This window comes from Rana temporaria, chromosome 8 (assembly GCF_905171775.1).
Source record: "Rana temporaria chromosome 8, aRanTem1.1, whole genome shotgun sequence".
NCBI classification, from domain to species: Eukaryota; Metazoa; Chordata; class Amphibia; order Anura; family Ranidae; genus Rana; species Rana temporaria.
Window position 1 is genome coordinate 171,876,533 of NC_053496.1, and position 72,089 is coordinate 171,948,621.

General features: G+C 44.9%; 3 protein-coding genes across 3 annotated transcripts; all 3 read right to left on the minus strand.

Annotated features, from left to right (window-relative positions):
• Positions 1 to 228: 228 nt before the first annotated feature.
• On the minus strand, positions 229 to 9,877 carry LOC120909416 (oocyte zinc finger protein XlCOF6-like). Its single transcript, XM_040321180.1, has 8 exons — positions 9,840 to 9,877; positions 5,716 to 5,835; positions 5,303 to 5,494; positions 5,093 to 5,216; positions 4,726 to 4,958; positions 3,741 to 3,911; positions 3,529 to 3,652; positions 229 to 2,585 (listed from the first exon to the last, which is right to left on the minus strand). The coding sequence occupies exons 2-8, from the start codon at positions 5,791 to 5,793 to the stop codon at positions 991 to 993; spliced, it is 2,517 nt and encodes an 838-aa protein (XP_040177114.1). The 5' UTR covers positions 5,794 to 5,835; positions 9,840 to 9,877; the 3' UTR covers positions 229 to 990.
• Positions 9,878 to 17,080: 7,203 nt separating this feature from the next.
• Positions 17,081 to 44,807, minus strand: LOC120910501 (gastrula zinc finger protein XlCGF26.1-like). The gene is made up of 9 exons (XM_040322259.1): positions 44,773 to 44,807; positions 44,526 to 44,664; positions 43,212 to 43,903; positions 26,359 to 26,502; positions 26,146 to 26,229; positions 25,776 to 25,811; positions 25,532 to 25,670; positions 24,122 to 24,261; positions 17,081 to 18,246 (listed from the first exon to the last, which is right to left on the minus strand). The coding sequence occupies exons 2-9, from the start codon at positions 44,569 to 44,571 to the stop codon at positions 17,845 to 17,847; spliced, it is 1,683 nt and encodes a 560-aa protein (XP_040178193.1). The 5' UTR covers positions 44,572 to 44,664; positions 44,773 to 44,807; the 3' UTR covers positions 17,081 to 17,844.
• A 9,755-nt stretch (positions 44,808 to 54,562) lies between these two features.
• On the minus strand, positions 54,563 to 65,336 carry LOC120909417 (oocyte zinc finger protein XlCOF7.1-like). The gene is made up of 7 exons (XM_040321181.1): positions 65,196 to 65,336; positions 58,955 to 59,098; positions 58,619 to 58,775; positions 58,401 to 58,498; positions 58,155 to 58,293; positions 57,215 to 57,354; positions 54,563 to 55,330 (listed from the first exon to the last, which is right to left on the minus strand). Exons 1-7 carry the CDS (start codon positions 65,271 to 65,273, stop codon positions 54,941 to 54,943), a joined length of 1,146 nt encoding a protein of 381 aa, XP_040177115.1. The 5' UTR covers positions 65,274 to 65,336; the 3' UTR covers positions 54,563 to 54,940.
• Between the last annotated feature and the right edge of the window lie 6,753 nt (positions 65,337 to 72,089).

Genomic DNA, 72,089 nt, shown 5'->3' on the forward strand with positions numbered 1-72,089 from the left:
TTCGAAGACTCCAACTTTTAGCTTCTGTACATTGTGCTGCATGAGTGAAATGTCCGTTTTGGACCTCTTCAATTATGGAGGTTAATATGGATCAGCTATAGTTTCTAAAACCTTTGTGGTGTCCAAGCCATGTGAGTGAGTAACTTGTATAGCGTTACAAATGCGAACTAAATCGCCTCAAGGCGCTTTTTGCAGCAAGTGTCCACCTGTGTCTTCAGAAGAGGTGGGTCTTAAGCTTATTCCTGAAGGCCAGATGGTTTTCTTCCATGCAGATGTCCGTGGGTAGAGCGTTCTATAGCCGGGGTCCTTGAACTTCAAATTTTCGTTCTTTAGATTTGTAGCGGGTCTTGGGGATGTGGAGGAGGTTTTGGTTAGTTGACCGGAGGGGGCGACTAGGGATGTAGTGCTTTATTTTCTCGCATAGGTATTGCGGAGCATTTCCTTGGATGCATTTTACCAGGGCTCAAGGCCTTGACAAGGGGTGAACAGGAGGGGAAGCTGCCCTGGGCGCTGATGAGCAAGGGGGCAAAGAAGTGCTACGCCCATTCTATGGTATGTATTAACAGTGAGGGAGGGGGGTGCAATTCTGGATCCTTGCCCCAGGCGCCGGATGAACCTGTCCTGGTACTGCCTGGGCTGGCATCCTTGGTGGTGGGAATGGTGCCATTTTTGTCAACCTGCTCGAAATTTCCAGCTTCTTTCTGGCCCATTTAAGAGCCGACACATGACTTAATACTTTTCAAGTTCAATTTCAGAAGGACTAAGATGAGTCTATATGCACAAGCAAGCTATGCCCCCCTCTTGTTGGTTTTGTAAATTTATTTTACATTATGGAGAATGCAACAGAGACAAATGTGAGCAAAGCAATATAGATGGGAACACAGCCAGTTGACTTTGACTCACCAGACTGTAACAGGACTATCAGTTTTGGATGAACGAATCCTTTAAGCTTCTCGTCTTTTCCATAACTGGGCACAAAATTGTATCATATCAAATGCCTTCATCTTTCACTGCCACCGCCATAGAAAGTTTCTGGTGATGCGTTTTCTGGTGCCCAATTAGATGTTTGTTCTGCCTAAAAGTTTTCCCGCACTCCGAACAGGAAAATGGCCGCTCGCCAGTGTGTATGGACTGGTGCTTATTGAGTTCTCCTTTCCCTGTGAAACCTTTCCCGCACTCTTGACATACGAATGGCATTTCCCCGGTGTGGGTACGCTGATGTATGATGAGATTATGTTTCCGCGTAATACACTTCCCGCAGTCTGGGCAGGAATAGGGCCGTGCCCCGGTGTGGGTGGACTGGTGTTGGTGGAGCGTTCCTTTCCGTGCAAACCCTCTCCCGCAGTCCGAACATATAAAGGGCATTTCACCCGTGTGGATTCGCTGGTGTACGATGAGATTCTGCTTCTTTGTAAAACATTTTCCGCACTCTGAACACGGGAAGGGACGCTCCCCCTTGTGATTTTTCAGGTGTCGGGTGAGATACCATTTCTGAGTGAACTGCTTGCCGCACTCGGGGCAGGTATACGGCTGCTCTCCAGTGTGGCTTTGCTGGTGTTTGATGAACGCACCCTTTTCCACAAAGCCTTTGCCACATTCCAGGCAATCAAACGGCATGACCCCTGTGTGGGTCCTCTCATGTATCATAAGACTGTGCTTCCACGCAAAAACTTTCCCACATTCCGAGCACGGAAAAGATCCCTCGCCCATGTGGCGTTTCATATGCCGGGCGAGATACAATTTTTCTCTGAAGCTTTTGCCGCACTCCGGACAGGGAAACGGACGCTCGTTTGAGTGGGTTCGCTTGTGTGCGACGAGTGAACTTTTCTCTTTAAAACCCTTCCCGCACTCTGGACAGACAAATGGCACTTCGCCCGTGTGGCTTCTCTGGTGGACGATGAGGGTGTCCTTCCGTGTGAAACTTTTCCCGCACTCCATACACGCAAAAGGAATTTCGCCCGTGTGATCCCTATGATGTACATTTAGAAGCGCTTTCGTCATAAAACACTCGCCACACTCCGTGCACAAAAATGGCTTCTCGCCCGTGTGCACTCTGAGATGTCTCGTCAGCAGGGCTCTCTCTTTAAAACTGTGGCCGCACTCGGAGCACACAAAAGGCCTCTCACCCGTGTGAACTCTGTGATGTCTCTTCAGAAGATCGCTGCGTTGAAAACACTTGCCGCACTCCGAGCATGCATAAGGCCTCTCGCCAGTGTGGATTCTCAGATGTTGGATAAGGTCCGTTTTGTCTCTGCAAGGTTTCCCGCACTCTGAACAGTTGAGGGTATACAGTTTGGTGTGAGTTCTTTTATGTCTAGTAAGATCCGATTTCCATGAAAAGGATTTCCCACACTGCAGACACTGATATGCTCGTTCAGTGGATGTCTCTCTCTCTGAATTATTGAAAGAACGTCTCGCTCTACTGGGGTGCCTTCTCGATCTCTCCTCATGGTAAAGGCCACCATACATCATTTGCGCAATGAGATTTTCACCTGGATAAAACTGTGCGAAACCACTGTCTTCTGTGTAATCATCTGGAGATAACATACGATGTTCTTCCAAAGAGGTCCACATACTGTGCCCATCTGTTAGAAAGATTTTTTTTATTATTATTAAAAACACGTTCTTTATTAACACTTTACAATTAGAAGTCTAGAAGTCAATGGCTTCAGATTCCTGCCAAGACATTGAGTACAAACATAACAGTAATATACAGTATTAGTAGAAATGTAAGTGTACAACCAAACCAACCAAGAAACACTAGCTAAGGCTATACATACAATTCTTACTTTGTCAATGATAATGAGGAAGAGAGGAGGGGAACATGACGTTATATTGAGGAATGGGGATGGACCTTTCATATGGTGTACAGTATCTGCTCCTCATTTGTTGGGAACATGACATTATATTGAGGAATGGAGATGGGCCTTTCATATGGTGTACAGTATCTCCTCCTCATTTGTTGGGAACATGACATTATATTGAGGAATGGAGATAGACCTTTCATATGGTGTACAGTATCTCCTCCTCATTTGTTGGGAACATGATGTTCTATTGAGGAATGAAGCTTTCAGTACAATATCTCAATCTAATTTCTTGGGAATATTGGGTCATGTGGGAAACAGAAAGTTTACATTCTTCTGGTGAAGACTGGAGACTGAACACCATATGATATAAAACAATCCCACCTCATATGTTTGGCACATTTAATGATGGATAGATGCATCAATCATGAAGAGCAATGGGAAATTCCCAATTTTCTAATTATGAAAGTTGTTCTCTGTATTAATAAATTGGTCTTTTTTTGGCACAAAAACTGTAAATGTGAAAGACCTAAAATTCTCTCTCTAAAAAAAAAAAGTTTTTTTAACCAAAGTTAATTTATTTTAAACAAACTTCTGGAAAATAATAATATGTTATCAGCAGAAGCCAAGCTTCCCATTAATAGGAAGAGCCTCTTCAGCTTGCAATGAATAGGATACAATTTTTTCAAGATTTGGCAATTGTATAATTTCAGTCTGCTCTTACCTGCTGATGTGAAGGTCTGAAAATTTTCCATCATGACATCCATGTAGAGATCCTTGTGTCCTTCTACATACTCCCACTCCTCCATGGAGAAATAGACAGTGACATCCTGACACCTTATAGGAACCTGACACACACAATGATACAGTCACCATCCAGACACATCCCTTGTCTGTTACTAAATCCAATGTCTCAGAATTCCCGGAACGACTTACCTCTTCTGTCAGTAGTTCAGTGATTTTGTAGGTGAATTCTAGAATCTTTAGCTCATTGTTTCTTTCAGGTATCAAGGAGGAAAAATTAGGATCCGTCATAAGAAATTGATCCCGGGGTCGGTTGCTGGGCATCAATGGATCACCAGATGAATTTTTCACTACTTCATATTCCTGTGTAAAAATAGACATAAATATTATTATGTATGTTCCCAGGATCCTCATTGATCCTCACTAGGTCTGTGCTTTTTTCACTGAGAAGGGTAATGTCATGTGACCCTCCCAAAACACTACTCACCTCTCTGGTTAGGTCTGTGTTCTATTAAAGCCCCACTCCGAACTAAAGCCGTTCTTTGCCCACCCCTCTCTAACCCACTAGAAGTATTGATTGTTTACAGGGTGAATACAACATGAATACCCTTACACGTTTCGGCCGTGAGGCCTTGGTCAAGGCCGAAACACGTATTTATTTATACTTCTGCAATTGGATGATACCGAGTGGCCGGCTGTTTATCTCTTCATATATTTATATTGAGTCCTAGTGGAGACTACATAAGCCTGAGCGCCAGCTTCTCATCCTGAGGGTTTACAACTACTTTAAGTGACTAGTTAGAGGTAGGTAAAGAGGAAATTGTCCTGGAGTGGGGCTTCTTTAGAGATAAGAGTGAAGTCATGTGACCTCCCAGAATCCTCCTCACCTCTCCGGTCAGCTCTGTGTTTTATTAATAGAGATAAGAGTGATGTCATGTGACCTCCCAGAATCCTCCTCACCTCCGGTCAGGTCTGTGTTTAATTAATAGAGATAAGAGTGATGTCATGTGACCTCCCAGAATCCTCCTCACCTCTCCGGTCAGGTCTGTGTTTTATTAATAGAGATAAGAGTGATGTCATGTGACCTCCCAGAATCCTCCTCACCTCTCCGGTCAGGTCTGTGTTTTATTATTAGAGATAAGAGTGATGTCATGTGACCTCCCAGAATCCTCCTCACCTCTCCGGTCAGCAGGTAGATGATCTCCTGAGTAATGTTCATTATTCTGTCATTCAGGTGAACCGTATCCCCTCTCATCCTCACGTAGCGTAAGTTTTGCCATTTTCCAGCCACAATGCTCTTGTACATATCCACGTATCCTTCTTCAAGCTCCTCTGTCACAACTACCTCCTCAATCTCCTCTTTTATAGGAGTGGAACATCTCTCCGGTGAATTCCCATTACTGGATCCATCTGTAGGAAACACACACACTGACTGAATACATTGTTTCTATGTGTTTATCAGATGATGGGGGGGATTTGGTGGATCTACCCATATAACTAAAATATCTCCATTTGACTAGGATTACTATTTGCCGTCTACTTACCAAATGATTCAAAAAGATGCTGATATTCATTCACAAAGTCCTTGTAGAGATCCTTGTTTTCCTCTAAATACTCCCACTCCTCCATGGAGAAATAGACAGTGACATCCTGACACCTTATAGGAACCTGACACAAACAATGATACCGTCACCATCCAGACACATCCCTTGTCTGTTACTGGATAATGTCCCAGAATTCCCGGCACCGCTCACCTCTCCTGTCAGAAGCTCAGTGATCTTCCTGATGACTTCCAGAATTTTCAGATTATTAGTTCTCTCATATTTCCAGGAGTCTGATGTGGACATAGCGATCAAGCTCTGGGCCCTTCTCCATTCTCCTCTCAGATGGAAATGGGTCTTGGATGTCACATACTCACCAGAAGGCTTCTTCACTGCTGTGCAATCCTATTGAAAGTATGCATGACAGATATGAATACTTACTTCCTACAGCCATTCTCATTATGACTAACACACCTGGTCGTGTTTTTATTATTTTTTGGTGGTGGCATACTCAGTATACTACACATCTAAATAATTCATTTAAAAACATGCTACTAATACAAAATAGAAAACCAAAAATATATCCAGCAGCTGGAATAAAACTGTCCTCCCAGAATCCTCCTCACCTCTCCGGTCAGCAGGTAGATGATCTCCAGGGTGAGGTCTATTAAAGTCTCAGTCATGTCATTTCGGTCTTCATCCATCCTGATTCCGGTGGTCGGTCGTGTGATCTATGTACGACTCTCCTGTGTTTAGTTGCATAAAACACTAAATTACATGGACTGTACGGGATAAATAATTACTACACAGCGTTCTTCTATAATCCTACACTTGAGTCAGCTTCCTATACTCTCCCTCCCACTTCCCCCTCCCCTCTTTCAGTGATCCGCTGCATGACGGAGCAATCGTGGGTGTCAAAGGAGAAAAGCATTGTCGCATCTATCTTGGCATCCAAACACCTATATGGTGGGAGTTACAGTATGTATGTGCCTGCTTTTTATATCTGTAAGGTGAGAGTTCTGAGAGACTGGTGAAGGAGAGACACCATGGTTCAATATTACAATTAAAGAAATATTCTCAACAAGAACTTGGAGATAATTGGAGGACCTACCCTTTCATCAATTATATGGGACATTAACTCACATTGCATCATTGCATTATTGAACCATCTATACACTGGGGTAGATTCAGGTACCTTTTGCGGAGGCGTATCTCCAGATTTGAATTCCGCGCCCGCTTAGCGTTACGCCGATTCACAAAGGCAGTTACGCTGAAAAAATAGGCTTCCTCCACCGACGTAACTTGATTGCGGCGGCGTAGAATTGTGTGCAATATAACTTTGGCCGCTAGGGGCGCTTCCGTTGTTGTCGGCGTAGAATATGCAAATTTCCTAGATACGCCGATTCACAAACGTACGTGCGCCCGGCGTTCGTTTTTTACGCCGTTTGCGTTAAGGCTTTTTCGGCGTAAGGCTGCTCCTGCTATTAGGAGGCGCAGCCAATGTTAAGTATGGACGTCGTTCCCGCTTCGAAATTTTAATTATTTACGTCGTTTGCGTAAGTCGTTCGCGAATAGGGCTGGACGTAATTTACGTTCACGTCGAAACCAATACGTCGTTATGCCGTACTTGGAAGCAATGCACACTGGGATATGTACGTAAATCACGTCAATCATGTCAGGTCATCACATATTACCATAAAACACGCCCCCCTTCCCCATTTGAATTACGCGCGCTTACGCCGGCCCCATTTAAGCTACGCCGCCGCGACTTACGGAGCAAGTGTTTTGTGAATACTGCACTTGCTCCTGTAAGTTGCGGAGGCGTAGCGTAAATACACTACGTTGCGCCGCCGGAAATTATAGCATAGCTACCTGAATCTAGCCCACTGTGTACATCGGTGCAATTTTTTGGCACGGCCAGCACTTTTTTGCAGTTTTTTGCACTGTTTGTAGTTTATTTGCACTATTTGCAGTTATTGCATTCTATTTTGCACTTTATATTTATATTGGATCACTTTTGTATATTTGATCGTCTCACGGGTCTATTTAATATATAAGCTGTTTTGTCATTGCTCAGGTAGCACTTTATCACCACATTGCACAGTGAGAAGTTTGTTGGTATTTATTCAACTTTAGCGCAAAATCATTCTTTTATTCATTTTTTTTTTTATGTGTATGGTGAACACTATTAGATTTAGCAGCTTTTGTGTTTTCGTTCCTTCACATTTTTCATCTACTCACTAGTAGCGCAAGAGATTTTTTACATTGGCTTCCTATACTACATTAAGTGGTTGCACACCCTGTACAAGCACTTTTACCTACAGGTAAGCCTAGATTAAGGCTTACCTGTAGGTGCTCGAAATATCTCTTAAACCTCCACGGTTTAGGAGATATTTACAATGACAGGCACCGATGTCTACAGCGCAGGCGCACTTTAGAAACGGCGATCGTGCCATTTCTAAAGGAGGTTCGTGCAGTGACTGGCGGCTCCCGCGCACATGCGCAAGAGTGACGTCATCGCGGCTCCAGCCAATCACAGCGCCGGAGCCAAGATACCCGGAAGAATCCCCCAGGAGAGATGTCGTTCGACGGAGCAGTCTACGAGGACAGCTGCGGGGGTTTTCGATCTGAGGTGAGTGTTACATAATGAGCTAGTATGCTATGCATACTAGCTCATTATGCCTTTGTCTTGCAGGTATTATTATTATTTTTTTTAAAGTTAGTTTACAATCACTTTAATGAGACCTTAATCACTTTACCTAGTCCAGTGATGGCGAACCTTGGCACCCCAGATGTTTTGAGGGCATGAGCACGATGGAAAATGTTGTTCCAAAACATCTAGGGTTCCAAGGTTCGCCATCACCGATCTAGTCTATAAACCAGAGGCTCTGGATGGACAGTTGGATAAATGGTTCTATATTTTGGATGGACAGACCAATGAGTGTACACTATATAGCAAGGGCATTGAATTAAAATTCAGAGGTCCAATCAGTAAAATTTTCTTCCAGCAGAGGTCCGATTCACATGTTTTCCCAATGACTCAGGTCCTGTTCTTACATCAGTGTCCTCTGTAGTGTTCTGTGCCCCCTTCACATCACCCCCCTCACAGCAGTGTCATCTGCCCCTCTCACATCCCCCCCCCCCCCCCCCCCACAGTAGTGTCCTCTGTCCTCCCTAGTAGTGTTGTCTGCCCCTTCACATCACTCCCCCCTTTGCATTACCCCTTCAAGAGCACTGCCCCCTACATTTCCCCTTCAGTAGTGCTCTCTGCCCCTTTACATCACCCCCCCCCCCCCCACAGTGGGGCTTTCTACCCCTTTATGTCACCCCCCCCCCCCACAGTTGAGATCTCTGCCCCTTTACTTCACCCCCCAGTAGTCCTTTATGCCCAGTGGGTCTGGATGGTACAGTGACTCAGTCCGCCATTTAGTGATGCCTGGTATATAGGATGTTTTCTCTAAGGGCTTGTTCACGCCATAAAGGTACATCCGAGAGTTCACGTTTTTAACTCCAATGGGCTCCCCAAAGCATTGCAACATGCAAAATGTATGGCATTAAGCATTTTCAAAATTGCACTGCACCAAACCGCACAGTACTGCGGTACTCTGCAATTTGGTGGACGCATGAATTAATGGGACCTGTGCATGTCTGCAGAAGTGCGGTGTGGGAAAGCACACACACATATTCCCGCACCACAAGTGTTGTGAACCAGCCCTCCAAGTAAACGTATCCTTTAACCACAGCAAACCATTAGTAAAAGTGACGTTACAAGCCGCCCATAAACTGTGAAGTCACACTAATTTGGGCCACACCCCCTCTGGTCTCTTGGCAGGTGGCGCAATTTTCACGCCATGTTTTTCTTTTGGGTCCTCGTTTGGGTTTAGGCTGCATTCACACCTGAGCGTTTTGTCGCCTGAAGCATGAAGCTCCAAAACGCGCAAATTGGGCGGATATGGGCGTTTTAGAACGTTTGTATTCCCATAGAAAGTAATGGAAACGCTCGATTCAAGCGTCTAGCACAACAACAAGCGTTTCTACGGGTGTTTTGTAGCTTTAATGTGATGAAAGAGATGATCATTTCTTCTATTGGCTAAAATAAAAAACGTTGAAGTTCAAAAACGTCGGACAACGCTGTATGCAAACGCGCGAATACGTGTTAATACGCGCGACAATACGTCGGAAAAAACTACCAAAAACGCTACGCTCTGGTGTGAATGCAGCCTTAAAGGGATGAGTTGGCAACCCTAACACATATGAATTGCACAGGTACTGAAGCAAATTTAATGCAGATAAGGCACCAAGTGGGTTTAATTACCACCTTAATCAGCCACAGAACCCGTGTAAATCATATGTGTTCGGTTTTAAAGGGATGAGGTGGCAACTCTAGTCCTCCTCGAAGAGTCCCTGGTCATCATTCTGAAACATCGGCAAGTAAACATGCTCTGGCTGGGCAATTCGCTTCTAAAGCATTCATTTACTGCGATATAAAAAGAGAAGAAATCTTGTGGACAATTTTAGAGATCGTCCTTCCACCCCCCGAGGAAGCCAAATACGGGATTTAGAGAAGCGTATTGTCCTGATCATCTATTGATGGCCACTGCAAAAGGAGGTAACCCAAAATACGGACAACAGTGGACAAAATCTACTGTCGTACTTTTATTCTCTTTCTATGTGTGTAGCAGAGTCTGCCGGTGATAAGACAACACAGTGGGGGGTTACGGGGTGTAAATATAAAATAATATCTTATTACCTCCTCTGCTGCCAGTTCCAGCAATGTCTCCTCTCTACTTCCTCCCAACTCACCTCTCACCCGGAACTTCCTGTCTATACCTGACATCACTTCCTGTTGGTTCTAACATCACTTCCTGTTTGTTTGTCACTTATCCCTCGTTCTTCGTTCTTCTACTGCAGCCTTTCTCAACCGGGGTTCTTCAAGAGGTCGTCGGGGGTTCCTTGAGCTGTGACTGAATGACCTCCCATACGATGATGTCGGCAAAGTTCAATACCACTTGGCAGAGCACCAATTTAGGGTTGCCACCTCATCCCTTTAAACCTGAACACATATGAATTACACAGGTTCTTGAGGCTAATTTAATGCTGATAAGGCACCAATTGAGTTTAATTATCACCATAGCTCCCAACTGTCCCTGATTTTGAGGGACTGTCCCTGATTTGGAGCAATATCCCTCTGTCCCCCATTCCTTCTCAGTTGCCCCTCATTTTGGTCTGATCCATAGAATTGTATATAAAATGCAATTTTTATCCATCAAAAGGTGTTTTTCAGCCTTAAACCTTTCATCCGATTTCTAAATTGTTGCATTTGTAAACTCCAAAAGCCAGTATAAAGAAACGGTAGTGGTAAAAAAAGCACTTGTGGGTTTAACCAATCTTGTTTTTTTTTTTTGTACAATTCTCCTTTAAGGGGGCGTGGCAAGGGGTTGTGTCCTATGCCTGCATACTTTTGCTGACAGGTGTCCCTCATTCCCATCTCAAAAAGTTGGGAGGTGTATTATCACCTTAATCAGCCACGTAAGTATGTGTTCGGGTTTAAAGGGATGAAGTGGCAACCCTAGCATCAATCATCATTTTAGCTGTTAAGAGTGGCATGTTGACCACCAATGTAAGGGGCATTCTTCCCACTGATTCCCAAAGTAAGGGGCATTCTTCCCACTGATCCCCAAAGTAAGGGACATTCTTTCCACTGACCACCAATGTAAGGGGCATTCTTCCCACTGATCACCAATGTAAGGAACATTCTTCTCACTGATCACCAATGTAAGGAACATTCTTCCCACTGATCATCAATGTAAGGGGCATTCTTCCCACTGATCACCAATGTAAGGAACATTCTTCTCACTGACCTCCAATGTAAGGAACATTCTTCCCACTGATCACCAATGTAAGGAACATTCTTCCCACTGATCCCCAATGTAAGGAACATTCTTCCCACTGATCACCAATGTAAGGAACATTCTTCCCACTGATCCCCAAAGTAAGGGACATTCTTTCCACTGACCACCAATGTAAGGGGCATTCTTCCCACTGATCACCAATGTAAGGAACATTCTTCTCACTGATCACCAATGTAAGGAACATTCTTCCCACTGATCATCAATGTAAGGGGCATTCTTCCCACTGATCACCAATGTAAGGAACATTCTTCTCACTGACCTCCAATGTAAGGAACATTCTTCCCACTGATCACCAATGTAAGGAACATTCTTCCCACTGATCCCCAATGTAAGGAACATTCTTCCCACTGATCACCAATGTAAGGAACATTCTTCCCACTGATCACCAATGTAAGGAACATTCTTCCCACTGATCACCAATGTAAGGAACATTCTTCTCACTGATCACCAATGTAAGGAACATTCTTCCCACTGATCATCAATGTAAGGGGCATTCTTCCCACTGATCACCAATGTAAGGAACATTCTTCTCACTGATCACCAATGTAAGGAACATTCTTCCCACTGATCACCAATGTAAGGAACATTCTTCCCACTGATCCCCAATGTAAGGAACATTCTTCCCACTGATCCCCAATGTAAGGAACATTCTTCCCACTGATAACCAATGTAAGGAACATTCTTCCCACTGATCACCAATGTAAGGAACATTCTTCCCACTGATCCCCAATGTAAGGAACATTCTTCCCACTGATCACCAATGTAAGGAACATTCTTCTCACTGATCACCAATGTAAGGAACATTCTTCCCACTGATCACCAATGTAAGGGACATTCTTCCCACTGATCACCAATGTAAGGGACATTCTTCCCACTGATCACCAATGTAAGGAACATTCTTCCCACTGATCACCAATGTAAGGGACATTCTTCTCACTGATCACCAATGTAAGGGACATTCTTCCCACTGATCACCAATGTAAGGGACATTCTTCCCACTGATCACCAATGTAAGGGACATTCTTCCCACTGATCACCAATGTAAGGAACATTCTTCCCACTGATCACCAATGTAAGGAACATTCTTCTCACTGATCACCAATGTAAGGAACATTCTTCTCACTGATCACCAATGTAAGGAACATTCTTCTCACTGATCACCAATGTAAGGGACATTCTTCTCACTAATCACCAATGTAAGGAACATTCTTCTCACTGATCACCAATGTAAGGGACATTCTTCCCACTGATGATCACCAATGTAAGGAACATTCTTCCCACTGATCACCAATGTAAGGGACATTCTTCCCACTGATCACCAATGTAAGGAACATTCTTCTCACTGATCACCAATGTAAGGAACATTTTTCCCACTGATCACCAATGTAAGGAACATTCTTCCCACTAATCCCCAAAGTAAGGGACATTCTTTCCACTGATCACCAATGTAAGGGGCATTCTTCCCACTGATCACCAATGTAAGGGATATTCTTCCCACTGATCACCAATGTAAGGGATATTCTTCCCACTGATCCCCAAAGTAAGGGGCATTCTTCCCACTGATCCCCAAAGTAAGGGGCATTCTTCCCACTGACCTCCAATGTATGGAACATTCTTCTCACTGATCACCAATGTAAGGAACATTCTTCCCACTGATCACCAATGTAAGGGACATTCTTCCCACTGATCACCAATGTAAGGGACATTCTTCCCACTGATCACCAATGTAAGGGACATTCTTCCCACTGATCACCAATGTAAGGAGCATTCTTCTCACTGATCACCAATGTAAGGGACATTCTTCTCACTGATCACCAATGTAAGGAACATTCTTCCCACTGATCACCAATGTAAGGGACATTCTTCCCACTGATCACCAATGTAAGGAACATTCTTCCCACTGATCACCAATGTAAGGGACATTCTTCTCACTGATCACCAATGTAAGGGACATTCTTCCCACTGATCACCAATGTAAGGAACATTCTTTCCACTGATCACCAATGTAAGGGACATTCTTCTCACTGATCACCAATGTAAGGAACATTCTTCTCACTGATCACCAATGTAAGGAACATTCTTCTCACTGATCACCAATGTAAGGAACATTCTTCTCACTGATCACCAATGTAAGGGACATTCTTCCCACTGATCCCCAAAGTAAGGGACATTCTTTCCACTGATCACCAATGTAAGGGGCATTCTTCCCACTGATCACCAATGTAAGGGATATTCTTCCCACTGATCACCAATGTAAGGAACATTCTTCTCACTGATCACCAATGTAAGGAACATTCTTCCCACTGATCACCAATGTAAGGGACATTCTTCCCACTGATCACCAATGTAAGGGACATTCTTCCCACTGATCACCAATGTAAGGGACATTCTTCCCACTGATCACCAATGTAAGGAACATTCTTCCCACTGATCACCAATGTAAGGAGCATTCTTCTCACTGATCACCAATGTAAGGGACATTCTTCTCACTGATCACCAATGTAAGGAACATTCTTCTCACTGATCACCAATGTAAGGAACATTCTTCTCTGATCACCAATGTAAGGGGCATTCTTCTCACTGATCACCAATGTAAGGAACATTCTTCCCACTGATCCCCAAAGTAAGGGGCATTCTTCCCACTGATCCCCAAAGTAAGGGGCATTCTTCCCACTGACCTCCAATGTAAGGAACATTCTTCTCACTGATCACCAATGTAAGGAACATTCTTCCCACTGATCACCAATGTAAGGGACATTCTTCCCACTGATCACCAATGTAAGGGACATTCTTCCCACTGATCACCAATGTAAGGGACATTCTTCCCACTGATCACCAATGTAAGGAACATTCTTTCCACTGATCACCAATGTAAGGGACATTCTTCTCACTGATCACCAATGTAAGGGACATTCTTCTCACTGATCACCAATGTAAGGGACATTCTTCCCACTGATCACCAATGTAAGGAACATTCTTCTCACTGATCACCAATGTAAGGAACATTCTTCTCACTGATCACCAATGTAAGGAACATTCTTCTCACTGATCACCAATGTAAGGGACATTCTTCCCACTGATCACCAATGTAAGGAACATTTTTCCCACTGACAAACCAATGTATAGTATGCAATTTACAGTACTGGGTGGATTATGCATTATACAGGAGAATGTGCAGTATATTTATTTTTTACAGGTACTTAGATAGCGCTGTCATACAGTATATTGTACATTCACATCAGGCCTTGCCCTCAAGGAGCTTACAGTCTAAGGTCCCTAACTCACATTCATGCATAGACATACTAGGACTAATTTCAACAGGAACCAATTAATCTACCAAGATGTCTTTGAGTATGGGAGGAAACCCGCTCAGGCACAGCTAACTCCAGGCAGGTAGTGCTGTGGTTGGGATTTGTCATTTTTCAGAACCCAAAAAATGATGTGAGCCCCACACACGATCATTTTAAATTACATTTTTTTTAAAACAAAGTTTTTTTCATGCCGAAAAATGATCGTGTGTACGCGGCATGAGAGTTCCAGCAAATCAAAATTTCCAGGATCCCAAGAGGCAAGTTGAATTACCTGTTAGATAGCAAAGTCTGGAAGAACATTCCTGGATCTCAACTGGCATTTGATGTTTTTGCTTCTCAATTACCTCTTCCCTCTGAAATTAGGCCCTCAACGGGTGGGGAGTCCCTATAAGAGGGGGTAATGTCACCGCTACTTACCTCCCATGACTCATTGCTGGCTCTTCCTCTCTTCCCCATGGCCATAAACACTTGAGAGATCACAGTCACATCATGTGACATGTCATAACCCATCATGTGGTGTTTAGGGTGACCACATTTCCAAACTGCCAAGTGGAGTGTATGACAGGGGGGTAATATGTACAGGAGAGGAGTGCGGAGTGTATGGAGGCGAGTAATATGTTACAGGCGAGGAGTGCGGAGTGTATGGCCGGAGGTAGTTAGTGGAGAGAGGAGGAAGAGGATGGACAGGGGGGCCGTGGGATGGATAGAGGGACAGGGGGACAGTGGGATGGATAGAGGGACAGGAGGACTGAACACTTACACATAAGAACTTGTCTCCCTGACCTCTCGGTTCTCACTTCTTCCTAGTAGGCTGTTCCCTGAAGCCTGCGCTCTCCCTGCCGGACTCTTCTTCCTCCTCCTCGCTGTCCTGGGTCCCGCCTCATGTCTGCCATATCAGTGAGAAGAGAATCCACGGGGCTGCGCTGGAAACTACATTTCCCAGCATGCAGTGCGGCACACAAAGCCCTCCATAGAAATGAATGGGGTTGGCAGCTTGTGTAGCTTGTTTAAGCGGAGGGGACATGCTCCCCGCTGGAGCAGAGTGGACCTGCCAAAGCTGAGCCGACCTGGCCCCGGCCCGAGCCAAGCAGATCCGCCCCCCCGTCCGAGCCGTTTATTAGTGTAGCTGTGGGTCCTTATTTCATTCCCGGACACTGTATTGTCCCGGAATGAAGGGGCCCGGGATACAGGACACAAATATGAATTAAGGGACAATCCGGGACACGTGGTCACCCTAGTGGTGTTGCAGCATGCTGAATCTGTAATTTAATTGAGCTGCCAAAAGCTACATTTGTGTCAATTACTCCCTTAAGCTTCCAAAGCTATTCTCTATATACAGTAAAGTGAAGCACTGTGGAAACTTTCTGGAAGCACTGTAGTCCTAGTATCGCCGCTGCCCACTACAACATCCACCAGTCTCTGCTGCAGCCACCTTTTGCACCTCCGCAAGACTCATTATATCCACTGCAGCCATCTTTGCCCCTCCACGGCCCTCTTTTACACACACACACAGTCTCCGTTGCTCTCACAGCCTACACAGTCTCAGCTTCCACTGCACCTCAGCTACATCCACACAATCTCTGATGCATCTCTGCTGCATGCTAGCTGCAACCACAGTCTACGCAACACCTCTGCACTTGCAATCTTATCTCCCAGCACCAAAAGCCTTATTCTCTGCTTTACACAGAGCCTCAACTTCATCCAAATCTGAGAAGTCTAAACGCTCCACTGCACTACCCCTACATCCACAGCCTCAAGCCGCACTCCAGCGTCTAGTGGTTAATTAATGGATTGTGAATTCACCGATTACTCCTTTTATGTAAACACTTCCTCTACCAATTTGCACCCCTGAAGAAGGAGACATTTGTACTTCGAAACGCGTCAGATACAAGAGGACTGCAATTATGTAAAATTACATATGGTGTAATGTTGTAAACATATTACACATGCCATGTTTTATACCCCGATTTTTATGTAATATTTCGAATAAAAACACTTTTTTTTTTTGTACTTCAAATACTTCTATAACACTTATTTAAATACTTTCATACATATTGTGCCTTAAAAGTCCACTTTAGGGGATCTTGTTTCTTCGACTTTAATACTGGATGTGGCACTCCAAATGCATTTAATTACCGTTCTCCATTTTTGTCTCCAAAAACTAATGTTTCAATAAATTACCATCATAGTGTTGCTGATGAGTAGTTTTAATCAGAGATGGACTGGCCATTGGGACTACAGGGAGTTTCCCGGTGGGCCGATGGCTCAGTGGGCCGGCTTCAGTGACAGCGGACCGCCGCCCCCCTCCACTCCTCTGTCTCTCCCTTCCCGCAGCACTCACCTGGGGGGAACAGAGAAGCAGGGGGAGAACCAGAGGAGCAGGGGGGACGACAGAGGAGCATGGGGGAGGGGACAGACAGCTGACTCAACAGCTATGGCCTGGGAGTTTCTCACTTCTGCCTAATCTTGTCCCATAAGGGGGGGGAACCGAACTGATTCTTTGCCCCGGGTGAAATAATGCCTAGCTTCCCCACTGGTACTGCCTATAAAAGTACCAGTACCAGCCGTTCTACTCTAATAAAGTAGAACGGCTAGTGAAAAGGGAGAGGGGGCTTGGGTGGCCGGGGGGGGGGGTGCGGGAGTTGTCCCGCCGCCATGGGAGAGACCTGTCAAAGTGGGCCAGTCTGGATGAAGTCCAGGGCCAAATTTTTGTCCCAGTCCAGCCCTGGTTTTAATCAGTGCATATGAAACAAGACAAGAGACCACACTATGGTTTACCAATGAGAACTTTATCTTATTGCTGTTACACAATACATATATCTTTATATAAAGAAAAGAAAAAAAAGGACAGCCCAAAACCCCACCATTGTCCCCAGAGAACTTCAATAATTAGTGGAAATCCAAAACAGTTTTTGGTTATTTTTTAGGCAGAATGGAGAAGGCGTGAGCTTTTGTTGAGTAATAATAAATTACCCAATTAAAAAACAAAAAAAAAAAACAACAAAAAAATAAAAAACACAGACTTGGACTACCAACTCCTTGACCAAGATAAATCCATTTGAAGCATATGACACATCCGTGTATCCATGTTGAGGAAATTTCCCAGTGACAGCCAACATCGGGACAGAAAGTCTCTCCAGGGGGGACTTGTACATCCAAAAAATGCAGATAAAACTATTCCCTGCTCTACCAAATGGCTTTATTGATGCCCGTGTCTTTTCTTTGTGGTTTAGATGTTTCCTTAAATTTTTGACACAACAGGAAGAAGGGGAAATCTCCGGAATGAAAAAAAGGCAAAATGTTTGAGTTTTAGGAAAAACTACAACATGATGATACACAATAAATGATATACATATTAAAAAATAAAATAAAAAAAAAAAAGAAAGAAAAAACAAAGATCACACAACAATAAAACTAAAATATTCCATACGAGTTGGCTGATCCTTTCAAAAAGCCTCATTTTTTTCGTATGGTTTTTCCAAGGACATAACGATTCAACCAGTGAAACGCCACCATAAGTTTTTCACCAGCCTCAGGTGATGTGCATTCTCTGGTGGATGATTAGTGTCGATTTCTGTGCAAAACTTTTCCCACATTCTGAACAGGAAAACGGCTTCTCGCCGGTGTGAATCCTCATGTGTTTATCACGGTTCCCCCTATGGGGGAAGCACCTTCCACACTCAGGACAGGAAAAGGGCTTCTCCCCGGTGTGGACTTTGTGGTGTCTATTGAGTTGCGATTTCTCGGTGAAAGTCTTTCCACAAATAGAACACGAAAACAGCTTTTCCCCGGTGTGGAGTCTCAGGTGTTGAACAAGTCCTGCTTTCCTCATGAAGGATTTCTCACACTCCGAACACTTAAAGGGTTTTTCACTGGTGGGCATTCCCTGGTGTACAACCTGGTCGTGGTTTTTACTGAATGAGGTTTCAAAATTCTGAAAAGGAAACAGATAATTGTGAGAATATTCCTCAAGATTAGAAGGATCCAGTGATTTATCTGCACTGTGATAGTGTGAATGAACATACGTATGGGATATTGGTGCAGGATTTAAGGGGTTGTAAAGGTTTGTTTTTTATTTTCTTAATAGGTTCCTTTAAGCTAGTGCATTGTTGGTTCACTTCCCTCATCTAGCAAGACGGAAGCATCCCTCCCTGATCAAAGTGGTCTGTTACCGTAGCCGGCAGGCTGATGCACATGCTCTATAGATCTCCTTAACACGAGATCCTTCCAGTCTGGTAAGCGCCAGTAATATCACACTCTTTTGGCTGAAAATAAGATCCAGGCTTCTTTTAGATATTCCATTGAATATTACAGCGATTATTTGATTAATCCCTAGAAGTGTCCTATTGCTAACAATTTCCTCACTTCATGTTTGGGACTTTGTTTTTCTTTATTTTTTCTTACACAGTGGTTATTTAACACTTAGTTACTTTGGTAACATTTTGTTCACTGTTATATTTTTTTTGCATTGTATATGCACATACATATTGAGTTAGTCAATCTCACTTAATCATTTGTTTTGGTTCCTTTAAGCTAGTGCATTGTTGGTTCACTTACCTTTTCCTTCGATTTCCCTTCTAAATGTTTTTTTCCTTTGTTTGAATTTCTCACTTCCTGTTCCTCCTCAATAAGCTTGCCCCCATCATCCGAGCCGTTCTGTCTGGGGGTTAGTCAGTGTGCTTGCCCCCTCCCTTGGGACTCCATCCCGCGGGGAGAGACTGTGAACATTTACAGCGTCTCTTCGCAGGGATGTAGTCCCAAGGAAGGGGGCCAGCACGCTGACTAACCCCCAGCCAGAATGGCTCGGATGACGGGGGCAAGCTTACTGAGGATGAACAGGAAGTGAGAACTTCAGACAAAGAAAAAAAACATTTAGAAGGGAAATCGAAGGAAAGGGTAAGTGAACCAACAATGCACTAGCTTAAAGGAACCAAAAAAAAATGATTAAGTGAGATTGACTAACTCAATATGTATGTGCATATACAATGCAAAAAAATAAAACAGTGAACAAAATGTTACCAAAGTAACTAAGTGTTAAATAACCACTGTGTAAGAAAAAATAAATAAAAACAAAGTCCCAAACATGAAGTGAGGAAATTGTTAGCAATAGGACACTTCTAGGGATTAATCCAATAATCGCTGTAATATTCAATGGAATATCTAAAAGAGGCCTGGATCTTATTTTCAGCCAAAAGAGTGTGATATTACTGCCGCTTACCAGACTTGAAGGATCTCGTGTTAAGGAGATCTATAGAGCGCGTGCATCAGCCTGCCGGCTACGGTAACAGACCACTTTGATCAGGGAGGGATGCTTCAGTCTTGCTAGATGAGGGAAAACACCTTCAGCTGTTCTTCAGACCAGATCACACAGGAGAAACAGGCAGAATCAGGCAGAAGCCGGCAGGCTGATGCACACGCTCTATAGATCTCCTTAACCTGAGATCCTTCCAGTCTGGTAATATCACACTCTTCTGGCTGAAAATAAGATCCAGGCTTCTTTTAGATATTCCATTGAGTATTACAGAGATTATTGAATTAATCCCTAGAAGTGTCCTATTGCTAACAATTTCCTCACTTCATGTTTGGGACTTTGTTTTTATTTATTTTTTCTTACACAGTGGTTATTTAACACTTAGTTACTTTGGTAACATTTTGTTCACTGTTTTATTTAAGCGCAGAGTTATTTTCTCTTTTTTTACTAGCAGGAAACACTCAGCACTCTGACTCTGACTCCTCCCTAGGGCTAGAACTGGGCCAGCAGTAATCGGCGCACGGCCCTAGCAGTAGGACGTGTGGCTCCTGGTCCCAGACAGGCAGGGGTTCCTCTCCGTCGCCTCCGCTCGCTTCTAGCACCTTGCTGCCTTGCTGCCGTTTTCCACCTGCAGCTTTTTGGACTGACCAGCTCTCTTACTGGTAAGACTTTATCCCTGCTTCTCAGGTCCATCCCCCCGGAATCGCTGAGAACCGTCCTTGTAAGGACAGCCACCCCAGCGATCCAACTGTGGACACTGCTTACTGCAAACCCACATCGGTCCCCATACCACCACCCACGATCGCCCACGACCGCCCCGCACCTCGCACGTCTCTTGCACTGTGCGGGCGGCCGTTTTTTCTCCGCATCCGCGCCAGGCCTGACTCTTTCGCGGCCGCCGAAATCAGAAAACACCGCGGCTTCAGCCGCGGCCTAGCGGCGCACCGCAGCCAGGCACAAATCCAGCCGGAATTGCGCTAGTCCTGGGAAAGAAACTCCCCCCCATATCCCTGGAGGACCCCGTCCTCCCGGGATTAGCAATCAGCAGTGTTTTTTTGCTTTTTAATAAAAGAAAAAAGGGAACACTGCCTAGACAAATCTGAGGCTTGAGCCTTGGCACCCCCTCAGAACAGGGACACCTGTCACCCCTCCTCTCCTCCCTCTACCCTACGATACTTGGTCCAGGGCTTTGCAGCCGATCGCCCCTCAGGGTTTAGGAAGGAATTTTTCCCCGTGACAGCACATTGGCTCAGCTCTGCCAGGGGTTTTTTCGCCTTCCTCCGGACCAAGATCAAGAGGAAGGACTCTGTGAATCCTCCCTCCAATGGTAAATTAAATCATCAACCCCCCCCCCCCCCCCACAGTGACAGGCAATAATGGGTAATCTGCGTTACTCTGCGGACTCCATTCGGGATCTGAGACAATTCGCAACTACATTACCAGCCGTCACCAAAAAGGCCTTAAAAATAGACCAACTCTGGAGAGTCGATCGGCGATCGATCATCAAAAATTTTAACCACTTGACACAGTTAAAACACATATCATGTGTTTTGATTAATACAAGATCGGCAGTAAAACACCTATTAGAAATCCACGATTTCTTACTACAAAACGATCTAGACTGCCTCTTTATTACAGAAAGCTGGCTCTCAGACGACTGCAACACCATTCTCGATGAACTGGTGCCAGAAAACTATCACCTAATAACAGAAAACAGAATAGGGCAAAGAGGAGGAGGCCTTGCGGTGATCCATAAGAATCACATCGCAATCACTAAACCAGCCCTGCAAAATCCTCTTCCATTCATGGAAACCCTTACTCTTCAGCTCCAAACTTCCCCCCAGGAGACTGTTCACATTCTCCTCTGCTATAGGCCACCTGGGCCTAAATCGCAGTTTTTGCCATCATTAACGGAGTTTATATCCACTTATACCCTCAACAGCAAACATCTTTTGCTACTCGGGGATTTCAACCTGTGGGCTAACTCCGCACAGGATTCCATTGCGGACGCCTGCATTGATCACCTAGATAGATTAGGACTACAGCAACTTATATGCGGGCCCACTCATGCTTCAGGTCACACACTTGACCTAATTTTCAGACAAAATCTGGAAATAAGCATTTTAGAAAATGAACCATTGCATTGGACAGACCACCATGCAATCAAGTTCACAATCTCCAAAATCCCCCCAGTGTCAAAAGCACCCAAACCGGTGACAATACACTGGGCTAGGTCTCAGAAGAAGCTCCGCTCGGAACTCTTCAAATCTACCTTGAGAAACAAAATCAAAACAATCCAGCCTCAGCAAACAGCCGCTGATACACTGGACGCCATAAACGCAGCCTTGCTACACTCAGCCGACTTAGTAGCACCGAAACGCAAATTCGGCAGCCGCAGGAAAAAGTCTGGCTGGTTTAACAACCAGCTATCGCTTCTAAAGCAAGAGCGCAGGAGGGCGGAAGCCGCCTGGAAAAGAAACCCTGCAGAGGATAATCTTATCTTCTACAGAGCAATAACAACACGATATCACAAAGAAATTTTCAAAGCCAAGAAACATCATTTTTCTATGGCGATTAACAGTTCCCTAAATCGCCCCCGCGAACTATTCAAAATGGTCACCCAGACCATGAATCCGGGATGTCTTGAAGTCCCCAACTCAGACACCCAAGAGTTCTGTAATGAACTATCGGATTTTTTCATTAGCAAAATTGAAAGAATCCGGGAAAGTATTCTGCAAAACGATACCCACCTCAATCCGGCTGTCAATCAGCCACAAAATTCCCGCAGAAACTTTCTGCATTCTACAAAATTCACTCTGGAGCCTATTTCCAGCGATACCACAAAAAATATCATCGGTGCCTTGCGGAACAGCACATCGCCCAATGATATCATCCCTACTAAACTGTTGAAGGATTGTGCCGACATTCTGGCACCACCCATCACACAGCTTATAAATCAGTCTTTTAAGGAAGGCACAGTGCCATCCATGCTGAAAGAGGGCATAATCCAGCCCATCCTGAAAAAAACGAATCTGGATCCCAAGGACCCAATTCACCGCCGCCCCATAACAGGCCTAAACGTTCTCTCTAAGATAATGGAGAAAATAGTGGTACAACAGCTGCAACAGCATCTAGATACCCATAACCTACTGGATCCATTACAATCAGGCTTCCGTCCTGGACACGGGACAGAAACGGCCTTACTTAAAATATGGGACGACGCCCTCGAGGCCGCAGACGAAGGAGAATCTTGTCTCCTAATTCTGCTGGACCTAAGCGCAGCCTTTGACACGGTAGATCACAAACTGTTACTGATGCGACTAGCTTCGGTAGCAGGAGTTGCAGAAGGTGATTTACCATGGTTTTCTTCCTTTCTTGAAAACCGTTCACAAACAGTTAAATTGGGTTCTTTCACGTCTGAAAGGCGCACGGTGTCATGTGGAGTCCCCCAAGGATCCCCCCTGTCACCGGTGCTTTTCAACATCTATCTTCGCCCTCTCTTTGACATTATCAGTAGCCAAGAACTACTCTATCACTCTTATGCAGACGATACGCAACTGTACTTGCGCATCGGCAACAAAAAGAATCATCATCCAAGTTTAGAGAACTGTCTCGCTTTGATTGACAACTGGATGACCAACAGCTATCTTAAACTCAACAGTTCTAAAACAGAACTCCTTGTGTTTCAGGCCAGCCGAAAGAGTCAAGTGGTAACAACTTGGACTCCACCGCCCATTCTGGGGCAAATCATCAACCCTAGCTCCAAAGTCAAAAGTCTCGGGGTCATCTTTGACACCTTCATGACAATGGACGCACAAATAGGGTCAGTAGTCAGCGGAGCGCACTATCTGTTGCGCCTACTACGCAGACTTATTCCATTTATCCCTAAAGAAGACGTAGCAGTCGTGGTGGGAACAATCGTGAATTCCAGACTGGACTATGCTAACGCCCTGTACCTCGGACTCCCAAAGTACCAAATCTCCCGTCTGCAAGTCGTTCAGAATACGGCTGCCAGACTGGTGACTGGGAAAAAAAAATGGGAATCAATCTCACCTTCGCTGAGAACCCTTCACTGGCTGCCAGTAAAAGACAGAATTGCATTTAAAGCACTCTGCCTTACACATAAGTGCATCCATGGGAAGGCTCCGCAATATCTTTGCGACAAGATAGAACCTCACAATTCGAATCGCAGTTCTGCGATCCACCGACCAAAATCTGGTCAGGGTACCAAAAACTAAATACAAATCCAAAGGAGAAAGAAGGTTTGCTTTCCAGGGTCCTAGACTATGGAACGCTTTACCAACCAGCATTCGGTTGGAGGAAAACCACCTGATTTTCAGAAGACGGATCAAAACTCTGCTCTTTTGAGGTCATGAGTCACAAACAACTAGCGCCCAGAAGCGATTCAGTTCGCATGTGTTGCGCTCTATAAATTTTTCATTCATTTATTCATTCATTCATTCATTCATTAAAGGAACCTATTTAAAAAAAAAACAAAAAAACCTTTACAACCACTTTATCTTTGGAATTCTCAATTAAGCGGATTTGTCGATCTTACCATAGGATTAGGTTTGTGATGTAAATTTTTAGTAACAATTCTCTTTCTTGGAGAATATTGTACCAGGTCATTATCTTCTTTATCATAATCTGCAGATAAAATAAGATGTCTCTCTGGGATATTCCAGCTTCTGTGGCCTCCTGTTGGAAATATTGTTGAATCAATAATAATACTAAAATTTATAAAACATGTTTATTTGTTCATGTTTTGCAGTTCGTAATAATGAATGTTGGTCTGGAAGTCAACCGTTACCCGGATTTTTGGTCCGCAGTTGGGTGCAGAGATAACAATGCAAGGATAGAGTTAGATAAGGTGTACGATACAATCAAAGTAGCTATAGGACACTGGGAGAAGACGTATGTACGCTAATGACATTTATTATGATGAGGAACTGAAATGGACCTTTCTCCGTCAAATTTGTGGGAACAGGGCATTACATTGAGGAATGGAGAAGGCCCTCCCATATGGAGTACAGTTTCTGCACCTCACATTATATTGAGGAATGGAGATGGACCTTTCATATGGTGTACAGTATCTCCTCCTCATTTGTTGGGAACATGACGTCAGGGCCAGTGCTACCACTAGTCAAACTTTTGCAGCCGCCTAGGGTGCCCTGCCGCCTAGGGGAGCTATCCGCTGGTGTTCCTACTCTCTTCTCTCTGCAGCAAGCAACTAAGTCCTAGCATCAGCAGGCAGCCACCACTCCGTTCGCAGATAGTGTCAGAGATGCAGCGCCTGGCAGAGGACTGTGTCTGTGTTCGGACTCCCGAATGAATGGAAGCAAGGAAACATTCATGGGTGGGCACTGGTAGGCTGCATTTGATGAGCGCTGGTGAGGCTGCATTTGATGGGCGCTGGTGAGGCTGCATTTGATGGGCGCTTCGTTAGAAAGGTGGGGTATACATGAGCAGGGCAAAGAGAGTGGGGTCAGGGGTAGAGCCAAGGAGGGGCGGCAAAATGAGAATTTGCCTAGGGTGTCAAAAATCCTTGCACCAGGCCTGCGTGATGTTATATTGAGGAATGGAGATGGACCTTTCATATGGTGTACAGTATCTCCTCCTCATTTGTTGGGAACATGACGTTATATTGAGGAATGGAGATGGACCTTTCATATGGTGTACAGTATCTCCTCCTCATTTGTTGGGAACATGACGTTATATTGAGGAATGGAGATGGACCTTTCATATGGTGTACAGTATCTCCTCCTCATTTGTTGGGAACATGACGTTATACTGAGGAATGGAGATGCAATTTTCATATGAAGTACAGTATCTCCACGGTAAAGGTTCACTGGATGCTTTTCCATCATATAATAACAAACCAAATTTGATGAAAACAAAATGAAATATGAAAGAATGACCATAAAATAAAAATGGGAAGTGCTGTATTTTATATTATATAATTTTTTACCTGTGCCAACATCTAGAGAAGATTCCTCCTTGGTCATTGTCCCCATCAATTCACCTTCAATTATAGACAGCTGATTATCTATTACATACATGTCTTCTTCCTCTTTAACGTCAAATTTTATACCCTTCACTTCTGTCCCCTAAAATCACAAAATGATTGTGAACACTACTATCCTGAGACTACATAGAAGAATATCATCTAATATAGTTTAGAGCCAAGTTTGAATTTGACATTCTTAGTCTACCTGATGATGGTGAGGGATGGTTTGACCTTCCTGTGTGGAATCCCGGGAATACAGAGGACGGGGACATTTCTCTGGTGGGTTCCCATTACTGGATCCATCTGTAGGAAACACACACACTGACTGAATACAAAGCACTGCTTATAGACCTCGTAATAAACAAGGTTCAATAAATGCTTGATTGGACGTAACGCGTAAGGGCGGTCAGATCATGGAGTCAGATGATGGAGGATCTAGGTGGACCCTCCCTACTGCTCTCTCCTTTACAATAAAGTCTCCTCTTACCCGGTGATGTGAGGGGCGGCTGATTCTCCATCATGACGTCCTTGTAGAGATCCTTGTGTCCTTCTATATACTCCCACTCCTTCCTCACACCATTTTCTTTCTGGACTTCTTTAATCCCTTCTTCTTTTATCTCTTCTTTGATACGAACATTAAACTTGCTCCAGTTTCCACTCTGTATACAATTATAAAATAATAGTAGTATAAATGCCTCGGCTCCTCCATGGAGACATTCTGATACCTTATAGGAACACATCCCTTGTCTGTTACTGGATAATGTCCCAGAATTTACGGCACCGCTCACCTCTCTCATCAGGAGGTCAATGATCTTCTGGGAGACTTGTAAAATCTTCTGCTCATTGTTTCTTTCTGGAACCAGTAAGGAAAGTAGAGGAACCATAACGGAGTTCTGTCCATCTCCCGATGTCTTCTTCACAACTATGTTATCCTGTGGAGAGAGATCAGCAAACACTATAAACATTCCCCAACAAAAAAGTTCAAACTTGCTGACATCAATGAAACCTCTGTGCTAGAATCTGATCAACGGCATCTTTCTGTAAGTAGGGCCTAGGCCCACGGTACCCAACAGTGAGAGCCCCCCTCTCACACACACACACACACACACAAAACTCTTGATGTTCTCGTTTATCCTATATATTGTTTATGCTGCAGGTTAGTGGGAATATTTAACCCCTCCGCGCCGAGTGTATGCAAATATGCGGCCCCACTGGACTGGGCTTTTTTCTGTGGGGCCGCATATTTGCTTATCTCCCTTTGTGCTAGGAGCGAGCCAGCACACAGACCAGGGTTTCATGGAGAGAGTTGGGCCCCGTACTAAAGATTGGGACCTGGAACTCCTGATCCTGGGTCACCTGATTGCAGTGGCGGTGCGTCCATAGAGGGCGCAGGAGCGCCGCCCCCTCTCTCCTGCATCGCCACTGAAATACAATACATAGATTTTAAAGGGGGGGGGGAATATGGCGGCATTTTGGGGGGAAAACAGGCGGCATTTTAAGGGGCAAACTGGTGGCATTTTAAGGGGCACAGTGGCGGCATTTTAAGGGGCACAGTGGCGGCATTGGATGTTTTTTTATTTTTGTTTGTTTTGAGCACCAGCCGCCACTGCCCGATTGCTGTCATAGCCTCGGATTGGCAGCTACAGTGATCAGTCAAAGCCCCCGTGTTTTCTCTCTCTGTAAACAGAGGAGAGAGATACATCGCATCTCTCTTTCCTTGCAGATTGAAAAAAAGTGTATGTGTATAATAATAAAAATACCTAGAATAAGGTTTGACCTAGGTCAGTGCCAGGGTTAGCGTTTGGGTCAAGGTCAGGGTCAGTGTTGGCTTCTCTTCGGGCCTCCAGGACGCTGATAGGATTGCTATTGTTTTATGCAAGGAAAAATTATTCGTCTCCAATGAAAATCCCCATCAGCTCCAACCCTAAACTTTGTGGAAAAAAAATTATATCAACTTACCACTATTCAAAGCCACCTATCTAGCGAGATGTTCCTCCAAAAAAATTCCACAATGTCTGGGACATTTGGGTAGAGGACCTATCTATCAATACTGACCCCGATTAGTAGATTACCTTACAACAGACCGGGTGAACACATATATTGTATGTAATTGAACCCATGTCCAATCCACATATCTAATAAATGTGACTTCCTTCTAGGGTTGTCCCGATACCACTTTTTTTAAGACCGAGTACAAGTACCAATACTTTTTTTCAAGTACTCGCCGATTACGTTACTTTTTGTTATGTCATGTGACAGTGGCACATGTGTCAGTATTTTTTATTTTATTTTTACTATTTTTTGTTATGTTTTTTTACAATGCTTTTTATTTGGGGGGGGGGGGTGAATGGTGGGGGCTTTGGTGAGATATCGGGGGTCTTAACAGACCTCTGACATCTCCCCTTTGAGACAGAGAAAGGGACTAAGGACACAGATTCCCCCCACCCTTTCTCAGCTGCACTGAAAATGAATGGACAAGAGACAGAGGCTCCTCTCCATTCATAAACTGAAGCATCGTAAACACAGGTTACGATGCTCAGTTATATGAATGGACAGAGTCAGTGTTCATTCGGAAAAGGTAGGTTCAGCAGCTCCTACCTCCGCTCTCCATCCTGACAGAGGGGGCAGAGGAGGATATGGAGGGTGACACAGAGCTCAAAGGGGGACATGGAGTAGGGTGACCATGTGTCCCGGATTGCCCGGGACAGTCCCGCATTTTGCAGTTCTGTCCCGGACACCTTAATTCCAGGACAATAAAGTGTCCCGGAATCAAACTGACACAGCCACCCCCCCCCCCCCCCGGGCCAATCTGATGCCCCCGGTGTCCCTGAATTGTAGTTTGGAAATGTGGTCACACTAACATTGAGGGTGACACAGAGCAAGGAGGGGGAGAGCAGCAGCACAGAGAGGGGGGACACGGAGGGGGAGTGCAGAAGAACGGAGGAGGACAGCAGCAGCACGGAGGGGGAGAACAGAATAATGGAGGAGGACAGCAGCAGCACGGAGGGGGAGAACAGAATAATGGAGGAAGACCGCAGCAGCACGGAGGGGGAGAACAGAATAATGGAGGAAGACCGCAGCAGCACGGAGGGGGAGAACAGAATAATGGAGGAAGACAGCAGCAGCACGGAGGGGTGACACAGAGCGCGGAGCGGGAGTGCAGAAGAACGGAGGAGGACAGCAGCAGCGCGGAGGGGGAGAACAGAATAATGGAGAAGGACATCAGCAGCACGGAGGGAGGACACAGTGCAGCGGAGGGGGAAAACAGAATAATGGAGAACAGCAGCAGCACGGAGGGGGGACACAGTGCAGCGGAGGGGGAAAACAGAATAATGGAGAACAGCAGCAGCACGGAGGGGGGACACAGTGCAGCGGAGGGGGAAAACAGAATAATGGAGGACAGCAGCAGCACGGAGGGGGGACACAGTGCAGCGGAGGGGGAAAACAGAATAATGGAGAACAGCAGCAGCACGGAGGGAGGACACAGTGCAGCGGAGGGGGAAAACAGAATAATGGAGAACAGCAGCAGCACGGAGGGGGGACACAGTGCAGCGGAGGGGGAAAACAGAATAATGGAGAACAGCAGCAGCACGGAGGGGGGACACAGTGCAGCGGAGGGGGAAAACAGAATAATGGAGAACAGCAGCAGCACGGAGGGGGGACACAGTGCAGCGGAGGGGGAGAACAGAATAATGGAGGACAGCAGCAGCACGGAGGGGGGACACAGAGCGCGGAGGGGGAGAACAGAATAATGGAGGAGGACATCAGCAGCACGGAGGGGGGACACAAAGCGCGGAGGGGGAGAACAGAATAATGGAGAAGGACAGCAGCAGCACGGAGGGGGGACACAGTGCAGCGGAGGGGGAGAACAGAATAATGGAGAAGGACAGCAGCAGCACGGAGGGGGGACACAGAGCGCGGAGGGGGAGAACAGAATAATGGAGAAAGACAGCCGCATGGAGGGGGGACATGGTGGGGAAGAGCAGCACGGAGGGGGGAACTGGAGGAGGATACAGGAACAGTTAGGTATCGGGTGAAGAATCAGAGCATTTTCCCCTAGTACAAGTACTCGGGAAAATGCTTGGTATCGGTATCGGGACAATCCTACTTCCTTCTTATATTATATGACTTACTACTACCCCTGAGCAACTGATACCTACAATACTCTAACAATCTCGGTAGCTACTGGAGCATAGAGCTTTGTTCTAGTGCCAATAATGGCACTACTGTTAAGAGTTTGTTATTAGATTTATTTTTCTTTTTTTCTTTTATAACATTGTTTTATTGTGATGTATGTGGACCGAGCCTGATGCCCCGTACACACGATCCGAAAATCGTACGGAAAATGCCGCTTTCGAAACGATCGTACGATAATCGGATCATTAGTACAGAGCTTCCGAGAGCCGATCAGAACAGTATATCCGATTTTATTTATTGGACATGCACAAAAAAAATTTCGTACGATGCCAGATCGTCCGATTTTCGTATAATCAGTACAGCTCTCGTTCGAAAATGCAATACAAATGCATTACAACACATGACATCACTTCCGATTTTTTATTCTGCCGTACGAGAATTTTTGTGACTTTAGTAAACTCATCAGATTCGACGCGAGATTAGCATACAAAAAAAAACGGACGATCATTCGTCCGATAATCGGATCGTGTGTACCGGGCATGAGTATGCCCAATAGGATTTGTTTTGTATCTAAACTTGAAACTCAATAAAAATAATATATATATTTTTTTTTAAAAGCTGTTTGATCCTATCTACTCTGATCCTTCCCTGCTTTTACTGTCCCCAATCCATCTGCTAATAGAACAGAGCCCAAGGAGGCACTCTGCACATGCTCAGTTTGGTGTGTATTGCTAGAGAGTTTTTTTGTTCTTTTTTTTTGGGGGAGAGTGCATGTGGATAGCACATGGCCAATCAGCACTGTCCAGGCAGAGGGTCAGGGGTCCCGCAGTCTCATAGAACAGTCAGAGGGGACTGAAAACTCCTCTTACAAGCTGTAACCAGTGCTTGGCCAGACACTGATAGATGTCACAAGACTGCTACCTATCAGTACTACCTATCAGTGCCCAATCATCAGTGTCACCTATCAGAGCTACCTCATCAGTGCCCCCATCAGTGCCCAATCATCAGTGTCACCTATCAGAGCTACCTCATCAGTGCCCCCATCAGTGCCCAATCATCAGTGTCACCTATCAGTCCAGCCTCATCAGTGCCTCCTATTAGTGTCACCTATCAGTGCAGCCTCATCAGTGCCTCATCATCAGTGTCACCTATCAGTGCCTCGTCATTAGTGCTACCTATCAGTGCCCAATCATCAGTGTCACCTATCTGTGCCGCCTCATCAGTGCCTCATCATCAGTGTCACCTATCAGTGTCACTTATCAGTCATACCTATCAGTCATACCTATCAGTCATACCTATCAGTGCCCAATCATCAGTGTCACCCATCAGTACTACCTATCAGTGCCCAATCATCAGTGCTACCTATCAGTGCCCACCACTTATGCCTCATCAGAGCACATCAGCGAAGAAGAAAAATTACTTTATTATTTGCAAAATTTTATAACAATCTATAAGTAAATTATTATTATTATTTTTATTTTTTTTGTTCTTTTTTTATTTTTTGTTTCTTAAGCAATTCCCCCAGCAGGGATTAAATACCACCAAAAGAAAGCTCTACCTGTGTAAAACAAATGATACAAATGTCATTCAGGTACAGCGTAGCACAAAGTGCGACAGCGCGGAAAGCTGAAAACTGGCCTGGGCAGGAAGGGGGTGAAAGCGCGCCGGTAGCCAAGTGGTTAAATGCAGTCGCAAGCCGCAATGCAAATTGTCGATCCAAATCGCACTGATCCGCGGCTTTGAAATCGCGCTGAAGTAGCGCAATTCGGAAGCCGCACTGGTGTGAACCGGGGGTAACGGACATCGTTTGAGTTTACCGTTTCTCTTTGCAACTGACAAAGAACGAAAGACTTTTCTATAAGTAACTTTTTTTGTACTCGCAACTGGATCATTTATTTTTTTTTTTATTTTTTTTATTTTTTTTTAATACTGATTTAGTAAGCGACAGGACAGGAGAATGTTACTAAACGATTCATGACAAACGTCTTTATATATATATATATATATATATATATATATATATATATATATATATATATATATATATATATATATATATTATTCTTTTTTATCCATTTGCGAGTACAAAAAAAAGTTGCTTAAAAAAGTGCATTTTACTTAAATGTTGCAAAACCTTCACAGACGAAAAGTATGTCCTTTAGACACTTCCCGGTGATTGGTTGCTGGAATAAAACTGTTGGAAAGTTATTTTATCAATCAATAGAATGAAGCGAACGTGTCGGCAGCGCTCCCAGAATCCTCCTCACCTCCCCGGTCAGCAGGTAGATGATCTCCAGGGTGAACCGTAATATCCTCTCCGTCAGGTCGCTGCAGTTTGCCTCCATTGCTCCCAACTCTGTGCCATTCACTTCCTGCAACAATAGCGCCCATCCCCCCACCATCAATGCTCAGCAGCATGGGTTAAAGGCAGGCTCTTCTGTGATTGGATCTTGACGGCCATTTTGTTGTAGCCCAGCAGAGCAGGAGGAATTTCTAGGACATGTGACATGTTCATTTAGTTGTACGCCAACATGTGTTCATATAAGGGCTAAAATATTACGTTGCCACCAGGAGCTCATCTACAGGAATGAGGAGAAGAGGGTACCTTATAAGGTTGCCACCTCATCCCTTTAAACCCAAACACGTAGTATTTACACAGGTTCTGTGTAGTGGCGGCTGGTGCTCAAACGCAGCCACTGTGCCCATCAAGCGCAGCCACTGTGCCATAAAATGCAGCTACTGTGCCCATCAATTGCTGCCATGTGTTCATCACAATTGCCGCTACTGTGCTCATCAATTGCTGACACTGTGCCCATCAATTGCTGCCAGTGTGCCAGTCAATTGCCGCTACTGTGCCCATCAACTTTCACTACTGTGCCCATCAACTGCTGCGAGTGTGCTAATGAATTGCTGACACTGTGCCCATCAATTGCTGCTAGGGTGACCACATTTCCAAACTGCCATTCAGGGACACCCCCCCTCACCTTCCCCAAAAAAAGAAGAGGGGGGGCAGGGGGAAATGTAGTCTCGGGGTTGAGCAGGTTATTTGTCAGCTGAATGTGCCACTTGCCATCAGATGCAGTGCCACTTGCCAACCATAGCCTGCCACCAGATGCAGTGCTGCTGCCACTCCCTCTGCATGAGCCACGTGCGTAGAAGTAAAGGAGTGGCGTCACAATCTGGAGAGTAAAGATCACACCAGTCCCTGCTGCTTTCCGCTGGGTGCCAGAGAAGGAGGAGGTGCCGAGGTGGGTGGGGATAGCAGTGCTGCACTAGGCGCAAGCCTCGCTCCCGGCCTCACTGTCTAAGTAAATTGTCACTGGTTGCAAGACGCCAGGCAGCGCCGGTCCTAGAAACCAGTTCTGGAAATGTAGTTACTAGTTAGTAGGGGGTGACTGTGTCCTCTATTTCATTTCCGGACACTGTATTGTCCCGGAATGAAGGTGCCCGAGACCAGGGACAGACATGTCAATTGCGGGACAGTCCCGGGCAATCTGGGACATATGGGCACACTACTACTGCTGATACTCCGGCGTACTTTCAAATTTGCCGCGCCGTATCTTTATTTTGTATTCACAAACAAAGATACGACGGCATTTGGCTAAGATCCGACAGGCGTACGGCTCCGTACGCCTTCGGATCTTAGGATGCAATACTTTGGCGCCCGCTGGGTGGAGTTTGCGTCGTTTTCCGCGTCGGGTATGCAAATTAGCTGTTTACGGCGATCCACGAAGGTACGCGCGTTCGTCGCATTCTCCTACGTCGTCGCTAGTCGGCTTTTCCCGTCGCAAAGTTACGGCTGCTATTTAGGTGGTGTAAAAATAGACAGCCCATGTTAAAGTATGGCCGTCGTTCCCGCGTCGAATTTAAAAATTTTTTTTTTTTTGCGTAAGTCGTCCGGGAATACTAAAGGACGTAACGCACGTCGCCGTTCAAAACATTACGTCGGGCGACGTCATTTCGCGCAAAGCACGGCGGGAAATTTCAAAACGGAGCATGCGCAGTACGTTCGGCGCCGTCGCAAAGGTATGTGAATCTGGCCCCATGTGTACCAGTCAGCGATTGGATGTGTTGCCTGAAGGAGAGGTCAGAGTATAGGATTACACCCAGCACCCTGGTGCGTGCGGAGGGACCAATGGTTGTGCTGTTGATCTCAAAGGTAAAGTCATGAGTCATGGGGGGAAGGGATCGGGAATAAGGAAATATTACAAGCTCTGTCTAAAGTCCCATACACACGATCAGACTTTTTGACAACAATTGTTCGACTGGCCTGTTTGATCGGACAATCTGACCGCGCGTACGCTCCATCGGACAAACTTTTTTGCTTTTTCATCAGACAATTGTTCGCTGTGAGAACAGACAAACTTTCCAGGCAACAAATGTCCTACGTCGGCTAATCCTATCGTGTGTACACAAGTCCATCGGACTAAAGTCCAAAGTACAAACACGCATGCTCAGAACCAATGCTAAAGATAAGACAACAATAGCAGAAGTTGCCCAAAGGCTGGCGGTAAAGAGCAGAAAAAACACATAGTACGTCTATTACGTCACTACGTTCGTGTTTGTTGGCTGAAAAAGTCCTACCGTGTGTATGCATGCCAAGTTCACGGACAACACCCTTCAGAGCAAAATCCACGGAAAAGTCAGTTGGAAGTCCGATCGTGTGTATGAGGCTTTATAAAGATTGAGTTTGAGGAAGTGGTGTGACTAGACATGTGCACAGCAAAAATGTTCATTTATTTCTGTTTCGTTTCTGTTCGTTTATCGCGATTCGTAACGAGTCGTAATTTCGTAAGACGTTGGTTATCGTATTCGTACTCTTTAGTATATTCATAAAACTTTTTTTTCCGTTTCCGTTTTTTTCTGTTAGTTTATTTTTCGTTGAATCGAGATTAGTATTTTCGTTATATTTTGTATTCTGCCGCGTTCGTATTTTTAAAATGATTTTATTCGTTCCTTCGTTTTTACGTTGGTTTAATTTTCGTTGTTTTGCTATTCGTATTTACATTATATTTTCCACCATGCCGCGTTCGTATTTTCGTAAGAAATATATCTTCGTTGCTTTATGATCATTTATGATTTGATTGTAAAAACGTACTTTTGTAGATTTTATTGCATTCGTAATTCTGTTAGAATACATTTTACGTTTATTCGACACACTACTCGTCGTAATTTTGTAATTCGTACTTTACTGCGATTGACTTGACTGTCTTAGTTCGCACACACACCCTGTCTAGAATGAAGTCTGACGTAGAAGAAAACTAAAATATGTCAGATATTACAAATACAAATCTAGAAATTAGATGCACTGCAGTCTAACACAGAAAAAGACACAAGGAGCCAGGAGGTAATGAGAAAGAAGCTCATTGGGGGAAGGAACAAACCTCTTCAGAGGAAAGGGACAGCGCTCAGTGGCTATTGGTCAATGTCCAGAAATATTTCAGTACTAACCAAAGCTAATTTACATTATTTCGTATTTTCGTTGTTTTCATTTCCGTTTTTTTCTGTTAGTTTATTTTTCGTTGAATCGAGATTAGTATTTTCGTTATATTTTGTATTCTGCGGCGTTCGTATTTTTAAAATGATTTTATTCGTTCCTTGGTTTTTACGTTGGTTTAATTTTCGTTGTTTTGCTATTCGTATTTACATTATATTTTCCATCATGCCGCGTTCGTATTTTCGTAAGAAATATATCTTCGTTGCTTTATGATCATTCGTATTTTCGTGTCTAATTTCCTTCGATTGTAAAAACGTACTTTTGTAGATTTTATTGCATTCGTAATTCTGTTAGAATACATTTTACGTTTATTCGACACACTACTCGTCGTAATTTTGTAATTCGTACTTTACTGTGATTGACTTGACTGTCTTAGTTAGCACACACACCCTGTCTAGAATGAAGTCTGACGTAGAAGAAAACTAAAATATGTCAGATATTACAAATACAAATCTAGAAATTAGATGCACTGCAGTCTAACACAGAAAAAGACACAAGGAGCCAGGAGGTAATGAGAAAGAAGCTCATTGGGGGAAGGAACAAACCTCTTCAGAGGAAAGGGACAGCGCTCAGTGGCTATTGGTCAATGTCCAGAAATATTTCAGTACTAACGAAAGCTAATTTACATTATTTCGTATTTTCGTTGTTTTCATTTACGTTTTCCGAAGATTCGTAATTTATTTTTCGTTCGTTTTGATTTTCGTTTTTTATTCTTTGTTCGGCATTTCGGTTGTTTTCTTTTCGGTCTTCGAATATTAGTAAGTTTGCATTTTCGTTCATTTTGTTTTTCGTAATAATTTTATTTTTTTTGGGTTCGGTATTTTCGTTGTTTCTATGTTTTCGTTTCTTTCTTCTTTCGTATCTTCGTTGTTTTCCATATCGTTATTTTGAAAATATAGTTATTCGTTATTAATTGCGCTAAACCGTTCGTTCATTCTTATGTTAACGAATCAACTAAAATAACGAAAATTGACGGAAAACGTATTCGTAACGAAAAAAATTGGACATGTCTAGGTGTGACCTCGATACTGATATGTCGCTCAGTAAGTTTGTGATACGTAAGGAGATTAAGGGGGTAAGTTGAGGAGTGGAGAGATAGATCTGGGTGTCATCAGCATAGAGGTAATATTGGAAAGCCATGGAGGTTATCAACCGACCCAGGAAAGACGTATAGAGAGAGAATAGGAGGGGCCCAAGCAGGGCCATCTTTAACGTAGGGCAAAAGGGGAAGCTGCCCCAGGCCCAGTCATTGTTGTGGGGCCCAAAGTAGCTGCCCCTTGATCCCGTTGATAAGTGGATTTAGGGGGGCCCAAGAAAATGTTTGCCCAGGGTCCAATCAATATTAAAGGCGGACAGAGTCTTGGGGTACCCCAATAGAGAGATGAAGAGGAGTGGAGGAGATAGTGCTGTATGTGACACTGAAAGTGCTGGTCTTTCTGAGAGATTTTCTACTAAAGTCAATGGAGCAGTGTGGGCATCAGGAGAGACATTTAACTTAGCTTTTTTTGGGGAACGGCTCTCTTTCTAGTTTTGGGGTCACTACCCAGTGCCTCATGTCTGTCTCGCTCTCCAGTCCCTCATTACTTGGCACCTTCCATTTTTCGCATCTGTGAGTATCTTTAATAACTTGAAGAGAGCCCACATCTCCAAAGATTAATTTCCCATGATGGGCTCCCTGGTGGAACATCAGCTACCTTTTAGATGAGGGGTCTCAAACTGCCGGCCCTCTAGCTGTTGCCAAACTACAAATCCCATGAGGCATTGCAAGGCTGACAGTTACAAGCATGACTCTACAGGCAGAGGCATGATGGGACTTGTAGTTTTGCAACAACTGGAGGGCCGAAAGTTTGAGACCCCTGTTTTAGATCCTTCTCTCAGAGAAAGCAGCTGCACAGAGGAACAGGGTCCCCATCTTGGGTTGTGATAGTATGCTTGTGTTGCCCCACTTTCATGTATTTTTTATTTCTTGTATCAAACTGCATGAGGGTTTTTTTTTTTCTGTAATATGCCGACATATAGTGGAGCTCTTGGATGAGTGCAACTTGTATACTAATGTGTTTTTGGTATCTTCCTCTGTCCTCCCCTCTTGTTTAAAGTAGAACTATAGGCAAACCTTTTTTTTTTCCCATCTGTGTCCACTTGGGGAGATTTACCTTCACTTCCTGTCACATAACCAAAACAGGAAGTGAGAGGAAATCTCTGCAAATTAGGGAAATCTCTTGGGGCTCACCAGAACTAGTGTTCCTCATAGGGAGATTTCCCTTCTACTACTTTTCTTTAGTTACACATTAAAGCGGAGGTTCACCCTAAAACATCTATATACCATTAAATCCAGCATACTTCCGACATGTACAGTATGCTGTTTTTCTTTTTTCTTTCGCTGTACATACCTTTTTTTTCGGTCACGCGTTACGAAAATAGCCGAACTGGGACTCGGCTATATACCATATATACCATATATACCGCCGTATAGAGCCGAGTCCCAGTCTGGCTATTTTCGGAACTCGTGACGCGCCTTATCCGCACGTCAATCATCTACGCCTCTTCATAGGAACGCTTATTCCCCCGCGGGAGTGAGAAAAGAAAAAGAACTATAAAACGGTATGTACAGCGAAAAAAAAAAAAATACCAGCATACTGTACATGTCGGAAGTATGCTGGATTTAATGGTATATAGATGTTTTTAGGGTGAACCTCCGCTTTAAGGCTAGTTATTATAGTCCTAAGCAAGACCCTCCTTACTTCTTCCCTGTTCCCTCAGTCAGTGTTAGGCCGGCCATAGACAGAGCAAATTTTTTTTCCTGCAAAAATTAATTAGCTTGATTCCCCCATGAGAACAGTCAGTGTTGACAGGGGAATCCCTCCCGTGGAGCTATTGTGTTCTCCCGTCGGGGGAAGCCATCCACCACTGGGAGAACACAGTGATTATTGCTAGGGGGCCAGATCACCAATTTGCAATAATTGCATTTAAAATCTGGCATGCTGGTTGTAACTTGTACCCATGTTGATCTATTGATTAAAGCGGGAGTTCACCCATTTATTTATTTTTTTCTCTTTTCCCCTTAGATTGATGCTCGTTTTGTCTAGGGGAATCGGCTAGTTGTTTTAAAATATGAGCCGTACTTACCGTTTTCGAGATGCATCTTCTCCGTCGCTTCCGGGGTATGGGTCTTCGGGACTGGGCGTTCCTTCTTGATTGACAGTCTTCCGAGAGGCTTCCGACGGTCACATCCATCGCGTCACTCGTAGCCGAAAGAAGCCGAACGTCGGTGCGGCTCTATACTGCGCCTGCGCACCGACGTTCGGCTTCTTTCGGAAAATCGTGACGCGATGGATGCGACCGTCGGAAGCCTCTCGGAAGACTGTCAATCAACATAGGAACGCCCGCTCCCGAAGACCCATACCCGGAAGTGGCGGAGAAGATGCATCTCGTAAACGGTAAGTACGGCTCATATTTTAAAACAAATAGCCGATTCCCCTAGACAAAACGAGCATCCAGCTATGGGGAAAAAGTGTTATGTGCGGGTGAACCTCCGCTTTAACTTGGGTACATTCAGCCTGCCCATACATGCTTCAAATCTTGGCCGGTTCCTGCTGAACCGGGGGAGATTCAAAACATCTGTGGCAAGCTTTAGTCATTCACAGAGACGGGTCACAGGGAAGTCATTGTCTTCTAATGGCGTGTACACACGATCGGAAAATCTGACAAGAAAACCGTGGATTTTTTTGCGTCGGAATGTTGGCTCAAACTTGTGTTGCATACACACGGTCACACAAAATTCCGATCATGAAAAATGCGGTGACGTATAACACTACAACTACCCGAGAAGATTTAAAGTGGGGGTTCACCCTAAAACATCTATATACCTTTACTTCCAGCATACTGCTGACATCAACAGTATGCTGGATTATTTTTTTTTCCGCTTTAATTACTTTTCTTTTCGTTTTTTCACCCGGCTTCCGGGTTCTCGCTCCCCCGGGGAGTAGGCGTTCCTAAGACGAGGCCTAGATGATTGACGTGCAGGTAAAGCGCGTCACGCCTTCCGAAAATATCCGAGATGGGACTCGGCACTTTACGGCGCCTGCGCAGTCAGCTCTACACGGCAGGCGCAGGCGCCGTATAGCGCCGAGTCCCCGTCGGATATTTTCGGAAGGCGATGACGCGCTTTACCCGCACGTCAATCGTCTCCTGGGAGGATCAACACTCACTCCCAGGAGACATTGCGCAGAGCTCCACGTCGGGGAAAAGGAGCGACACGCCCACTCCCCGCAAGGAAGAAGACCCGGAAGTGCGGCTGAAGACAGGTAAGTGTCCAAATTAAAAAAAAAATTACAACGCTACAAGCCTTTATTAAGGCTGCAGATAGCATAGATAGAAAGTTAGTTTTGAGGGTGAACCTCAAAACCTAAGTTCAATGATTCCAAGCATGCGTCCTATTGATTCAGAGCATGCGTGGATTTTGGTGCTTCGGAATTGCATACAGGCGATCTGAATTCCCGACAAGAACTTTTCTTGTCGGAAAATTTGGGAACCAGCTGTCAAATTTTTGTTGGCGGAAATTCCGACAAAAAAAAGTCCGATGGAGCCTACACACGGTCTGTATTTCCGACCAAAAGCTCACACCAAACTTTTCTTGACAGAATTTACAATCGTGTGTATGCGGCCTTACACTTCAAAAGACAGGAAAAACATCGCCTGTACTGCAATTAGCTCAAATAAAGTTGCGTTGAATTCAACTTCTGTGACCTTCCTTATGAAACCAGGCCCTCAACAGGTGGGGAGACCCTATAAATGGGGGATACTTTCACACAGGAAGGCATCACCCAAAAAGCCCGGGAAACCGGTGGTACAAGACTTAACCCTTCCATACTCTTGGCAGCCCAAGCTCACTGGCTACCATAGAACATTCCGCTTGTGGGCTCCATTCAGTTTCTTCTCAGGCAGCTTCCTTCCAGGGATACGAGTTCCAGCAAATCTAAATTTCCAGGATCCCGAGAGGCAAGTTGAATTATCTGTTAGATAGCAAAGCCTGGAAGAACATTCCTGGATCTCAACTGGCATTAGATGTTTTTGCTCCTCAATCACCTCTTCCCCCTGAAACCAGTCCCTTAACGGGTTGGGAGACCCTATAAAGGGGGGGGGGGGTAATTTCACAACTACTTACCTTATGTGATCCATTGCGGGAGGCTCTTCTCTTCCCCGGAGCCATGGACACTTCATATAGTGTCACAACCCCATCATGTGCCATTGCAGAACGCTGAACCGAAAATGTAACTAAGCCATCACAGCTACATTTGTGTTTATCACTCCCCTAAGCTACCAAAGCTATCCCATACAGCAGTTTAGTCCTCTGTAGTTTCTGCTGCAGCCTCCCTGGCACCTTCACTGCCCTCTGCAAGACTTATTGACTCTGCTGCAGCCATCCTTGCACCTCTATGTACAAACACCGCTTTCGCTGCAGCTCAGTTGCTCTCCCAGCCTTCACAACATCCATAGTCTCAGCCTCCACTGTACCTCAGCTACATCCCCAGTCTCCGGTACATTCCAGCTGCAAATGGGGTCTTCAAATTATCTAAACAATGGGCCAGTTTACTGTCTATCAAACTTAAGGGGCAGACTGTGGCCATTGGTAGTAGAAAAGGTCCAGAGGAAGAAAACAATGCCCCATCTCTGGTGTCAGTAGGAGGAATTGTATTCCTTTGGTGTCATTGGGCCCCATTGTTGTAGGCCATTGGAAGGATTTGTGCCCATTCGGCACCCTGCTCTAAAAGGGGGGGGGGGTCTATGGGGACCCTCACCTGCTCTAAAGGGGGGAATCTATGGGGACCCTGGCCTGCTCTAAAGTGGGTCATGTTGCCTAAAGATATATATTCTTTGCAGGGAGAGCCTAGATTACCTGGTGGTGCAGGAAAACCTGGTAGCATGGGGGATAATAGGTGAAAAGGTAAGAGTAAAGGGAGATCTATGGTACCCTGTCCTGCTCTAAAAGGGGGATCTATGGGGACCCTGTCCTGCTCTAAAAGGGGGGGGGATCTATGGGGACACTGCTCTAAAGAGGAATCTAAATGTTTAGCGCCGAGTAGTGCGGAGTGAACCAACATGGCCTCTGCCACCTTCCTACTGCTGGGGTCCAGCTTCCTTCAAAATGTTATACCAAAACAGCATCTTATATTTCAATACACTATATTTATTTCTATATGCTCACTTTATTGCTAAAATTACTCTGAGATTCAAGACATAGCTGGGTGTAGTAAGATATCCACATGGGTGTTCTATCAGAATACCGCTACCTGTCAGATCATAAAGTGTGGGGAACGCATCGCGCCGTGGAATGCATCACGCATGCGCAGTAAGTAATTTTTGGTTGGAACATCACTTCCGTTGCACAATCTGATGGCTAGCGGTAGTCTGATAGAACACCGGGACAAGGCCATCCAGCTCCCAGGGCAAAGATGCCAAACTGTGCTCACCCCCCTTAGTGTCAGGGCGCCCACATCCCTGCAATAAACCATTGCACCCAGGGCAGACTTCCCTTCTGCCCACCCCTTGTCCCGGCCCTGAGTAGTAACCACACTATGGTTTACCAATGAGAACTTTTATTGTATCGGTGTGATGCAATACATATCTTTATGTAAGGAAGAAGGAAGGACAGCCTGAAACCCCACCATTCTTCCCAGAGAACTTCAGTCATTCAAGTACATTGTAATTTATTGACAGATAGAAAAGGTGAGAGCCTTTGTTGGGTTATGGTTATCTGTATCCCTGTAGAGCAGTGGTTCTCAACCTGTCTAGTGCCGTGACCCCTTGATAAAATTTCCCAAGTCGTGGGGACCCCTAAAAGGTAAAATAATTTTTCTATTGTGGGTTGTCAGCACCCAAGGTAAGACAAGTAATTTGCGCCCCTAACCCACGGACATTAAGCGCTCCCTGAGTCCCTTCCACTCGTACAGTATTAAAACCCCTTATAGTACATTTTAGGATGTACCACTCTTTCTCTTTGTTCTCCTTTCTTTCCCTTTTATCTCTCTCTATCCTAATTTCTTGTTTGTTATTCCCATCCCTCTCTAGACGTCTTTCTCTTATTCTTTCTCTCCCTTTTTCTTTGTTCCTCCCCCTCTTTTCCTCTCCCTTCCATGTATTCTCTATTTTTATTCCTTCTCTTACTCCCTGGTGGGGAGTTGGGATCAGTGGCAGTGCTGGCGGGGAGTTGGGATCAGTGGCAGTGCTGGCGGGGAGTTGGAATCAGCCAACTTAGTTGCTCTTGATCATGGTCATTTGCTGATCTGAGAACTGTAGTGGGGACTTTTAAAGGCAACTCTAATCACAGGTAGTGTTACTCAATATGTCTCTGACTTTGTGGTTTTTCGTAGCAGTGACACCTATGCTTAAATCAGCAGATAGGGTCTCCTCCAGCCCCTCCCACTTCACATTCCTCACCAGTCAGCTGACCTCTAGTCCCTGCCTCCCAGCTATGCCGTGAACTGAATGGGCAGCTGTGAAGAGGCAGAGTGGGCGGCCGCAGGCTTCAGGAACAGCCCAGGTTTTGAGGACCCCTGGAAAATCCTCATTTGACCCCCAAGGGGGTCCCGACCCCCAGGTTGAGAACCACTGCTGTAGAGGAAATTGCCCAGCGACAACTACCATTAGGATGGAAAGTCTACAAAAAAAAAAAAAAAGTGGGTCAAACTCTTCCCCGGCCTACTAAATAATTGGTTTTATTGATGCCTATGAACTTGTTGGATAGCTTTTCCCATAATTGCCTGTATAACGCAACAGGAAGAGGGAAAAATTCCCAGATTGGGGAAAAATGTGAGTTTTAAACCAAACGACACAATGAAAATGTACAATAAATTATAGCAGAAAAAAAAAATTGCATAACGGTAACAATAAATATTCCACATGATTTGGATGATCCTTTTGGACTTCCTCATCTTTATCGTATGGTTGTACTAAAGACATACCGATTCAGCCAATGTAACGCCACCATCGTTTTTTTCAGAAGTCTCAGGTGGCGTGCGTTCTCAGGTGCACGATTAGTGCCGCTTTCTGTGGAAAACCTTTGCCGCATTCGGAACAGGAAAACGGCTTCTCCCCGGTGTGGATCCTCATGTGTGTATCACGGTTCCCTTTATGAGAGAAGCTTTTTCCGCACTCGGAACAGGGAAAGGGCTTCTCCCCGGTGTGGACTATATGGTGCCTATTGAGTTGCGATCTCTCAATGAAAGCCTTTCCACAAACAGAACATGGAAACGGCGTTTCCCCGGTGTGGATTCTCTGGTGTTGAACAAGTCCTGCTTTCCTGAAGAAGGTTTTCTCACACAGGGAACAGGTAAAGGGTTTTGCGCTGGTGGGAATTCTCTGGTGTACAACCAGGTCATGGTTTTCTATGAATGGTTTTTCACAATTCTGAGAAGGATGCAGATTATCGAGAGAAGATTCCTCAAGATCAAAAGGATCCGGTGATTTATTTGCACTGTGATCACTTGTATGGACATATGGCATGTTGGTATGGGATTTATTTTTGGAATTCTCAGAAGTAAACCTATTTGTTGATCTTACCATAGGATTACGTTTTTGATGTAATTTTTTTGTAACAATTCTCTTTCTTGGAGAATATTGTACCAGGTCATTATCTTCTTCATTATAATCTGCAGATAAAATTGGACGTCTCCCTCGGGTTCTCCAGCTTCTGTGGCCTCCTGTTGAAAAAAAAAAGTTTTAATAAAATAAAAAAATTACAATAAAACATGTTTATTGATGATGTTTTGCAGTAGGGATTAACCACTTAAGGACCGGACTAATATGCTGCTAAATGACCCAAGGGGTTTTTACAATTCGGCACTGCGTCGTTTTAACAGAAAATTGCGTGGTCGTGCGACGTGGCTCCCAAACAAAATTGGCGTCCTTTTTTCCCCACAAATAGAGCTTTCTTTTGGTGGTATTTGATCACCTCTGCGGTTTTTATTTTTTGCGCTATAAACAAAAATAGAGCGACAATTTTGAAAAAAATGCAATGTTGAAGTAGGAATGGAGATGGACCTTTCATATGGTGTACAGTATCTCCTCCTCATTTGTTGGGAACATGACGTTATATTGAGGAATGGAGATGGACCTTTCATATGGTGTACAGTATCTCCTCCTCATTTGTTGGGAACATGACGTTATATTGAGGAATGGAGATGGACCTTTCATATGGTGTACAGTATCTCCACTGCATTGGATGCGGTATAGGTTCACTGGATACTTTTCCATCATATCGCAACAAGCCAAGGTCACATGACATAAAAAAGGTGTTGCAATTTATATTCTATAATTTTTTACCTGTGCTGACATCTAGAGAAGATTCCTCCTTGGTCATTGTCACCATCAATTCACCTTCAGTTATAGACAGCTGATGATCTATTACAGATATCTCTTCTTCCTGTTTCACCTCAATTTTTATACCCTTCGCTCCTTCCCCCTAAAATTATAGTATGAATGTCAGCTATTATCTTGAGACTACATAGAAGAATATCATCTAATACGGTTAAGAGCCAAGGTTGAGTTCAACATCCTTAGACCCACCTACCTGATGATGGTGAGGGATGGTGTGACCTTCCTGTGTGGAATCCCGGGAATACAGAGGACGGGGACATCTCTCTGTTGGGTTCCCATTACTGGATCCATCTGTAGGAAACACACACACTGACTGAATACATTGTTTCTATGTGTTTATCAGATGATGGGGGATCTAGGTGGAGCCTCCGTACTGCTCTCTCCTTTACAATAAAGTCTCCTCTTACCCGGTGATGTGAGGGGCGGCTGATTGTCCATCATGACGTCCTTGTAGAGATCCTTGTGTCCTTCTATATACTCCCACTCCTCCATGGAGAAATAGACAGTGACATCCTGACACCTTATAGGAACCTGACACACACAATGATACCGTCACCATCCAGACACATCCCTTGTCTGTTACTGGATAATGTCCCCGAATTCCCGGCACGACTCACCTCTCTCATCAGGAGGCCAACGATCTTCTGAGTGACTTGTAAAATCTTCTGCTCATTGTTTCTCTCTGGAACCAGTAAGGAAAGTAGAGGAACCATAATGGAGTTCTGCCCATCTCCCGATGACTTCTCCACAACTATTTTATCCTGTGGAGAGAGATTAGCAAACACTATATACACTCCCCAGCAAAGAAAGGGTACAACTTGCTGCCATCATTGTCCCTCATTGCTTGAATCTGAGCAGAACATTGCTCAGTAGGCCATACCTCCCAACAGTCCCGAATCCTGTGGGACTGCACCAACAATTGAATTGAGTCCCGCCATCCCACGGATCACAGCTGTGTCCCGCAGCCTGAACACTGCAGTTGTCATCTCCCTGCTCTCTCTCTCTCTGTTTACACTTCTGATCTCGGGAGCAGTGACTGTACACACAGCGACCCTGATCTCAGGAGCAGTGCCTGTACACACAGTGACCCTGATCTCAGGAGCAGTGCCTGTACACACAGTGACCCTGATCTCAGGAGCAGTGCCTGTACACACAGCGACCCTGATCTCAGGAGCAGTGCCTGTACACACAGTGACCCTGATCTCAGGAGCAGTGCCTGTACACACAGTGACCCTGATCTCAGGAGCAGTGCCTGTACACACAGCGACCCTGATCTCAGGAGCAGTGACTGTACACACAGCGACCCTGATCTCAGGAGCAGTGACTGTACACACAGCGACCCTGATCTCAGGAGCAGTGCCTGTACACACAGTGATCATGATCTCAGGAGCAGTGCCTGTACACACAGTGACCCTGATCTCAGGAGCAGTGCCTGTACACACAGCGACCCTGATCTCAGGAGCAGTGCCTGTACACACAGCAACCCTGATCTCAGGAGCAGTGACTGTACACACAGCGACCCTGATCTCAGGAGCAGTGCCTGTACACACAGTGATCATGATCTCAGGAGCAGTGCCTGTACACACAGCGACCCTGATCTCAGGAGCAGTGCCTGTACACACAGCGACCCTGATCTCGGGAGCAGTGCCTGTACACACAGTGATCATGATCTCAGGAGCAGTGCCTGTACACACAGCGACCCTGATCTCGGGAGCAGTGCCTGTACACACAGTGATCATGATCTCAGGAGCAGTGACTGTACACACAGCGACCCTGATCTCGGGAGCAGTGCCTGTACACACAGTGATCATGATCTCAGGAGCAGTGACTGTACACACAGCGACCCTGATCTCAGGAGCAGTGACTGTACACACAGCGACCCTGATCTCAGGAGCAGTGCCTGTACACACAGCGACCCTGATCTCAGGAGCAGTGCCTGTACACACAGCAACCCTGATCTCAGGAGCAGTGACTGTACACACAGCGACCCTGATCTCAGGAGCAGTGCCTGTACACACAGTGATCATGATCTCAGGAGCAGTGCCTGTACACACAGCGACCCTGATCTCGGGAGCAGTGCCTGTACACACAGTGATCATGATCTCAGGAGCAGTGCCTGTACACACAGCGTCCCTGATCTCGGGAGCAGTGCCTGTGTTGTTTCTACCTGTATGCAGAGCCTGGGCTGGACACACCGCTGCTTCTCAGCCCCTCTCCCAGCCATCAGGGAGGTGTCCTATCACCACTGCTGAGAGCAATGGAAGAGGTTCACTGGATTCTCCATTCTGACACCCCCCCAGTGAGTTCCCTCATGCAGCACATCAATGCTTTCATTTTAAATTCGGTCAATTTTCTAAATGTTAGTGGGGTCGAATCAACGTTCGTTTTTGACCACAGTGGCGGGAAAATTTGAAGGAGCAGAATAGAAAATGTTTTCTCGATCAAACTAAATTTTCAGACAGTGTGCGTGGTTTTCATCCAGCAAGTGAACGACGTTTGTCCGTTCATCGAATGTACAGAGAATTTCTATACGAATATTCCCATCCCATAATTATTATTATTATTATTATTATTATTATACAGGATTTATATAGCGCCAACAGTTTACGCAGCGCTTTACAACATCAGGATCTATACCAGCATTAGAAAGAATTATTTTACTGAAAAAGTAGTTGATGCACGAAAAAGACTTCCAGCGGAGGTAGGGGGTGTACAGATAACAGTAAGAGGATTTCAAACATACATGGGACAAACATAAATCTATACTCACGTGAGAAAAAAAACAATATAAAATAAAAAAAATAGGGCAGACTTAATGTTGGCATTTTTTCTTTCTGCCTCTTCTAGGTTTCATTAGTAAAAAAAAAAAAAAAACTAATAATAATAATAATAATAAATATATATATATATATATATATATATATATATATATATATATATATATATATATATATATATATATAAATAGTAAATGAAAAAACTCTTCCTGGCGATTTGTAGCAGAAATTCAACAGGAGGAAAGATATTGTTTTCCGGACAGAATTAATAATTAATCAAACTAAATGAAGCAAACGTGTTGGCGGCACTCCCAGAATCCTCCTCACCTCCCCGGTCAGCAGGTAGATGATCTCCAGGGTGAGCCGTAATATCCTCTCCGTCAGGTTGCTGCAGTTTTCCTCCATCACTCCCAACTCTGTCCCATTCACTTCCTGCAACAATAGCGACCATCCCCCCCCCAGTGCTCAGCATCGTGGGTTAAAGTCAGACTCTTCTGTGATTGGTTCTTCTCGGCCATTTTATTGTAGCCCAGCAGACTTAAAGGAACACACTGTTCATCATACAATTAACCACTTAGGAACCGAGCCTCTTTCTGAGATTTATTGTTTACAAGTTAAAAACATTTATTTTTGCTAGAAAATTACTTAGAACCCCCAAACAATCTAATTTTTTTTTCTAACACCCTAGAGAATAAAATGGCGGTCGTTGCAATACTTTTTGTCACACCGTATTTGCACTTTTTTGGAAATAATGCCGCGTACACACGATAATTTTTCAGCATGAAAAAAAAAGTTGTTTTTCAGCATGTCGAAAAAACTAAGTTTTCCCGACTTCATCATTAAGCCCTGGTTCACACTGGGCTGCGGGAGTGAAGCCGTGCGAGTTCAGCTTTCACTCCCGCTGGCTGTCCCGATTTCGGCCGCGATTTAAGAGACATCTGTGCAGGTTTCTGCACAGCTGTCAATGTAAATCGCGGGCCGAAATCGCAAAAAGTAGTACAGGAACTACTTTTTGAAATCGGTGCAGCGCCGCAGATGCGGCGTTGGCCCGCGTCGCACCGATTAGGACGGTGTCATTGCCGACAAATGCCGCCGATATGAGATGCGATTTCACATGTGAAATCGCATCTCAAATCAAAGCAAATCGTACCCAGTGTGAACCTGGGCTCAAACGATGTTGCACACACAATCAATTTTTAAAAATACTCTAGCAAAGCGCGGTAATGTACAACATGTACGACGGCACTATAAGACTCGATTCACACCTATGCATGTTGCTTTTGAGCGTTTTTACAATGCTTTTTGCGGTGCTTGCTCTGTTTTTTGACGTGCGTTTTTACCGCGATTTGCGTTTTTTTTTTTTAGCCAGTAATTTTTATTTTTTTACATTTCCTTTAACAACCAGCTATGAACAGGTTGAAAAAAAAACGCAAATCGCGGCAAAATGCGTTTTGGATGCAGGTCCATTGAATTCTATTGCATGCAAAACGCTTCTTTTTGCTGGAAAAAAGTCCCTGACCCTTTCCAAAGACGCAGAGACACAAAAAAGCATTGATGTGAACATGTTCCATAGGAAACCATGTTAAAAAATTTCCTTGCATTTCTGCAAAATGCACCAAAAAAAGCATTAGTGTGAATGGAGCCTGAAGGAGAAGTTCCATTCGCCTTGGGGCTGCTTTAGCTGATTCCGTGTTAGTAAAAGACGATTCGCGCTTTTCAGTCTGTTACAGCGTGATGGATGTGCTTACTCCATTACGAACGGTAGTTTTACCAGAACGAGCGCTCCCGTCTCAGAACTCGCTTCTGAGCATGCGCGGAATTAAAACGTAGTTTTAGCCCACACACGATCATTTTTTACAACCCGAAAAACGACATAGTTTAAAACGACGTTAAAAAATGCAGCATGTTCGAATTTTTTTTTTGGTCGTTTTTCAGAACCTGAAAAATGATGTGAAGCCCACACACCATCATTTTAAATGACGCTTTTGAAAAACGACGTTTTTTTCATTCCGAAAAATGATCGTGTGTACGCGGCATTAGACAACGGTAAAGTTAGCCCAATTATTTTTTATATTGTGAAAGATAATGTTACGCCGAGTAAATTGATACCCAACATGTCACGCTTCAAAATTGCGCCCGCTCGTGGAATCGTGACAAACTTTTACCCTTAGAAATCTCCATAGGCGAAGTGTAAAAAATTCTACAGGTGAGTTACAGAGGAGATCTAGAGCTAGATCGCGGCGATACCTCACATGTGTGGTTTGAACACCGTTTTCATATGCGGGTACCTGCACAGAGTCCTGACCTCAACCAGAGTTCCAAGACACCTTTCGCTGAATGTTTAACCACTTGCCGACCGCTGAACGACTATTTACGTTGACAGAATGGCACGGGCAGGCAGATTGGCGTACAGGTACGTCCATTCAAATCTGCTGCCCAGCGGGCGCAGGTTAGGGTGACCACATTTCCAAACTGCCATTCAGGGACATCCCCCCTTCCCAAAAATCAGCTTGTGCTGTAACGAATCACAGCACAGTGATCGGACACAAGAGGCGAGATTTATTATTTCTCCCTTCACAAGCAGGGGGCAGGGGATTGTGCTTCTCCAGGCATTCCGGGCCAGGACAAGTACTGTCGGTGAGTAAAGCGGTGATGTGGCGGCCTTTTTTGGGGGCATCAGATTGGCCCTGGGGGGTGGCTGTGTCAGTTTCTTTCCGGGACACTGTATTGTCCTGGAATGAAGGTGCCCGGGACAGACCTGCAAAATGCGGGACTGTCCCGGGCAATCCGGGACACGTGGTCACCCTAGCGCAGGTCCCCGGGAACTCAATGTTCTCCGGGAGTCCCGTGATTATGGTCGGCAAGGGCAGAACAGGGGAATGCCTTTGTAGACAAGGCATTCCCCTATTCTGCCTAGTGACACTGTCACTGATGACCATTCCCCGTAATCGGGAACGGTCATCAGTGGCGTGTCACATGTAGCCACGCCCCCTAACAGTAAGAATCACTTCCTAGGGAACACTTAACCCCTGCAGTGCCACCTAGTGGTGAACCCCTTTCACTGCCAGTGTCATTTACGCTGTAAAAATGACAATGGTCCCGAAATGGTGTCCGATGTGTCCGTCGTTATGTCGCAGTCCTGATAAATTGCTGGTGGTTCCTCTCCCCCACGTGTGTTTAACACTCCCCTGAGCTACCAAAGCTTTCCCCTACAACAGTATAGCCCTCTGTAGTCTCTGCTGCCGCCACCCTGGCATTCTTGCACCATCAGACAAGATGGCTCTTCTGGAGGACATCCTGTTAGTGTCTCGGCCTGTATCCCAACTTCGCCCCTGCCTAAGCATCTACAACTGACTCATCTGCCTGTGTATGACCCCGGATCGTCTGACTTTGTACCCATCGCTGCTGCCTGCTGTGAGCCTCTCTGCCTACAGTGCCTTGAAAAAGTATTCATACCCCTTGAAATTTTCCACATTTTGTCATGTTACAACCAAAACTGTAAATGTATTTTATTGGGTTCTTATGTGATAGACCAACACAGAGTGGCACATAATTGTGAAGTGGAAGGAAAATGATAAATGGTTTTCAATTTTTTTTTTTAAATAAATATGTGAAAAGTGTGGGGGGTACATTTGTCTTCAGCCCCCCTGAGTCAATACTTTGTAGAGCCACCTTTTGCTGCAATTACAACTTTTTGGGGATGTCTCTAGACACATCTAGAGAGGGACATTTCTGCCCATTCTTCTTTGCACAACAGCTCAAGCTCTGTCAGATTGGATAGAGAGCGTTTGTGAACAACAATTTTCAAGTCTTGCCACAGATTCTCAATGTGATTTAGGTCTGGACTTTGACTGGGCCATTCTAACACATGAATATGCTTTGATCTAAACCATTCCTTTGTAGCTCTGGCTGTATGTTTAGGGTCGTTGTCCTGCTGGGAGGTGAACCTCCGCCCCAGTCTCAAGTCTTTTGCAGACCAACAGATTTTCTTCTAAAGCCTCGTACACACGGTCGGACATCCGACAAACTTTCCCTTGGACTTTTGTCCGAAGTGAGTTGTCCGGTCACACCCATAGCATACACACGTTCGGACTTTTCTGCAAACATTTCTAAAACTTTCCCAATATCACATGGTTTTTCTGCTCTTTTCTGCTCTTTACGCCACCCTTTGGTTAACTTCTGCTATTGTTGGTTGATTTTAACATTGGTCCTGAGCATGCGTATTTGCACTTTGTTCAAAAGTCCGATGGCTTGCTGTACACGAGGTCGGACTAGGCACCATCGGACTTTTGTTGTTGAAAAGTTTGTCTGTTTGCTGAAACCCGAAAAAGTTGGTCCGATGGAGCGTACACATGATCGGACAAATTTGAAAACTTGTTGATTTTGAAGTTTGTTGGCCGAAAGTTCGACCATTTGTACAGGCCTTTAGATTGCCCTGTATTTGGCTCCATCCATCTTCCCATCAACTATGACCGGCTTCCATGTACCTGCTGAAAAAAAGCATCCCCACAACATGATACTGCCACCACCATGTTTCACAGTGGGGATGGTGTGTTCAGGGTGATGTGCAGCGTTAGTTTTTCGCCACACATAGCGTTTTGCTTTTTTGCCAAAAAGTACAATTTTGGTCTCATCTGACCAGAGCACCTTCTTCCACATGTTTGCTGTGTCCCCTCCTTAACATGGTTTCTTCTAAACTGCAAACTGAACTTCTTATGGCTTTCTTTCAACAATGGCTTTCTTCTTGTCACTCTTCCATAAAGGGCAGATTTGTGGAGGGCACAACTAAAAGCCGTGTACACCCGATCGGATTTCTGATGGAATCAAATCCGATGGATTTTTCCGTCGGATATCCGATGAAGCTGACTTTCATCAGTCTTGCCTACACACTATCAGACTAAATTCCGATCGTGCCAAAACGCGGTGACGTAAAACACAACAAGCCGAAAAAAATCAAGTTCAATGCTTCCGAGCATGCGTCGACTTGATTCTGAGCATGCATGGATTTTTCTCCGATTGAGTTCCACACAGACGATCGTAATTTCCTATTGGTTTTCTATCCATAGGAAAAATTTAAAACATGTTCTATTTTTTTACACCGATGGAAAAAAGACCGATGGGGCCCACACATGGTCATTTTGTCCGATGAAAACAGTCCATCTGTCTTTTTTTATCGGACAAACCGATCGTGTGTACACGACTTAAAAGTTGTCCTGTGGACAGATTCTCCCACCTAAACTGTGGATCTCTGCCGCTCCTCCAGAGTTACCATGGTCCTCTTGGCTTCTTCTCCGATGAATGCTCTCCTTGCCCGGCCTGTCAGTTTAGGTGGACGGCCATGTCTTGGTAGGTTTGCAGTTGTGCCATACTCTTTCTATGTTCGGATGATGGATTGAACAGAGCTTTGTGAGATGTTCAAAGCTTGGGATATTTTCTTATAACCTAACCCTGCTTTAAACTTCTCCACAACTGTATCCCTGGCCTGTGTGGCGTGTTCCTTGGCCTTCACGATGCTGTTTGTTCTCGAAACAAACCTTTGAAGGCTTCACAGAACATCTATATTTATACTGAGATTAAATTAAACACACAGGTGGACATCTACCGTATTTATCTTCTTATAGCGCGCCCCGGCGTATAGAGCGCACCCCCAACCTGGAAGGGAAATTTCAGGAAAAAAATAAAACTACTTACAGTTTGAATGCCCCTCGTCGGTGTCTTGCCCGGCGTCCATCGGCGGCCTTGTCCAGTCCAGCGTGCGTCTGCGGCCTCGGTGGCGTCCTCCCCGCTTCTCCCGCGCTGTTTTTGAGCCGATCCCCGCACTGTGTTTGAACGCAGCCGACATATACAGAGCGCAGTACACTCGGGCACGCTCGCCCACTCTCGCATAAAGGCTAGGAGGCAGCACAGGGCGTGACCGCGAGTGGAGCCTGGCCGAGTGTACTGCGCTTGGTATATGTCGGCGGTGGCGTTCAAACACAGCGCGGGAAGCGGGTATCAGCGTATATCGCACACCCACGATTTTCCCCTTTTTTAAGGGGAAAAAAAGTGCGCGGTATACGCCGATAAATACGGTATTTACTAAATTAGGTGACGTCTGAAGGTAATTGGTTCTACTAGATTCTAGTTAGGGGTATCAGAGTAAAGGGGGATGAATACAAACACACTTTTCACATATTTATTTGTAAATAAAATTGAAAACCATTTATCATTTTCCTTCCACTTCACAATCACGTGCCACTCTGTGTTGGGCTATCACATAAAATCCCAATAAAATACATTTACGTTTTTGGTTGTAACATGACAAAATGTGCAAAATTTGAAGGCCCCTTTCACATGTAAGGATCTCGTGAGGATCCGTACATGTGTATCTGCTTGCTCAACGGGGATCACTCCGTTGATCCCCGCTGAGCTGGCAGATGGCTGTGCAGGGACCGCCCTGTCAGAACTCCGCTCTCCCCTATTCCGCCCTGTTCACCCAATCCGCTCTGAAGGCTGATGGAAAAATAGGATTTTCCTCCGTCTGCAGAATCGGAGGATTGTGGACACTGATGAGATCGGGTGTCAGCGGGTGCGAAAGGGGCCTTAGAAGTGTGAATACTTTTTCAAGGCACTGTACATATCTCAGGCGCAAGCTTACCGCCTGTCTGCTTTCACCAGTGCCAGTCTGCTCCAGTCTTCTGCTCTGCTAGCAAGACCAACAGGCTCTCTTGCCACCCTGTACAGCTGCGACTCCTGTCTGTTCTTTTAGGGGCCCAAAGTCAGAGATGTAAGAGAGACCTTCCTCATTGTGTCAGACTCCTCTATCAGGTACGTGACAAAAAGGCTGAGCGCATTAGGACTGGACATAGGACTAGCAGCCTTTACCGCTGCATGCAAACTTTACTAGGACTGTAATTATGTGCACCACCATAAAGACATGGCCCCAACTCTAGCCGGCTGAAGAACTGGGGCAAAAGACTGTTTCTTCAGATAGTTGTTCTACAAGGACTTCACTTTCTGCCTATAGAAATCTATTTACTATTTCTTCCTTTAGAAAGAATATAACCTTCTCCAAAAAAACAAGTTCCAATAAGCATAATGTTGCTGATCAGAAGTGCAAGTAGTAACAGTGCATATGAAAAAAAGTAAGAGTCCACACTATGTTTTTTTTTGTTTTATTTTTTTTTTAATTCTGCCGCTCATTAGATATCTTTACATAACCTAAAGAAAAAAAAGGACAGCCCAAAACCCCACCCATTGTTCCCAGAGAACTTTAGTATATAAAGTGGAAATCCGTACAAAACTTTTTTGTTATTTTTCTGACAGAATAGAGAAGGTTATTGATAGCGAAGGTCTCTGCTGTGTTATGGTATCTGTATCCCCAGAACGAAGAAAGGATTTTTTTTTTATTTTTTAGCAAAACTAAGCCATAAAAAATGTACAATAAAATTATAAATGAAAAAAATTTACTGTGTAAAATAATAAAACTAAAGATATTCCATTTGGCTTGGCTGATCCTTTCGGACTGTCTCATTTTATTGTATGGTTGTTCTAAGGTCATAACGGTTCAGCCAATGGAACGTCTCCATTTGTTCTTCATAGGTCTCAGGTGACGTGATTTTTCTGGTGGATGATTAGTCCCGCTTTCTGGGCAAAACATTTGTTGCATTCTAAACAAACAAACGGCTTTTCCCCGGTGTGAATCATCAAGTGCTTATCACGGTTCCCTTTATGGGGGAAGCCCCTTCCACAATGAGGACAGGAAAAGGGCCTTGCCTTGGTGTGGACTATGTTGTGTCTATTGAGTTGCGATTTGTTGATGAAACACTTTCCACATATAGGACACGGACAGGGCTTTTCCCCAGTGTGGATTATCTGGTGTTGGGCAAGTCCTGATTTCCTCGAGAAGGACTTTTCACACTGGGAACAGGAATAGGGTCTTTCGAGGACGGGAATTAGCCGGTTAGCTTTTATTCTGAAACATCTCTCGCAACCCTGAAAAAGGAAACAAAAAGTTGTAAGAAGATTCCTCAAGATTAGAAGGATCCAATGATTGATCTGCACTGTGATAACTTGTATGGACATAAAGGATATTGGTACATGATACACTATTCTTGGTCTGTAGGGTTCACTATTGAGTTGGCCCACCCTTTGCAGCTATAACAGCTTAAACTCTTCTGGGAGGGCTGTCCACGAGGTTTAGGAGTGTGTCTATGGGAATGTTTGACTATTCTTCCAGAAGCACATTTGTGAGGTCAGGCACTGCTGTTGGACAAGAAGGCCTGGCTCACAGTCTCTGCTCTAATTCATCCCAAGGGTGTTCTATCGGGTTGAGGTCAGTCAAGTTCCTCCACCCCAAACTCGCTCATCCATGTCTTTATGGACCTTGCTTTGTGCACAGTCATGTTGAATCAGGAAAGAGCCATCCCCAAACTGTTCCAACAAAGGTAGGAGCGTGAAATTGTCCAAAATGTCTTGGTATGCTGACGCCTTAAGGATTGCCCTTTACTGAAACTAAGGGGCCAAGCCCAACCCCTGAAAAAACAACCCACACCATAACCCCCCCCCCCCTCCACCAAATGATTTGGACCAGTAAACAAAGCAAGGTCCATAAAAACATGAATGAGTCCTGACCTCAACCAGATAGAATATCTTTAAGATGATGAATAAGAGCGGAGACTGTAGGCCAGGCCTTCTCGTCCAACATTAGTGCTTGACCTAACAAATACACTTCTAGAAGAATGGTCAAACATTCCCATAGACACACTCCTAAACCTTGTGGACAGCCTTCCCAGAAGACTTGAAGCTGTTAGAGCTGCAAAGGGTGGGCTAACTCAATATTGAACTCCACTACAGACTAAGACTGGGATGCCATTAACTGCTTACAGCCCACCGGCCATCAGATGACAGCTTGGCAGTGCAGCTCTCGTTCTGGCTGGGCGTCATATGACGTCCTCGGCTGTGCTGCGTCACTCGGGAAACCGATGCACGTGCCCGGCGGCCGCAATGTCCACCAGGCCCCTGCGATTGCCCAGCAGCTGAGCCAGGGAAGTGGATCTGTGTGTGTAAATACACAGATCCACGTCCTGTCAGGTGAGAGGAGACCGATGGTCTGTTCCCAGTACAGAGGAACACTGATCGTTCTCCTCTCCTTACGAGTCCCCTCCCACTACAGTTAGAATCACTCCCTAGGTAACACATGTAACCCCTTGATCACCCACCAGTGTTAACCCCTTCCCTACCAGTCACATTTATACAGTAATTAGTGCATATTTATAGCACTGTTCGCTGTATAAATGTGAATGGTCCCAAAATAGTTTCAAAGGTGTCCGATATGTCCGCCGCAATATCGCAGTCACGATAAAAATTGCAGATCGCCTCCATTACTAGTAAAAACAAATAATAAAAATGCCATAAATATATCCCCTATTTTGTAGACGCTATAACTTTTGCACAAACCAATCAATATACGCTTATTGTGATTTTTTTTAACAAAAATATGTAGAAGAATATATATCAGCCTAAACTGAGGAAAAAAATTGTTTAAAAAAATAAATAAAATATTGGGATATTCATTATAGCAAAAAGTAAAAAATAGTGTTTTTTTTCAAACTTGTCACTGTTCTTTTGTTTATAGTGCAAGAAATAAAAACCGCAGGGGTGATCAAATACCATCAAAAGAAAGCTATATTTGTGAGGGAAAAAAAATTAATTTGGGTACAGTGTTGCATGACCGCGCTTATTCAAAGTGCGACAGCGCTAAAAAAATGGCTTGGACAGGAAGGGGGTTTAAGTTCATGGGTGTGTAAAGGCAGGTGTCCCAATACTTTTGACAACACAGTGTATATCTTTGGAATTAAATCGATTTGTTGATCTTACCAAAGTATTGAATTTTTCATGTATATTTTTATTAACAATGCTATTTCCTGAAGAATACAATGCCATGCCAAGATCTTCTTTATTACAATTTGCAGATAAAACGAGACGTCCCTCTGGGGCATTCCAGCTTCTGTGGCCTCCTGTTGGAAATATATTTTTTTAATCAATAAAAACATAAAAACGTGTTTATTGTTTATGTTGGTCTAGAAGACAACCGTTACCCAGATCTTTACGGAATTGGGAACAGAGATAACTGTGCAAGGACAGAACCTAAGCAACTATAGTAAACTGGGTAAAGGTGTAAAAACATGTATAAAGTGAGGAACAGAAATGGACCTTGCTCCATCAGATGTGTGGGAACATGACGTTATATTGAAGAATGGAGATGGACCTTTCATATGGTGTACAGTATCTCCTCCTCATTTGTTGGGAACATGACGTTATATTGAGGAATAGAGATGGACCTTTCATATGGTGTACAGTATCTCCTCCTTATTTGTTGGGAACATGACGTTATATTGAGGGATGGAGATGGACCTTTCATATGGCCTTCTCCATGTCTGTCTGTCCACCTGCAAGGTGATTAATGTGGCCAGTCTCTGGGTGGAGACGAAACCTGATTTAAGCCAGCCAAGCCTGCAATCTCAGTATCTCCTCCTCATTTGTTGGGAACATGACATTATATTGAGGAAGGAAGATGGACCTTTCATATGGTGTACAGCATCTCCTCCTCATTTGTTGGGAACATGAATAAGAATCCAAAATTATTCTTTCAAAGGACAGGGCACCCTGTCTGAAAACTGTTTGCGTTGGATTGCCGATTTTACATCTTTTTTGATCTAACTGCATACATAAAATTTGATAATTAAATTGAAATGTGATAAAAATGAACATAAAATAAAGATATCAAGTGCTGCATTTCATATTAAATCATTTTTACCTGTGCTGTCCTTTACAGAAGATTCCCCCTTGGTCATTGTCCCCATTATTTCATCTTCATTTATAGACAACTGATCATCTATCAAAAACATTTCTTCTTCCTCTTTAATCACAATTTTTATACCCATCACTTCTTCAACCTAAAATGACAGTATGATGGTGAGTAGTATTATTCTGAGACTACATAGAAGAATATCATAGAATCCAGTTCACAACCAAGTATAAGTATGACATCCTCCAACTCTACCTGATCATGGTGAGGGACGGTGTGATCTTTCCGTGTGGATCTTCGGGTTTTCCGAGGACGGGGACGTCTTTTTTTGTTTTTTTTGTTACTGGATCCATCTGTAGGAAACACACACACACACTGACTGAATACATTGTTTCTATGTGTTTATCAGATGATGGGGAATCTAGGGGGACCCTCCGTACTGCTCTCTCCTTTACAATAAAGTCTCCTCTTACCCGGTGATGTGAGGGGCGGCTGATTCTCCATCATGACGTTCTTGTTGAGATCCTTGTGTCCTTCTAAACACTCCTGCTCCTTCGTCACACTATCCTTCGGCTCGCCTTCATTTATATTTTCTCTGATACTAACATTAAAATTGCCGGAGTTTTCACCCTGAACATAAATGTAAAAAAAAAAAATAGTAAAAATGCCTCTGCCCCTCCATAGAGAAATAGACAGTGACATCCTGACACCTTATAGGAACCTGACACACACACAATGATACAGTCACCATCCAGACACATCCCTTGTCTGTTACTGGATAATGTCCCAGAATTCCCGGCACCGCTCACCTCTCCTGCCAGGAGGTCAGTGATCTTCTGGGCGACTTGTAAAATCTTTTTTTCATCGTTTCTTTCTGGAACCAGTAAGGAATGTAGAGGAACTGTAATGGGGTTCTGTTCATCTCCTGGTGTCTTCTTCGCAACTATGTTATTCTGTGGAGAGAGATCAGCAATTACTATATACAAAAGACAATACAACTGCCATCATCATCCCTCTTTTCTAGGATCCAATCAATGGCTTTCAGAGATAATATTTCTTCTTATATTTGCAAATAAACCTAGGAGTTGTTTCCAATCACCTTGTATCAGATACTACTCTACTAAGACAATATCAGTCACAGTTCCTGGAGATCCAACTACAACTTCCTGCATTTATGGTCCCTCTTGGTCGAATGCAAGCCACAATCAAGCCGCACAGGGATGTCGGCTTTAAAGCCACGCAAGGCGAATACCCCTTCAAGGCATAGTGGGAGCAGAGCTGCAGTGTACAAGAAATGTCCAGTTGTGGTTTGGCAAGCTCTATTTTGTGGCAGACCCCCCACCCATCAGGAAAGCAGAACTGAGATGTCATCATACCAAATAGCCAACAGAGCATCTGTAAGAATTATGCCGTGTACACACGATCGGACATTCCGACAGATGTTGGCTCAAACTTGTCTTGCATACACACGGTCGCACAAATTAAAGAACGGGTCACGTACAGCGGCACAAAAAAACGGAAGTTCCATACCAAGTGCACCACCCATTGGGCTCCTTCTGCTAATCTTGTGTTAGTAGAAGTTTGGCGAGAGACGATTCGTGCTTTTCAGTCCGTTACTGCTTTTTGCAGCGTGACGAATGTGCTATCTCCATTACGAACGCTAGTTTTACCAGACCGAGCGCTTCCGTCTCATACTTGATTCAGAGCATGCGTGGAATTTTGTGCATCAAAATTGTCTACACACGCTTGGAATTTACGAGAGAGGATTTACGAGAACGAGCTCTCAAATTTTTGTTGTCGGAAATTCCGACAGAAAATGTCCGATGGAGCCTACACGCGGTCGGAATTTCTGACAAAAAGCTTCCACCAAACATTTGTGTACGCGGCATTACACTTTACCAGCACTGTACAGAGAAGCATGAGACTGTCACCCATTATGCAAGGTCTGTGGAAGGCTTAGACAGTCTTGGCCAAGAGAAACTTATAAAAGAAAGTAGTCAGATACATTGGAACACCTCATCCAGTCATCATTGTTTTGCCATTGGTAAGTTTCCATCTGAAATGTGTCACCTGTGCCTCCTTCCTCCCATAGCCCAACAGGCACACTAATGTGACCTGAATGGTCTCGCTTATATCTAGAGTTCCACCAAAATCCATCTCGAGATTGACAGATGGTGCATATCTGACTGCTTTCTGACATTTAATGACAAAAAGTCTACAAACCTGATAGTTGAAGTTAGAAGCCGATTGGCTACCATTCACAGTTGCTCCAGATTCGGAGCGCTACAGTTTTAGTAAATCAACCCCAATGTCAGTACCCTCGAGTTCACTGATTACCACAAACACAATATTTAGCTCATGAAATCTCTTTATCCATTTTCTAGATAAACAATAATTGAATTTAGACTGATTGTACTTTAACACACATTATATATATATATATATATATATATATATATATATAAATAAATAAATAAACGTAGCCCCCTCCTAATGAAGGCTTATAGGTCAACTTAGTTTTTAGCGCCTTCTGTAATCAAGGGAGCATAGATTGTTTGGTCTGGTCTGTTCAGGGTTTCACAAGCTGGGAGTTTGATTGCTTCCCCTGCCTCTAGAAGAAGTTTCTAGAGCTTAGGGAGGGGGAATTCAAATCAAGGCCTAGCCAATCCCCAGGGAGTGGTGGCCAGATGGTGTCTGGGAAGCTCATATGCAAGTCTGGAGCCCTGAAGAAATTGTCTTTCTTCACCAAGAAAAAATTCTAAGCCTCAGAGGGCTATTGCCCTATAGGCAGCCTGTGGACTGTGTTGCTGTTCTGTAAGGCCTCAGCGGTGGCAGAGATGGGACCTGGGAGTCATCTGGACTTTACCAAAGGGATATGGTCTGGAGAAGGACAGTATCTCTCACTGGGTTGCGTTAGGAGGAAGGTGACAGCTAATGGAAATAGGTTTTCGTGAGCTTTTCAAGTGGGTGCTTTTTTTTTTTTTTTTTTTTACTTACTTGAAAGTGCCTGAAAAGTGCCTCAGTGTGAAAGGGGTCTAAAAGACTGTTCAGAAAGATACCTCATGGTCCCCAGCTGTGAGGCTTGAAGACTGTTCAGAAAGATACCTCATGGTCCCCAACTGCGAGGCTTGAAGACTGTTCAGAAAGATACCTCATGGTCCCCAGCTGCGAGGCTTTTGGACTGTTCAGAAAGATATATTATGGTCACCTAGCTGCAAGGCTTTAAAACTGTTCAGAAAAATACCTCATGGTCAACCTAGCTGCAAGGCTTTTGGACTGTTCAGAAAGATACCTCATGGTCCCCCAGCTGTGAGGCTTGAAGACTGTTCAAAAAGATACCTCATGATCTCCAGCTGTGAGGCTTTAAGACGGTTCAGAAAGATACCTCACGCTCACCCAACGGTGAGGCTTTAGGACTGTTTAGAAAGATACCTCTTGGTCCCTAGCTGTGAGGCTTTAGGACTGTTCAAAAAGATACCTCATGGTCCCCAGCTGTGAGGCTTGAAGACTTTTCAGAAAGATATATTATGGTCACCTAGCTGCGAGGCTTTAAGACTGTTCAGAAAGATACCTCATGGTCTCCAGTTGTGAGGCTTTAAGACTGTTCAGAAAGATACCTCACGCTCACCCAACGGCGAGGCTTTAGGACTGTTCAGAAAGATACCTCATGGTCCCTAGATGCGAGGCTTTAGGACTGTTCAAAAATATACATTATGGTCCCCAGCTATGAGGTTTTAAGGCTGTTCAGAATGATATCTCATGGTCCCCAGCTGTGAGTGTTTATATTGCCGTCTCATTTATTTTTCCTAGCCATTTTAAAGTATCTCATGCTCTACTCCCTATCCTGCTACAAGTTCTACAAGCAATAAATCACAAAAAGACGTCCCCTAGACTGTTTAATGGAACGGGAATGAATGAACTGTTGCTTGGGTGACTAGTGGCCTCTGTACCACTTGGGAAAGAACCAGATAAAAAACGCAGCCCCTGTGGGGTGAGCACTACATTGGGGGGGGGGGGCCACCTTTTCTTCAAGCCAAACCCGAACAATTTTGGAGGAACACAGCAAAGGTGAGCACACAGGAGCCCTGGGGGGCAGCAGAAAGAGGAGGAAGCTGGACAGGCAGGGCAGCAGAGGCGGCATTTACTAGTATAGATCCTCTGTATTTTCCTTCTGCAGCAGCTGAACGCCAGCAGGAGGACGAGGAGGAGAAGCCGACATTCAGCTGCTACAGAAGTAAAATGCAGGCAAACGGTTCTAGTAAATGTGTGACAGGGAGTTGGCACAGGCCTCCTAAAGCTATGCCCACAGTCCTGTCTGAATAATGTGTCCGGGTTGCAGGTCAATACCATCAACATCCTCTGCCAGGGATACGCAAGGATGAAAAGCCGGAAACTGTGGGTGAGGGGAAGGGGATCGGGAGAGAAGGGGAACCACCGATCGTCTTTCCCATCATTCCCTGAATGGTACTGAGTGCCCAAACACTGCCCATCCCTCCACCACAGTCTGACCTGAATGTGTCCGGGTTTCAGGGGGAATGAAACCTGGACTGTCCGGGTGAATCCTGGACAGGAGGCAACTCTAGCACCACATATACTGTATAGACCTATTATACAATCATTGTATTACCCAGGGTTCTCATCCAGGCAAGTTGATGGTCTCCAGGGTGTGAGGCATTCAGAGGAAACAGATTTTTCAGTTTCCTCATTGGTTGGAGTCTTGGGAGGGAGGACGTCTCCATTCCTGGGTCCTGGTTTTGGGAACAACCAGCACACTAATTAAGCTTGCGATTATTTGTAAGCGTGACGTACTAGCGGAAATGCGTGTCGCGCACAGGGCGGCCCATTCAGGTTTGACGCCCAAAAACAGCTCCTGCTTCTTTTTTGGGGCGACAAGCTTAGTGCGATTTTTAACTGTACGTTTTGCCACATGATTCTGTTGCACGACAAATCGCAGCAGAATTGCACTGCATTTGGAGTACCATTATTCAATGCATGACGCTTTTCTGCTTTAAAAAAATAAATAAATCGCTAGCTGGAACGCTTCATCCTGCTTTGCGAGTTCTGCCAAACATTTTGGAATCGCGGCGGTTCTGCCCGAGATTTCTAATCGGCTTATGTGAAACTAATCAAAAAACGCAGCAAAAGCGCATATGCATGTTTTTTTTTTTTTCAAGGGAGCAGCATAATTCTGGCCTCCTCTCTTAGGCTCCTTTCACACTTGTGCGACCTGAAAAATCACACAACTTTGACGCGACTTGAAGCAATTCCAGCGTAGATCAAAGTCGGACCAAAGTAGTGCAGGGATTACTTTTAAGTCGCAGCAACTTGAAGTCGCACAGATATAAACGGTACTCATTGTTTTGCTTTTTTCAGTCCCAAGTCGGAGGACACGTTGCACAAGTGTGAATGGGGCCTTAGGCTAGGCCCACACCTATGCGATTGATGCAATTTCCTGGTGTGTTTTTCATTTATTCTTGACGCTTTTTAATACGTTTTCGATGCATGTTGTGTTTTTAGGATGTGCCAACATTGCCAGAGGTGGTCGTCCGTTGTCATGCAGGAAAACGCACCAAAAATGCATGTACATTTATTTTTAATGCTTATCCATTGAAGTCCATAGAACCAAAAACGCAACCTGCTGGGGGCAAAAAAGTCCCTGACCCTTTAAAAAAAAAAAAAAAAAAAAACACATCGGTTGAAAGCGCACAGATGTGAACGTGACCCATAGGAAAACCACATTGAGCCCTGGTTCACACTGATGCGATGCAGGAAACACACAAGATTCACTGCGAATTCCCTGCACCGCACTGCACGGCGTCCATGCAATCTGCCGCAAATGTCAATGGTAGATTAACGACACCCCGAAACAGATCGCAAAACTCAGTGCGTTTTCCAGAATCACATTGCATGGGTATGAACACAGCAATTTAGGTGCGAGAAAAAATAAAATAAAAAAAGGGTTCTGCACCATTTTGGTGCGGATGCGATTTGGGCCATACATTCTGGCAATCGCACTGCATTTTTTCGATTTGTTTCGAGGTGTCATTAATCTAACATTGGCATTTGCCACAGATCGGATGGACACTGTGCGATGCAGGGAAATGCAACCACACAGATATCGCATTAACGGGCATAGGAATGCGGTGCGATTATATGCAGTGTGCCACACGCACTACTGTAAAACCAGGCTTAATGGACTGTAGTGTGAAATCTGCAAACGCCCTGCAAAACGCATAGGTGTGAACCTAGCCTTAGGCCCCATTTACACTTGTGCGAGTTGGGACTGCAATACAAAACAATGAGTACCGTTCATATCTGTGCAACTTCAAAGTAGTCCCTGCACTACTTTGCTTCTGACTTTGATGCGACTTGAGGTCCATAGACATCAAGATTATACAGGAATTGCTTCAAGTCATGCAACTTTCAGGTCGCACAAGTGTGAAAGGGGGCTAAGTGAGGAGGCAAAAGTTATGCTTCTTTCACAATGCTCCCTTGAGAAAAAAAAATGCATCAAAAACGCATATGCGCTTTTTCCGTGTTTTTAGTTTGTTTCCAGTCCATTTCAGGGTGTTTTCTGGATGCCTATTGGCCAGCATACACCTGGGAAACTTGGACGCGTGACCCCAAAAAATAAAGAAATAAAAACGCAACGCAGGTGCGTTTTGCTGTGTTTTCTATACTTTTCAATGAGGGATCTGCGGTTTTGGTGCGCACCAAAGATGCAGCGTGCAAGACTTTTGAAAAATGCACCATGCCCGCAGCGCACCAGTGTTAAGAGTCCCATAGGATTGCGTTTTTTCCTCGCAAAACGCTGCAAAAATGCATCAGTGTGAAAGCAGCCTTAAATATGCATGTGCAAACGTAAGGTTGAACGCCAATGATGAACAAAGAACTTCAGCAGTTACAAATGTAAAAAAAAAACTACGACCATCGGACACTTCCCAGAGATTTGTTGCTGAAAAAAAACTGTAGAAAAGTTTTTTTTTCGCTCGGCTATCAATCAATAAAATGAACCGAACGTGTTGGCGGCGCTCCCAGAATCCTCCTCACCTCCCCGGTCAGCAGGTAGATGATCTCCAGGGTGAGCTGTAAAATCTTCTCCGTCAGGTTGCTGCAGTTTGCCTCCATTGCTCCCAACTCTGTCCCATTCACTTCCTGCAACAATAGTGCCCATCCCCCACTAACGTCAGTATAATGAATAAAAGGCAGGCTCTTCTGTGATTGGTTCTTTTCAGCCATTTTGTTGTAGCCCAGCAAGACTTGGAGGAAAACACTGTTCAGCATAAAACAATGCTCAAACCTAGAGGACTTCTATTCATAGAATCCACCAAAAGTTACCATCAGCTGAGTGTTGGATGAATTTTCTAATTTTTAAAGCAAGTGACTTGTTTATTTAGTTATATGCTAACATGTCTTGATGTATGGGCTACAATAATATGGCCGCCCCCAGGAGCTTATTATCCTCAGGAATGAAGAGAAGGGGACGCCTAGCGTTCCAATCCTTCGTTGCACCGTTGGCGTCTCCTTCACCCTCAGAAGAACTTTGTATACATGTGTGCCACAAGGCAACCTTCACATTCCAAAAAACGTTGTATCCATGTGTGCCACAACGTAATCTTCACCTTCACCTTTCCGAAGAACTTTGTATACATGTGTGCCACAACGTAATCTTCACCTTCCCCTTTCCGAAGAACTTTGTATACATGTGTGTCACAACGTAATCTTCACCTTCACCTTCCGAAGAACTTTGTATCCATGTGTGCCACAACGTAATCTTCACCTTCACCTTCCGAAGAACTTTGTATACATGTGTGTCACAACGTAATCTTCACCTTCACCTTCCGAAGAACTTTGTATCCATGTGTGCCACAACGTAATCTTCACCTTCACCTTCCGAAGAACTTTGTATCCATGTGTGCCACAACGTAATCTTCACCTTCACCTTCCGAAGAACTTTGTATCCATGTGTGCCACAACGTAATCTTCACCTTCACCTTCCGAAGAACTTTGTATACATGTGTGTCACAACGTAATCTTCACCTTCACCTTCCGAAGAACTTTGTATCCATGTGTGCCACAACGTAATCTTCACCTTCACCTTCCGAAGAACTTTGTATACATGTGTGCCACAACGTAATCTTCACCTTCACCTTCCGAAGAACTTTGTATACATGTGTGCCACAACGTAATCTTCACCTTCACCTTCCGAAGAACTTTGTATCCATGTGTGCCACAATGTAATCTTCACCTTCACCTTCCGAAGAACTTTGTATACATGTGTGCCACAACGTAATCTTCATCTTCACCTTCCGAAGCACTTTGTATCCATGTGTGCCCCAACGCAAGCTTCACCTTCTGAAGAACTTTGTATCCATGTGTGCCACAATGCAAGCTTCACCTTCATCTTCCGAAGAACTTTGTATCCATGTGTGGCACAATGCAAGCTTCACCTTCATCTTCCGAAGAACTTTGTATCCATGTGTGGCACAACGCAACTGAGCCAATTCACATACTTCGCTCCTACATGTAAAAAATATTTTTTTTTTGCTAGAAAATTACTTAGAACCCCCCAAACAGAGAAGGGGATGCATAGCGTTCCAAACCTCCGCTGCTCCGTTGACGTCTACTTCATCTTCAGAAATTTGTATAAATGTGTGCCACAAGGCAACCTTGAGTCCTTCACCTTTACGCTCCGAAGAAATTTGTATCCATGTGTGCCACAATGCAACCTTCACGTTCTGAAAAACGTTGTATCCATGTGTGCCACAACGCAACCTTCACCTTTACCTTGCGAAGAACTTGTATCCATGTGTGCCACAACGCGACCTTCACCTTCACCTTCCGAAGAACTTTGTATCCATGTGTGCCACATAGGGTTCCCACGTGTCTCGGATTGCCCGGGATTATCCCGTATTTTACATCTTTGTCCCCGGTTCCGGGCACCTTCATTCCGGGACATTACAGTGTCCCCTATAGAAACTGACAGTTTCGGAACAGGGGCAGACCGAGCCACCATAGCGCTGACTCCGCCTCCACCTCCTCCACCTATTCCTGATCACTGGTTGCTATAGCCGCCTGGCGTCTGGCAACCAGTGATGTCACTGCCAAGCGTTGAAAGCGGAGGAGGATTTCACTTCCTCCTCCTCCGCGCTAATGCTGCTGGGACAAAAGCAGCTGCCCTTTGAGCTGAGCCCTGTCGCCACCCCCGTCATGCTATAAACCTGAGTGACAGTCCCCCACTTGTCTAGTGGCGGCGGAGGGTAAAGGGAAGCAGAGCTAAAGCAGCAGCAGCATCGTGAAACAGCAAACAGCGGCCCCGGTGAGCAGCACCAGGCTGGCTAGAACTTAGTGGGCAGGAAAAGTCTAATAAGCAGCTGAATATTCATACCGCCCTGGCCAATCCCTGGGGAGAGGTGACCAGATGGTGACTGGGAGTCTGTGTAAATACTTTTAGACAGAGAGCAGCCTGGTCCTTTTCCCTGAGGAGGAGATTATAGCCTAGGGGCCCCCTAAGCCATCCTGCCATGTGCCTGCGAGGTGTCGAGGCCTTAGGTGGTCTTCCTGGGGGCCTGCTGTGCTGTAAGCTGACTGAGGGACTGAGCTGACAGTCGCCTGAGGATCTATTCTGGTATCACAGGGTGAAAGTATCTATTGGAAGGAGGCAACTAATTTCCCAAAGTCATTTGTGAGTACAGACTGGTGAGAAAGATCCCAGAGACTGTGTGCTGGGGCCATCCCTTGTGTGCTAGAGTCAGCAGGTTTGAAGGGGACATTGCACCCTGCGTCCTCCTCATGAGCTCAGTCTATTTAATTCCTAGTCTTGGACTGTCCAGAAAGAGGAAAATATATTTCCTCAAGTTGCTACTACAAAACTCAGTCCAGTCTTTACTTGTTCAAGGGCTTGGCTGATTATTCTACAGGAGAAAGTTCAGTGTTGCTCAGGGTTACTGGACTATCCTATTATCAGCGCCGCCCCCTCACTCCTGCATTGCATTAATCTATCTATGGTCGCCGCTGGCACCCCCTATTCAGGTGCCCGACCCCTTTTGGCCCATGCTGGGCACTCGCACTTCACTCAGAGTTGTGTTAGGAAAGCAAAAGAATATTTGCTTTCCTAACACTGGACCGCCTCTCAACCAATCAGGTGCTTGGGTCTGTTACCTGTCACCTGATTGGCTGAAACGACAGGCGCTGTGATTGGACGCCTATCAGGCATCCCTGTGCCCATCAATTGCTGTCCCTGGACGCCTATCAGGCGTCCAATCATAGCAGAGGACAGAAAGAAAGGATGGGAGAAGTCATAGATGAGCATAGAGGACATCGCCGCCACGACCCGCTGCCCCACTGAGACAGGTAAGTGCCGGGCGGGGAATGCACACTGGCAGCATTTGATGGGCACAGTAGTGGCAATTGATGGGCACACTGGCAGCAATTGATGGGCACATTAGCGACAATTGATGGGCACAGTGGCAGCAATTGATGGGCACAGGGACAGCAATTAATGGGAACAGTAGCTGCGTTTGATGGCACAGTGGCAGCAATTTATGGGTACAGTGGCTGCATTTGATGGCACAGTGGCGCAATTGATGGCACAGTGGCTGCGTTTGATGGGCACAGTGGCTGCAATTGATGTTTTTTTTTTACAGTTTGTTTGCGCCCCCCAAAAATGTTGAGCACCAGCTGCCACTGTCTACCATTACCCACTATCTATCCAAGTTCTCAATGAAGCATCAGAAAACGCACACCCTAGACTGGTTATATGAGCCTGAAGAGTAAGTGAAACTGTGTTGTGCTGTAAGGAAACTTGGGGGAAAAGAATCCAGGCAATCTACCTAGCAGTTCCTATGGGTGTGGATCTACGTCTATTTACCTTCTCTTCACTTACAAAACAAGTCGTTTTCTCCAAGTTCCATCAAGTCATCCTCATGGTGCTGCTGATGAAGAACAAGCAATGATGATTAGTGGTAACAGTCCATATGTAGCACCCTCTAGTTAGGTGCTAGTATAGGTTGTACATAGTTGTTAGTGTAGGTAAATTGTGCTGACTGAGAGCCAGGCCTGGGTCGAATCTGGGTCTGGGTGAGTGACTCAGGGAGTCTGGATGACTCATCAAGCAGCAACTCTCTTTAGTAACTCCTCCTGCTCTATGGAACCTTGGAGAAGCTTCTAGAAGTAGAGTGTGAAGTCTATGAAGAGCTGCTTGGAATATTGATGAGGGCCCCAATCAATCCACAAGTGGGCTGGCAAGGGAAAAGGCACCTCTTAAATACACTTGAGTCATGCCAGCAAAGGCAGTTGGGTGGAAGATGGAGAAGGAGTGCTGAGGAGGCTGTCGGTGGCCCTTGAGGGTGCCCCCTAGTCTCAATGGGGGGGCTGACCTCAGGCCTGGGGCTTGGGTGCTATGACACACAGGGGGTATCTTTCCTGGAGGCACGGGAAGAGTGTGAGGACAGCGGGAGCAGGTCAGCAGGTCCAGGAAAGTCAGCCGGGTGGGCTGGTGAGTGTGCAGTCTGGGAGGACTAGTGAAAGGGGCCGCTACAGCCAGGCAGTGCCTGAAGATGTGGTACTGGGATCAATAGCCACAGGGATGTAAGCTGGACACTGGACTTTGCTACACAACCAAAGGGGCATGGGTTCCCTGCCTACAAAGGGCTCTTGCTTCGATCTGGTTGAGTGCTTTGCCAGATCCACAAGTGTTCCAGCTGAGTCTGTGTGCTACACATATAAAAGAAAGGTCCACGCTGTGGGTTATGAATGACATTTTTTTATTTTATTGCTGTCACGCAATGCATATTTATTTAACATAAGGAGGGACAGCCTGAGACCCCACCATTGTTTCCAGATAGCTTCACATCCACCCAAAACCATTATGGAGAAGGTGAGAGCTTCTGTTGTGTTTTTGAAACTCTGTTGGGTTATTCCTGTTAAGGAATCTTCCCAGAGACATCTATCATTGGGACAGGAAGCATATCTGATGGGAACACATAGAGCCATAGAAAGCAGATCAAGCTCTTCAGCAATCTTCTAAATAGCTTTATTGATACCCGTGTCCTTCTTGGGGAGACCAGTGCACGTTTGCCAGCACACCACGGATCATCAAGTTTCGTCCGAAGCTCTTATTGAAGACTGATCACATCACAAAGGACCAAGTGCAAAGTTTTGGAGCCACGCTTGATGCATTTTGGAACCAAGCAGGACCCCCTTCGTCATTGCATGCCTGCCAAAGGGGTACTGCGCAGCCCTGAAATGTTGCACTTGGTCTTTGTGATGTGATCATTCTTCGATAAAAGCATCAGATGAAACTTGATGTGCACTGATCTATGATGTCTCCAGTCTTGGGTGCTGCAGCCACTACTGACTGGAGACTGTTGGTTATTGCACATACAGTATTTGACATCACACCACGGATCATCAAGTTTCGTTCAAAGTACTTATTGCAAAATAATCCCATCGCAAAGAACCAAGTGCCATGTTTTGGAGCCCCACAGGATACGTTTCATAGCCATGTAGGTCCCCTTCGTCTTCACATTCCCGACAAAGGGGTCCTGCGCGGCCCCCGAAACATCGCACTTGGTCCTTTATGATGTGATCATTCTTCTGGATGAAACTTGATGATCCATTGTGTGCTAGCAAAAATGTGCACTGATCTGTGATGTCACCAGTTCTGAGTGCTGCAGCCACTACCAACTGGAGACTGTTGGTCAGTGCACATATTTCCCAGCACACCATGGATCATCAAGTTTCGTCCAAAGTTCTTATTAAAGAATAATCACATCAAAAAGAACCAAATGCAACATTTCAGAGCCCCGTAGGACGCGTTTTGGAACCGCACATGACCCATTCGTCATCACATGCCTGACAAAGGGGTCCTGCGCAACCCCTGAAACATTGTACTTGGTCCTTCGTGATGTGATCATTCTTCAAAAAGAGGATCAGATGAAACTTGATGATCCATGTTGTGCTGGCAAATATGTGCAGGAGGGACAGCCTGAAACCCCACCACACAACTTCAAATCCATCAAAAACTAGAGAAGGTGAGAGCTTCTGTTGGATTTTTGTTACTCTGTTGGGAAATTTCCTCAACAGGAATTACCTAATGACATCTATACCTGGGATAGGAAGCATATCTGATGGGGACACATTGAACCATAGAAAGCAGATTAAGCTCTTTCCCACTTGAATAAATAAATTGTTTTATTGCCACCCCTGTCCTTCTTGTGGGGATCAGTGCATCATGGATCATCATACCATGGATCATATTTCCCAGCACACCATGGATCATCAAATTCTTATTGAAGAATAATCACATCACAAAAAAACAACTGCAACATTTCGGAGCCCCGTAGGATGCGTTTTGGAGCCGCACATGACCCCTTCGTCATCACATGCCTGACAAATGGGTCCTGCGCATCCCCGAAAACGTTGTACTTGGTCCTTCTTGATGTGATCATTCTTCAATAAGAGCATCAGATGAAACTTGAAGATCCATGCCGTGCTGGCAAATATGTGCAGGAGGGACAGCCTGAAACCCCACCATTGTTCCCACGCAACTTCAAATCCATCGAAAACTAGAGAAGGTGAGAGCTTCTGTTGAATTTTTGTTACTCTGTTGGGAAGTTTCCTCAACAGGAATTACCAAATAACATCTATGATTGGGATAGGAAGCATATCTGATGGGGACGCATTGAACCATAGAAAGCAGATTAAGCTCTTTCCCTCCCACTCTACTAAATAGTTTTGGTGCCACCTTTCTTGGGGGGGGGGCTCAGTGCACGTTTGCTATCACAGATCATCAGGTTGCCTGCAAAGCTTTTATTGAAGAATGATCACATCACAAAAGGACCAAGTGCAAGTTTTAGAGCCACGCTCAACGTTTTACTGAGCTGTGTAGGATCCCCTTCGTCTTTGCATGCCTTACAAAGGGGTCCTGTGTGGCCCCGAAAC

Coding starts and splice junctions, on each gene's coding strand:
- LOC120910501 (XM_040322259.1), bottom strand. CDS start 44,571: ATGGTGACAATGACCAAGGAGGAATCTTCTCTAGATGTCAGCACAG. Junction 43,904..44,525: donor TTCTCTAGATGTCAGCACAG/GTAAAAAATTAT, acceptor TTTTTTCAACAG/GAGGCCACAGAAGCTGGAGA. Junction 25,812..26,145: donor AAGTCCAGAAAGAAAATGGT/GTGAGGAAGGAG, acceptor TCCCGGGATTCC/ACACAGGAAGGTCAAACCAT.
- LOC120909416 (XM_040321180.1), bottom strand. CDS start 5,793: ATGGATGAAGACCGAAATGACATGACTGAGACTTTAATAGACCTCACC. Junction 4,959..5,092: donor GCATCTTTTTGAATCATTTG/GTAAGTAGACGG, acceptor TGTTTCCTACAG/ATGGATCCAGTAATGGGAAT. Junction 3,653..3,740: donor CTGAACTACTGACAGAAGAG/GTAAGTCGTTCC, acceptor TGTGTGTGTCAG/GTTCCTATAAGGTGTCAGGA.
- LOC120909417 (XM_040321181.1), bottom strand. CDS start 65,273: ATGGAGGCAAACTGCAGCAACCTGACGGAGAAGATTTTACAGCTCACC. Junction 58,776..58,954: donor CTGACCTCCTGGCAGGAGAG/GTGAGCGGTGCC, acceptor ATTTATGTTCAG/GGTGAAAACTCCGGCAATTT. Junction 58,294..58,400: donor CCGTCCCTCACCATGATCAG/GTAGAGTTGGAG, acceptor CTGTCATTTTAG/GTTGAAGAAGTGATGGGTAT.